The sequence below is a fragment of the Chiloscyllium punctatum genome, chromosome 14 (assembly GCF_047496795.1).
Source record: "Chiloscyllium punctatum isolate Juve2018m chromosome 14, sChiPun1.3, whole genome shotgun sequence".
Classification (NCBI taxonomy): domain Eukaryota; kingdom Metazoa; phylum Chordata; class Chondrichthyes; order Orectolobiformes; family Hemiscylliidae; genus Chiloscyllium; species Chiloscyllium punctatum.
The window spans coordinates 22,287,945-22,360,033 of NC_092752.1; positions in this window are offsets into that span (position 1 = coordinate 22,287,945).

The following is a 72,089-nucleotide window of genomic DNA, read 5'->3' on the forward strand; positions in this document are numbered from 1 at the left end:
CTAGTCCGCCCCAGTCCAACTCTGGCATCTTCACATCATTCGTGTCAACCATATCAGGTTGGATCTCACTGAGGTAGCTGAACAGGGGTTGTGTTCCCTTTCTGGCTCAGTTTCAGAACCATACTGACAACAGTCCAGCCTGACCAGTCAGAGATAAGGTTACCAACCCTTCAAGACTCTTCAAGAATTGAAGTCCAATCTCCAGGACACTACTGTATACAACTGTGTAGAAAAACTACAGAGACTTTTTTTTTGTCATTTTCTTTGAACATATGTTTTTATGTAATTGTTTTGTAATTATGTTGGAAGTGGGAAAACAAAAGAGTGTGAATGGCAGTCCAGCATAATCAACCTTGTTTAACGAGAGTTTTTGTTTTCCAATTTGTTTAGAAAGGCAGGGAATCACTACAATGGATGCGTTGGGCAATTGGTAGATGGAGGATGGGGGAAGGTCATGTAATGTTATGTTATGTCCAGGAATGGATAAAACTAAGTTTCGTGACCCTTGTTATAGAGGGGAAAGCGAGGACTGCAGATGCTGGAGATCAGAGTTGAAAAGTGTGGTGCTGGAAAAGCACAGCAGGTCAGGCAGCAGCTGAGGAGCAGGAGAGTTAACGTTTCGACCATAAGCTCTTCATCAGGAATCCTGAAGAGCTCAAGCTTGAAACGTTAACTCTCCTGCTCCTCAGATGCTGCCTGACCGCCAGTGCTTTTCCAGCACCTCACTTCTCGACACTACATATAGAGCTTGAAAGAAATCATAACTCTATATAAAATTTAAGAAAGATTTGCACAAAATGCATTTCTCCCTTCATTGTCTGAGGAATTCCTCATATTTAGTTCTTATTGTCACTGTTGATCCAGTTGATCGGATCTGATTATTCTTTTGTAAGAGTCACTGGCAAGGCCAATATATGTTGTCCATCCTAAATTAATCTTGAACTGAATGACATATTCAACTGTTCCAGAGGACAGCTGAGAGTCAATGGCACTGTTGTGAGTCTGGAATCATGTGTAAGACAGAACCAGGTCAGGATGGCAGATTTTTTTTCCCTCTAACATTTTTACAACTATCAACAGTAGCTACCACAATCATCAGATTTTATGAATTGAATTAGCTAATTCCATTAGCTGCTGTCGTGGTATTTGAACTGCATATCCATAGAGTATTAACCCAGGCCTCCAGATTTAGATAACCATTATACTGCCATCCCTCCTCCCAGGAGGTCACAGAACAGCTCAGATTCCTTTCCCTCTCCAAAGGAGTACAGCCGGGTTTCCACTTGACACCTCTGCCGGTGAAGTTGACAGAGCGGAGACAAATTCACGGTTTATGAATTGTGAGCACAGCTCCACAACTTTGTTGCTATGTCGAAAATGTTTGAAGCTGTTTGCTGACCTTTTCTGAAATCCTTTTTAACTTAACCCGCTATAAGGAATTGAAACCGTACCGTTTGCCTCCCATTCCAAAGAACCATTTTGCATAGCCTCCGTATTGCTTCATTGTAATTCCTGTTATTGTGTATGACGTGTCTGTAAATTTAGATTTTCATTACTCCCCATAAAAAATTCAGGCGGAGAGGATTGATACCAAACATGGTATGCGTGCATTGCATATTTTATTCACTGCTTGTCAAATATGAAAAAAGAATTACAAGGTTGCACTTGCATGTACAGACTTATGAAAAGTCAATTGTGGAAAGTAATTCTGCTGGGGTCTGTGATCCATTAGTTAACGTAGCACCAGCCAGCTAGTGAACCGATAGTAAGCCTGACTATGAGAATTAGGAATGAATATAAACTCTGTGTCGATACAGAAATGAAAGCCATGTTGAGCTTTATTCTCTGCAGAAGACAATTCTGCTGATGAAAGCTTTCGTAGGTGTCAGTGGAGCACATCCACTACGACAAACCGTTGGTTATTTGAAGCTGCAGGGCAGCCTTTCACAAAATGATTAATCGTCACAGGTTGGAGACAGAGTTAATTATCAAACCTCAGCTGTGTAAAGCACAAGGGGGAAGCACTTGATGTTGAAAGCACTTCCCAATTGGAATTAAACGGCAGGAGAAATAAGCAAAGGGCTAGTCACCTGGGGCACTCCTGCGCATCATTGTGAGAGAATGGAATTAGGAAAATGCCTGGGAACCGTTTATCTTTTTGTCCTTTTGGACAGTATTGACATATTAAAGTTGGAGACTGAGGAGGAACTATAATTTCGAAATGAAGGGAGAATGTTGGAGCAACAATGCACGATGTCAAGTGATGGGATCAAGGGGAAAAGTTATTTTTGTTTGTTGGTGAGCACCCAAAGCAGGGTCAGCATTTATGCCCATCGTTAAATGTTCTTGTGAATGTGATGGGGAGTGTTTGAACTGTGACAGTCGATGTGGTACACCGCAGGGCCGTTCAGCTTCAATATCTGAAGCTATTGGGTTTCTGATCTCAGTCATGCTGCTGTGGGATAAACTGGGGAGGGAATGGGACAATAAAGTGGCGGTTGAAGGAAAATTAGGAGACAAGCCTACCTTTCAGTACTCTTTCATCCTCTGAGCAGCATCAGTAGAAATTTCAAAGCAGTTTGATAGTCTGCCCTATTAGTTATAAGATGTATGTAACTATGGAAACTAGGAGAATCAGTGAGAAAAGGTAAAATAAACAGATTTCTTTGATGAAAGAACTGTTAATTCTGCTTTTCAATGTTGAAATAAAAACCTCCTTTTATCATTGCTTACAAATTGCAAAGAAAACGACTTTCCTTCATAGTGATCTTTTCATCCAATTAAAAAGCATTGTGGGAATCATTCAGTAATAAAAGTAGTTTGAGAAACAAGCTATTTTTATGGCATGTCTTCAATTTTGTAAAGATTTCGAGCACAATCCTCTCATATAGATGATGCAAACGCTTAATGTTTCCTGGATTAAGATGAAAGGCAGCTGAACATTAATGCTGTGTGTTATTATGTGCACAAATATTACAGGAAAACAATGAAATACACTCAGTCAGAAAAGCTTGTCTGTGCCAAGGCTATCCACTTCCTCATAAGAGTTTGAACAACCTCAATATGAAATAAGGTTCGCAAGAACACCAATCCTGTTAGTCTCTAAGATGGCGGCAGAGTTGGAGACCAGATCCAGAGCCAGAGCCAGAGCCAGAGCCCATCTGTTCCATTCATTTCACTCTGTCTTTGACACTTTCCTTCTTTTCAACTCCCATCCTTGGATGGCATCTTTGATGTAAGGCAATGCAGACTCCAGGCCCCTGTGGGGACCCAGGTTCCTGGCCCCAATTCGGACCCAGACTCCCAGCCTCAGTGCGGACCCGGACACCCAGCCCCAGTGCGGACCCAGACACCCAGCCTCAGTGCGGACCCGGACCCCCAGCCTCAGTGCGGACCCAGACTCCCAGCCTCAGTGCGGACCCGGACTCCCAGCCTCAGTGCGGACCCGGACCCCCAGCCTCAGTGCGGACCCAGACTCCCAGCCTCAGTGTGGACCCAGACCCCCAGCCTCAGTGTGGACCCAGACCCCCAGCCTCAGTGTGGACCCGGACTCCCAGCCTCAGTGTGGACCTGGACTCCCAGCCTCAGTGCGGACCCAGACACCCAGCCTCAGTGTGTGGACCCGGACTCCCAGCCTCAGTGTGGACCCAGACACCCAACCTCAGTGTGGACCCAGACACCCAGCCTCAGTGCGGACCTGGACACCCAGCCTCAGTGCGGACCCGGAGTCCCAGCCTCAGTGCGGACCCGGACCCCCAGCCTCAGTGTGGACCTGGACTCCCGGACTCAGTGCGGACCCAAACTCTCAGCCCCACAGTGGATCCAGATTCCCAGCCTCAATGCAGGTCCAGACTTACACCCTCAGCGCTGATCGGAATCCTGGCCCACCCTGGACCCTGACTCACGGCCTTAATGCAGACCTAGTTTCCCGACCCCAGAGCGGACCTGGAATCCTGGCCCCAGCGCAGACCCGGAATCCCCCCAGTGAGGACCTGAAATCCCGGCCTCAGCGCGGACCTGGAATCCCAGCCCCACTGCAGATATGAACTCCTGTCCCCAGCGTGGACATGGAATCCCAACCCCGGAGTCAACATGGAATCCCGGCCTCAGCACGGACCCAGACTTCTGGCTTCAGTGTGGACCTGGACTCCTAGCCCCAGTGTGGACCCAAACTCCCTGCCCTAGGGCAGACTCGGATACGCTGCATCAGCGCGGACCCAGACTCCTGGCCTTAGCGCAGACCCAGACACTTGTCCTTAATGCCGACCCAGACTCGTGGCCTTCAAACCGACTCGGACATGCAACCTTAGTGCCGACCCAGACACTCGGCCTTAGCGCTGACCCAGACACTCAGCCTCAGTGGCAACCCAGACTCCTGGCCTTAGTGCCAACCCAGACACTCGACCTTAGCGCTGACCCAGACACCCAGCCTTAGCGCTGACCAAGACACACGGCCTCAGCGCCAACCCAGAAACTCAGCTTTAGTGCTGACCCAGACAGTCGGCCTTAGCCCTGACCAAGACACACAGCCTTAGTGCTGACCCAGACACTTGACCTTAGCGCTGACCCAGACACTCGGCCTTAGCGCTCGCCCAGACACACAGCCTTAGTGCCGACCCAGACACTCGGCCTTAGTGCTGACCCAGACACTCAGCCTTAGTGCAGACCCGGACTCCTGGCCTTAGTGCTGACCCAGACACTCGGCCTTAGTGCTGACCCAGACACACAGCCTTAGCACTGACCCAGACACGCAGCCTTAGCACTGACCCAGACACTCAGCCTTAGTGCTGACCAAGACTCCTGGCCTTAGTGCCGACCCAGACACTCGGCCTTAGCGCTGACCCAGGCACTCGGCCTTAGTGCCGACCCAGACACTCGGCCTTAGCGCTGACCCAGACACTCGGCCTTAGCGCAGACCCAGACACTTGGCCTTAGTGCCGACCATGACACTCGGCCTAAGTGCCGACCCAGACACTCGGCCTTAGCGCTGACCCAGGCACTCGGCCTTAGTGCCGACCCAGACACTCGGCCTTAGCGCTGACCCAGACACTCGGCCTTAGCGCAGACCCAGACACTTGGCCTTAGTGCCGACCATGACACTCGGCCTAAGTGCTGACCCAGACACTTGGCCTTAGTGCTGACCCAGACACTTGACCTTACTGCCGACCATGACACTCGGCCTTAGCGCTGACCCAGACACTCGGCCTTAGTGCTGAGCCAGACACTCGGCCTTAGTGCCGACCCAGACACTTGGCCTTAATGCTGACCCAGACACTTGGCCTTAGTGCCGACCATGACACTCGGCCTTAGCGCTGACCCAGGCACTCGGCCTTAGTGCCGACCCAGACACCGGCCTCAGTGCTGACCCAGACTCCGGGCCTTCAAACTGACTCGGACACGCGACCTTAGTGCCAACCCAGACACGGCCTTAGCACCGACCCAGACACTCAGCCTCAGTGCCTACCCAGACTCCTGGCCTTAATGCCAACCCAGACACTCAGCCTTAATGCCAACCCAGACACTCGGCCTTAGTGCTGACCCAGACACTTGGCCTCAGCGCCAACTCAGACACTCAGCTTTAGTGCTGACCCAGACACTCACCCTTAGTGCCGACCCAGACAATCGGCATAAGTGCCGACCCAGACTCCTGGCCTTAGTGCTGACCCAGACATTCGGCCTCAGTGCCGACCCAGACTCCTGGCCTTAGCGCCGACCCAGACATTCGGCCTCAGTGCCGACCCAGACTCCTGGCCTTCAAACCGACTTGGACACCCGACCTTAGTGCCGACCCAGACACTCGGCCTCAGCGCTGACCCAGACACACAGCCTTAGTGCTGACCCAGACACTTGACCTTAGCGCCGACCCAGACACTCAGCCTTAGTGCTGACCCAGACACTCAGCCTTAGTGCCGACCCAGACAGTCGACTTTCGTGCCGACCCAGACACTCGGCCTTAGTGCCGACCCAGACACTCGACCTTAGTGCTGACCCAGACACTTGGCCTTAGTACCGACCCAGAACACTCGACCTTAGTTTCGACCCAGACACTCAGCTATTTTGCTGACCCAGACACACAGCCTTAGCGCTGACCCAGACACTCGGCCTTAGCGCTGACCCAGACACTCGACCTTAGTGCTGACCCAGACACACAGCCTTAGCGCTGACACAGACACTCGACCTTAGTGCTGACCCAGACACTCAACCTTAGTGCTGACACAGACACTTGGCCTTAGCACTGAACCAGACTCTCGGCCTTAGTGCTGACCCAGACACTCAGCCTTAGTGCCAACCCAGACACTCGGCCTTAGCGCCGACCCAGACACTCGGCCATAGCACTGAACCAGACTCTCGGCCTTAGTGCTGACCCAGACACACAGCCTTAGCGCTGACCCAGACACTCGGCCTTAGTGCTGACCCAGACACACAGCCTTAGCGCTGACCCAGACACTCGGCCTTAGCGCCGACCCAGACACTTGGCCATAGCACTGAACCAGACTGTCGGCCTTAGTGCTGACCCAGACACTCAGCCTTATTGCCAACCCAGACACTCGGCCTTAGCGCCAACCCAGACACTTGGCCTTATTGCCAACCCAGACACTCGGCCTTAGCGCCGACCCAGACACTCGGCCTTAGTGCCGACCCAGACTCTCGGCCTTAGTGCTGATCCAGACACTCGACCTTAGCGCCGACCCAGACACTCGGCCTCAGCGCCGACCCAGACACTCAGCCTTAGCGCTGACCCAGACACATGGCCTTAGTGCCGACCAAGACAGTCGGCCTTAGCGCCAACCCAGACACTTGGCCTTATTGCCAACCCAGACACTCGGCCTTAGTGCCGACCCAGACACTCGGCCTTAGTGCTGACCCAGACACACGACCTTAGTGCTGACCCAGACACTCGACCTTAGTGCTGACCCAGACACTCGGCCTTAGCGCCGACCCAGACACTCGGCCTTAGCGCTGACCCAGACACTCAGCCTTAGTGCCGACCCAGACACTCGGCCTTAGTGCTGACCTAGACACTCGGCCTTAGTGCCGACCCAGACTCTCGGCCTTAGTGCTGACCCAGACACTCGACCTTAGTGCCGATCCAGACACTCAGCCTCAGCACCGACCCAGACATTCAGCCTTAGTCCGACCCAGACACTCGACCTTAATGCTGTCCCAGACACTCGGCCTTCGCGCTGACCCAGACACTCAGCCTTAGTGCTGACCCAGACACTCGGCCTTAGTGCCGACCCAGACACACAGCCTTAGTGCCGACCCAGACATTTGGCCTTAGCACTGACCCAGACACTCAGCCTTGGTGCCGACCCAGACACTCGGCCTTAGTGCTGACCCAGACACTCGACCTTAGTGCTGACCCAGACACTTGACCTTAGCGCTGACCCAGACACTTGGCCTTAGCGCTGACCCAGACACTTGGCCTTAGCGCTGACCCAGACACACAGCCTTAGCGCTGACCCAGATACTCAGCCTTAGTGCTGACCCAGACGCTCGGCCTTAGTGCCGACCTAGACTCCTGGCCTTAGCACTGACCCAGACATTCGACCTTAGGGCGCACCCAGACTCCCAGCCTCAGCGCTTACCCGAACTCCTGGCTTCAGCGCAGATCTAGAACCCTGGCCCCAGTGCTGAACAGGATTCCTGGCTCCAGCGCGGACCTGGACTCCCGGGCCCAGCATGGATCTGGACTCCCCAACCCCAGAGTTGACATAGATGCCCAGCCCCCTTGCGGTCATAGACACCCGGCCTCAGTGTGGACTTGAGACGTGGCACTCGTGGTCTCAAGGTGAAGCCTGCTGCAATCTTGGTTGAGAGGACTGCTATTCTGAACTCTTATTTCTCTAATTTATTCCTGGAACTTGTAGTTCTTTATTTTCTAATTTATTTTTCCTAAGCCTTTGTATTTAAGGTTCTGTATCTAGGTACCTTATTTCCTAAGGTGGCATTGTAAGTGACGAGTTGTAAACCTTTTACACTACTCATGTGAGTTTGTGGAACAATAAAGCTAATTCTAATGTTAATCATGAGAGCAAATAATTTAGCAATACTACGATTGATCGTTCCATACTTCATAGCATGGATTTAAGGATAACAGGCCGGAAATCATGGTCGGTGGTCGAGCAATGGCACTCATTATTGACATTGAAGGAAGCAGTCCATAAAGATTTAGTGATCGCTGTGGTATTTTCCTGATTTCTGTTTTCCTGAAGGTGAGGCCAACTCAACATGATCTTCATGTATTCAAGAACAGATGTGAATCCCCAGGTGGGAAACCCAATCATAGTGCTGCTTTCAAACAGACCTCATTTTCAGTGCACACAGACTTACAAATGGCTTTCAAAATTATGAAAGTTTTAGATAGAAGCAGTAATGAGAATGTGCTTTCAGAGATCAACAGGTCAGCAACCAGAGGAAATGGATTATAAGGTTCTTGACAAAACATGAGATGAATGAAAAGATATTTTTGTAAGCAGCGAATTGTTTTGATTTGGACCGCCGTGCTTGAAGGGCTGGTAGAAGTAGGTTTATTTGTTCACAGGATTTAGGTACTGCTGACTCAGGCAGCATTTATTACCTATCCCTAATTGCCCTTGAGAAGGTGTTGGTGATCTGCCTTCTTGAACTGTTGCAGTCCTTGGAGTGCATGCACACTCACAGTGCTATTAACAAGAGAGTTGCAAGCTTTTGACCCAGTCACAGTGAATGGTTTTGCAGGTGGTTTCCCATGTATCTGTTGCCCTTGTCCTTCTAAATGGTTGTGCATTTAGAAGGTGCTATTGAAATAGTATGGGCACGGTGCTGTTGTGCACTTTGTAGATGATACATTCTGCTGTTGTGGTGGTGGTGAAGGAAGTGGATGTTGAAAATGTTGGATGGGGGGGGGGGGAACGAATCAAGTGGACTGCATTGTCTGGATAGTGTTAAGCTTCTTGAGTGCTGTTGGAGTTACACTCATCCAGACAAAGGGATAATATTCCATTACCATCTTGCCCGAAACATCGATTTTCTTGCTTCTCAGATGCTGCCTGACCTGCTGTGCTTTTCCAGCACCACACTCTCGCCTCTAATCTCCAGCATCTGCAGTCCTCACTTTCACCTTGAAAACACAAGACAGCCTCTGAGGAGACAGGAAGTGAGTTACTCGCCTCAGAGATCAGATTGACCTGCTGGCGCACTCACAACATTCATATCGTTAGTCCTGTTCAATTTCTGGTCAGTAGTAACCCTCAGGATACTAGAGTGGGAGATTCAGTAGTGGTAATGCTATTGAATATCAAGGTGCAATGGTTAGATTCTCTCCTGTTTGAGATGATCATTGCCTGGCGTTTGTCTGTCATAAATTTTACTTGCCATTTATCAGCCCGAGCCTGAATGTTGTTAACGTCTTACTGCATGTGGATATGGATTGCTACAGTAGCTGCAGTGATGTGAATGGTCTTGAACATTGCACAATCATCAGCAAACAAACCCATCTCTGACCTTATGATGAAGGAAGGTCATTGATAAAGCAGCTGGAGATAGTTGGCCTAGGATACTATCTTCAGGAACTCCTGCAATGATACCCTGGAGCTGAGAGAACTGATCTCCAATAATCACAACCATCTTCTTTAAAGCCAGGTTCGAGTCCAGCCAATAGAACGTTTCTTTCTCATTCCCATTGACTCCCATTTTGCTGGGTCTCCTTGGTGTTTTACTTAGTCACATGTTGCCTTGATATCAAGGGCAGTTATCCTCACTTTATGTCAGGATTCAGCTCTTTTGTCTATTATTGAACCGTGGCTGTAGATCTGAGTAGAATCCACACTCAACATCAGTGAGCAGGTTATTGCTGAACAATTGCTCTTTGATAGCACTGTTAATGGCCCCTTACATCAATTTGCTGACTTTCAAGTATCATGCAGTGACTATCTCTAATAAGAAAGAAACTAGTCACCTCCCCTCAGTATTCAATAGTGTAACAATCCTAAATTCATGTGGATCAGTATTGAACATAAACTCAGCAGGACCTGCCACATAATTACCATGGTGACAAGAGCTGATTAACTTCTGCAGTGAGCAACTGACCTCCTGTATTGCTAATACTTTGCATTTTTTACAAGGTGCAAGCCCGGGGTGTAATGGGATATGTGGGGAGTTTTCCTCTTGTTTCAGATAGTACTTAGTCCTCATACTGCAGCACTGAAAACAGATTAATTGATTATTTGTCCTGTTTTCTGTACGTCAAACCTTGTTCTGCACAAATTGGCTGTTATGTTTGATGATATGACAATGGCTACGCAAAAAGTAATTCATTGGCATCGAGGTGCTGCTGAGGACTTTTGGTGTGTAAATGATAGTTTCACTGATTGGATGGACAAAATACATATTCTCTGTCTTTTGCTGAAACCTGCCAACACAATTTTATCCAGCTCCATGCGTCTCAGACATATTACAATCTAGAAATAGACTGTTCCACTCAATCATTCTTCAGCGCTGTTTATTCTCCCTGCAAGCAAAAGTTCTATTCACGAATGTGTACTCTTTACCAATTTCTTGTTTCCTTCAATAAGCCATCTAGCATTCTCCCCACCCCCCGACCTAGTGCATGCTGAATATTGATGTCTATTTTTTCAACTGTATAAGAATTACCGATAATTTATGGCACAAGAACAGGTTGTTCAACATGACTGGCAGATGTTTGCATTCCATGGGAGACTTCTCTGAACTGTCTCCATTGAATCTGATCTCTTGCCTTTGAGAACTCTGTTCCCATTTTCCCCAACACCAAATCTGCCAGATTATTTGCTTCCTTGATTTCTGAAGTTCTGCAAAATTTTGTTGCTTTGAGACCATTATTTTTCAATATTAGGATTGTTCTCAGCACAGTGGCTCAGTAGTTAACACTGTTGCCTCACAGTACCAGGGAAAGGGGTTTGATTCCAGCCTCGGGCGACTGTCTGTGTGGGGTTTGCACTTTCTCCTGTGTTTGCATGAGTTTCATCTAGGTGCTCTGGTTTCCTTCCACAGTCCAAAGATGTGCAGGTTAGATGGCTCGGCCATGCTAATTTACCCACAGTGTCTGGGGATGTGTAAGTTAGGTGGATCAACCATGCAAAATGCAAAGTTACAGGGACAGGGTTGGTGCTTTTCAGAGGATCAATGTAAACTTGATGGGCTGAACGGCTGCTTCCTCATTGTAGGGATTATATGATGCTCAAGTATTATTGTGAGACGGGAGAAATCAAAGTAAATATGGTCAGATGTCGTCCATTCATATATCCAGTCCGGGTGTAGAATAGTAATGCAGTAAAGCACGTTAACTATTTGTGATCTAAGAATATGATGCTTTTCAATTATCCAGTAATTTTGCTGTAGGTATCCACAATCAATGTCATCTAGAGATAGCAGATTTTAGAATAATACAATTTTTAGAAAATCCACCCAACTCAATTGAATTTTTGAATTATTAATTAGAATGTATGGCAGACAGAATTTTTCCTGTCAATAGGTTTGCTAAGATAAAATCAGTGTGAGTTCAAAGCTAGATTTTTGTTCACTTTGGGCACTGCAGCTCATGACTACAGCATAAGGATTGTAAATTTTGTAATGTTTGCGAACATACATATGTACTGTGAGCAGCATTAGACCATCCAGTCCCTCAAGCCTGTTCCAACATTCAGTGAGATCATGGCCAATCTAAATGTGACTCAATGCAGCATTCCAGCTGCCAATATCCCTGGTAATCTATAACTCCCTTGTTAGTCTACCTACATCTGTCTTAAAAATATTCAAGGGCCGTGTGGGGGAGAGAGTTTCAAAGATAAATAATTTTCTCAGATGAAAAATAATCAATGTCTTAAAAGGAAGACCACTTATGTTTAAACTGTATACCCTAGTTCCAGACCTTCCCACAAGCATCCATCCCATCAAGTCCTCTCAGGGTCTTGTGTGTCTCAGCAAGATCACCTGTTATTCTTCTAAATTCCAACAAACAAGAACTTTAGGGAAATCCAAGAATTCAATCATTTTTAAAAACATGCTTTTACAAGGACTTATCTAAATTTCAAATGAATTTCATTTCACATAAAAAGCAGTATTATCTTGGGTAATGATGCTTAACATCTTTAATAAATAAGAGTGAGTAATTAAAATATAGTTAATTGCATGTAGTGTGAAGTATAGAATGGGAACAGCTTGCAGTGATGCACGAGGTAATGTTGATATAAAGTAATGTAATTAATGACCTTGATTAGGAATTTAGTACACAATAAAATTCAACTACTTTTACAAATCTTATGTTCAAGCAAATGGCACCAGATGGTATGTACAGAACTGAAGAAGAATAGAGTTAGTAATGCTTTTGTTTTCTATAATACCTCTTATTTTTTTAAAAAGCGTTTTTACATTCTAAAGTGAAATAAACGACTGCTTTCCAACTTTACCTGCTAATGGAACAATTAATGGGCTGGATTTTGCCAATGAGGCAGCAAAGCAAGCTCAAGTCCGTATTGCAACTTCCTTCTAAATTTTAACATCTTGCCTCAGTGGCGGATTGACCTAGATTTGAGGTATCGGTATCTGAACTGAGTTTTGAATCTACAACCCTATGCTCCCAGAGGCCACAGAAAACTGGCACTCTCCTCCTCAGTTTGATGAACAGCAGTCACTGGCAGGGATGCCAGCTTATGCCTGAGAGGGTGTGCCCAAGCAGGAGATTCAATGGCGCCACTAGGAGCGATGACCGCTGCTGTTGTAGGCTGGAGATCTGCAGGTTTCTGCAGGCAAAGAAGAAGTAAACCATACTAAGAACTGCAGTGGCCATGTCATTGAGGGAGTGGGGGTTGGAGGGTGTGTGGTCTTCCCTCTCTGTGGCTGGGAAATGGGAAATATGGAAATTGACCTGTGACTGAGTATGTGGATAAATCTGAGCTGATTGAGAGGGACAGCATAGATTTGTGAGGGAGGTGATGTGTACTGATACTTAATTGATTTTTTTGAGGAGGTAATTAACATGGTAAGGGAGGTGTTTTGTCAGAGTAGCAGTATCCCTCTGGGCTTGGCTTTTGAGCAATAGGTTAACAATAGTGAGTGATCCTGGATTAGGTTTTCATAGTCAGGTAGCATTGCCCCCTCAGTAGAACCTCCGGAAAGAGGACAACCCTCCATTGTGCTGCCCCCCTTGAACAGGATCTTCAGCTCGCTATTGGAGATTTGTGGAGCCATCTTCCCCTTTTCCAATATTTTCAGAATCTGTCAGTGACCAAGTTGGGCAGCTTTGGAAAATCAATATTTATCTGGGTGCACAAGATGGTTTGGACGCAAGTGATGCTGCTCCTTCATTGGATATCTGCTGAATGTTCCAGGAATGAAGTGTGGTAGGAAGGGACTAGAATCGGACATGAGGATTGCTAATGGGTGTTATAGGTACTTTTGGTAAAACATGGTGAGAAAACTGGCATGGAAGAAATCCCTCCAAAAAACTCAGACATAGCTAAAAAAAAGCAATACTCAGGAACAGTAGGAGGAGATCTGCCAAGCTACCAGCATATGCAGACTGCCTGCAGAATAGCTCTCTTAAAGATACGTTTAACTATCAACAACCCGTGAAGTAGAAACCCTAAGAAAAAGAAACGAAGACAGAAGAAAATACAAAGAGAAGACTCGACAGCTAGCTGGTTTTGAAATTGAATTTTTTGGTAAATCTTAATTGGGGGTTTTATTGGACCAGTATTATAGAAGGGAAAGTAGAAGATAGGTCAGAGAAAGGAGTTGCAAATAGCTGTTAATTAATTATGCTCTGTTGACTTTAAAAAAAATAAAGTTGTTAATTTTTACTTTAAATAGTGAGCTTTAGGAGAGTTCTTGGCCTCTCAAATTTTAACAGACTACAGCATTGGTGAAATCATTTCTGTTTAAATTAGCCGGGGGTGGTGGGTGGGCGGGGAGGGGTGGTGGTGGTGTGATGGTGGTTGTGGTGGTGGGGGGGGTGGAATTTGCCCCATGTCATACAGTTTGGGGGCTTTCGTCTGACATTTGAATTGGTTTAGACAGATTTGAATAGATTTGGGGGTATGAAAAATCCCAGCAGATTTAAACATTACAGGTTAGTGTCCTAGGTCTTTGAATAAAATGTAGTTGAGACAATTTGTTTAATTTCGGTGACTTGAGGTTGATTAAATTAAAAGTAAGAGAAATGGCTCTTAAAATTGCTTAAAGAAGTTCTGGGATTTGAAGATGATTCTTCAATTTGCCAAGAAAATTTCAAAGGAAGGAAAAAGGCCATACATTTAGAATTAGCAAACAAATTAGATTTAGATTAAAAGTAAAGCTGAAATTGTAATGGAATTACTCAAACACTTAGGTGTATCAGAGAAACCAACAACTGCAGTAGAGGTAGAAAAACGTAAATTACAATTGAGGAAAATGGAGTTAGAAGATAAACAAAGGGAGAGAGAAAAAGAGAGAGAGGAGAGAGAGAGACAGAGAGGAAAAAGAGAGAGAGAAGGTTCTTAGCTGAGCAAAGATAGAGAGAAGAAAGGGAGAGACAAAGTGAGAGAATTTGAACTTGAGAAATTGTGACTTAGTCAACAAAGTCAAGTTAACATATTGGAGTTTAAAAGACAAGGTGGTGGTATATATAAATATGTCAAAACTCTGCCACATCTTGATGAGAAAGATGTTGAAGCCTTCTTTATATCATTTGAAAACTTGGCTAGGCAGGTGGAGTGGTCCAAGGATTTATGAGTAATACTAGTTCAGACTAAACTGGTAGGCAGAGCTAGTGAAGTATTTGCTGCGCTGTCACATGAGGGGTCAAGAGATTATGAAGAGGTTAAACAGGTTATTTTAAGTGCTTATGAATTGGTAACAGACACATACAGACAGTGGTTCAAAAATATAAAGAAGCAACCAGGTCATACTAATGTTGAGTTCGAAAGAATTAAACAGCCATTTTGAAAGGTGGGTGCATGCTTTAAAAATAGATAAGACCTTTGAGGCTCTACAAAAGAATATTGTGCTGGATGAGTATAAAAACTCACTTCCAGAGATGGTAAGAATTCACATGGAGGAACAGAAAGTTCAGGAAGTGAGAAAGGAAACAAAATTAGCAGATGACTACATGTTGGTGCATAAGACAAGCTTCTAGCCAGAATTTCATCCTGTGAGGGGTAGGAGTTGGGAGAACAGGAGATCCTATATTACAAACCCAATAGTAGAGAACACTGGTAAAAATTTACCTCAGGATAAAAAATAAGTCCAAGAGGGTAGAAAGCAGGTGAAAGACCTCACGTGTTTCCAGTGTGGTAAAGTGGGGCACGTAAAGTCACTGTGTTGGTCATTAAAGCAAGTCACTGTGGAAAAAGATGCGGTAAAAGAAGCTCCAGCCAGTGGCATTAGTGAAGGCAATAGAGGAGACCCCAAGAAGAACTGAGGAGCTGCAGGAGAGTGTACAGCCTGGGCAGAGGATGGGTATGGAGTTAGTACCTGGTTTCTGCAAAGAAGTTGCCTCTGTGGGTAAAATTTACTCAGAAAGAACAGGGGAGAAGGACAAGAGTTATAATTTTGAGAGATACAGGATCTAACCAGTTGCCGATTGTAAGAGATGAGAGAATAAGTACTCTTTCTGATCTGTTACTGGGAGTGTGGTAATTTGTGGGATAGATGGATAGAAATTTAGCGTTCCCCTTTGTAAGATCAGTTGGAGTGCCAATTCAAGACTGGGGAAGTAACAGTGGGAGTGATTGACAGAGGGTCAGTTCCAGGAATTTAGTTTGTTCTTGGGGATGATTCGGCAGGATCGAAGGTGCGAGTGATACCCCTTGTTGTAGAGAAGCCCAAGGAAGCGCAAGAAACTGAGAAGCTAAGACAGAAATATCCTGGTATTTTCCCAGACTGTGTAATAACCAGATCCGACTATCATAAGTCAGAGCATGAAGCAAAATGTAAAGAGAAAGATGAAAGAGTTGAGGTTCAGTTAGTGGACCTGCTTGACATAATGGTGCAGGAAAAACCTGAACATAAGAACATAAGAACTAGGAGCAGGAATAGACTGTCTGGCCCTTCGAGCCTGCTCCACCACTCAATAAGATAATTTTGTGGACTCAGCTCCACCTACTTACGTTTTCAGCACAACCCTTAATTCCTTTATTTTTCAAAGAAAGGATCTACCTTAGCTTTAAAAGTGATTACTGAAGTAGCGTCAACTACTTCCCTGGGCAAGGAATTCCATAGATTAACCACCCTCTGGGTGAAAAAGTTCCTTCTCAGTTCAGTTCCAAACCTGCTTCCTCTAATCTTGAAGCCATGCCCTCTTGTCCTTGTCTCACCTATCAGTGGAAACATCCTCACTATTTCTATGTTATCGATTCCCTTCATAATTTTATATGTTTCTATAAGATCCCCCCTCATTCTTCTGAATTCCAATGAATATAATCTCAATCTACTCAGCCTCTCCTCAAAAGCCAACCCTCTCTCAACTCTGGAATCAACCCAGTGAACCTCCTCTACACCCCCTCCAGTGCCAGTACATCCTTTCTTAAGTAAGGAGACCAAATCTGCATGCAGTACTCCAAGTATGGCCTCACCAGCACCTTATACAACTGCAGCATAACCTCTCTGCTTTTAAACGCAATCCCTTTAGCAATGAAGGACAAAATTCCATTTGTCTTCCTAATTACTTGTACCTGCAGACCAACCTTCTGTGATTTCTGCACAAGGACATCCAGGTCCCTCTGTAAATTAGCATGCTGCAACTTTTTACCATTCAAGTCATAACCTATTTTGCTGTTACTCCTACCAAAATGTATGACTTCACATTTATTTGCATTGTATTCCGTCTGCCAGACCTTTGCCCACTCACTTAATGTATTTATGTTCCTCTGCAAAGTTTCACAGTCCTCTGCACACTTTGCTCTGCCACTCATCTTAGTGTCAGCTGCAAATTTTGACAATGTTCATGTGGTCCCCAACTCCAAATCATCTATATAAATTGTAAATAATTATGGTCCCAACAATGATCCCTGAGGCACACCACTAGTTACTGATTGCCTGTCAGAATAGCACTCATTTATCCCCACTCTTTGCTTCCTGTCAGTCAACCAATCCTTTATCCACGCTAATATTTTACCCCTAACACCATACATCCTAATCTTATGAAGTAGCCTCATGTGCAGCACCTTGTCCGAGGCCTTTTGTAAATCTAGGTTCACCATATCCACTGGGTTCCCGTTGTCCACCTTGCTTGAAATATCTTCATAGAATTCCAAGATTTGTGAAGTATGACCTGCCCTTCATGAACCCATGCTACATCTGTACAATGGGACAATTTCTTTTGAGATGCCCTGCTATTTCATTCTTGATAATAGACTCAAGCATCTTCTCCACTACAGAGGTTAAGCTATAATTCCCCATCTTTTATCAGCATCCCTTTTTAAACAGTGACGTCATATTTGCTACTTTCCAATCTGCTGGGACTGCCCAAGAGTCCAGAGAATTTTGAAAAATTATCGCCAGTCCACCTACTATTTCTCCTGCCATCTCTTTTCGTACTTTGGGATGCGAGGTCAGGAGATTTGTCTATCCATAGCTCCATTAGCTTGCCCAACACTAAGTCTTCCAATAATAATGATTGTTTCCAGGTCCTCACCTACCTTTGTCTCTTTGTCACTCACTGGCATGTTATTAGTGTCCTCTACTGTGAAGATCGATGCAAAGTACCTGTTCAATGCCTCAGCCATTTCATCATATCCCAAAACTAACTGCCCTTCTCATCCTCTAAAGGACTAACATTTACTTTAGTTACTCTTCTTCATTTTATACATTTATAGAAACATTTGCTATCTGTCTGTATATTCTGTGCTGGATTTTTCTCAAACTCAATCTTACTATTCTTTATAGTTCTTTTTGTGACTTTCTGTTAACGTTTAAAATTTTCCAAATCTTCTAGATTCCTGCTGTTTTTGGCCATTTTGTATGCTTACTCTTTCACTTTGATAGCCTGCCTTATTTCCTTAGATATATATGGCAGATTACCCTCCTTTTACAGTTCTCCCTTCTCATTAGAACATACTTTTACTGAGCACTTTGAAAATCTCCTCGTTTTCACACCAGCCAACTGAACTAACCCATGAGGAACCACTGCCGTCCCTAGTTTCCAAAATAGAATACAATTAGCAAGCATGATAGAGTCGGGGGACTCCTGCAGTTTCTGCCTGTGGTTTATTTTTGGATTATCTGGCAGTCGTCCATATCCTCTCTGCGTTTGTGTTTGTAATCTGTTTTTTCATGAGAAAGATACCAGAAATCTCCCAGACTTAAAGATCCAATTGGCTAGGAAGAATGAGAAGTTAACAGAAATTAGAAGCAGTAAGAGATTTCTACTGGAGAAATGAATGGGGCTGTAAGGTGTTAGATCTTCAAGATTTGATGATCTACCTCAAACAGTGTTGATAGAAGTGGCTATAGAGATAGTCAATGCATTGGTGATTATCTTCCATAGATTGAAATCTCTAGATTCTGGTATACTCCCTGTGGATTGGAAGTTAGCAAATGCCTTAAGAAGGGAGCTATAGGGAAAACAAAGAACTATAGACCTATTAAATCAGTAGTTGGGAAATGCTAAAATCTATTATAAACGATAAGATAAATAGACATCTGGTCGATAATGATCGGATTGGGTATTATCTGCTCAGATTTGCAAACAGGAAATTATGTTTGATGATCTTGTTGAAGTTGTTTTGGAAATGAGACTAATAAAACTGATAAAGGAGACCTATTGACATAGAATCCTTAGATTTTCAGAAAGCTTTTGATAACATCCCCCACAGGAGGCTGGTGACAGAATTTGAAGCAGTTGTACTAGGAGATAACATAATGATATGGAACAATGATTGGCTAGTAAGAGAGAAAACAGAGTAGGAATGTGACTAGAGGGATACCATAAGGATCAGTACTTGGGTCCCAGCTGTTCACAGTATATCGCAAATATTTGGATGTGACTAAATTTCCTTGAAGGTCCTCTGCTACTTGTCAACTGTCACACCATAAAGTCTCTGTTTCCAGTCTACTTTAGCCAGATCCTCCCTCATTCCATCATAGTCCCCTTATTCAGGCACAGGACCCTGGTATTGGATTTTACCTTCACACTATCTAGCTGTATTTTAAATTCAACCATACTTGATCACTCTTTCCAAGAGGATTCTTGACGGTGAGGTCATTAATTATTCCTGTCTCATTACACAGGACCAGATCTATCATAGCTTGCTCCCTTGTCAGTTCCATTACATGCACTTCAAGACAACTATCATGGATACACTCAATGAACTGTCCTCAAGGCTACCCTGACCGAGCTGGTTCGACCAATCTATATGCAGATTAAAATCGCCCATGATAATAGCTGTACCATTTTTACAGGCATGAATTATTTCCTTGTTTATTGCCCGCCTCAATGTGATGTTATTATTTGGTGGCCTATAGACTACGCCGATCAGTGACGTTTTCTTCTTGGAATTCCTAATTTCCACCTGAACGGATTCGACCTCATGCTCCATAGAACCTATATCAACTCTCAGCACTGCCCTGATGTCCTCGTTAAATATCAGAGCTACACCAGCTCCTTTGTATTCCTGGCTGTCCTTCTGAATAGTCTGGTACCCCTGGATATTTAATTCCCAATCATGACCATTCTGCAACCATGTCTCCATGACAGTGATCAAGTCATATTCGTTCACGATGATTTGTGCCATTAACTCATCAACCTTGTTACAAATGCTAGAAGCATTCAGGTAAAGTGCCTTTATGCTCGCCTTCTGACTGTCATGATTCACAACATCTCTAATATCTCCTGAGTTATCCTTCATTTTTGCTTCTTTCACAGTTTGTCTTGAACTTAAACCCTCCTGCATACATGCTAACCTGCTGCTTACCTTTTCATTTATTGCCATACTTCCTGTTGCTTTCCCTTTCCCTTCCCCTCCGACTCACAAGGTTAAATCTGAGTGACCACCCTATTTATCCTTTTCACTAGAACACTGGTTCCAGCTCAGTTCAGGTGGAGACTGTCCCATTGGTACAGATTCCCCGGTTCCAAAGCTGATGCCAATACCCCATGAAATGGAACCCCTCTTTCCCACACCATTCTCTTAGCCACATGTTTACTTCCCTAATTTTCTTGTCCCTAAGCCAATTTGCACGTGGTCCGGGCAGTAATCTGGAGATTATAACCCTTCAGGATATGTTCTTTAATTTCATTCCTTGTGCTCGACAGTCCTATGTTACAGACTTTTACTTTAAAAATCATACATCTAGCGGTTCATAAGAATGTAATTGCAGATGTGTTATCGTGGATTTAACTGATAAAGTTTAGATAAGATTTGTATTTATTCAATGTTTTGTGTATATGTATATATATATAGGAAGATGTTAAGGTGAATTAGATTAGCATTATTTGTATGTTATGGTAATGTGTTTAAAGAATAGGAAAAAATGAAGCCATCTTTTCATTATGATGGTCCATTTTTTCTTAAGGGGGAGAGGTGTTATGGAAGTGTAGAGGTGTACTGTACCTTTAAGCTGAAGGATTTAGCAAGCACACAGAGTGCCGGAGAATTTACAATGTACCACTTGGTCCAGCAGCTAGCAGTACCTGGGTTGCTTTTAGACAAAAATACAAATTCAACCTGGGCCAATCAGTTTAAATTATGTTCCAAGATACTAAACACCAATCAAGTTTGAATTTAGTATTTTGACAATATTAGCACCAATGAAATGATCTGATGTTTTGGGGTATAAAACTGAAAATAAAATTGAACAGTTGGAGGAGAACTGCCAAGCCACCAGCATATGCAGACTATCTGCAGAATAGCTTTCTTCAATGTACCTTTATCTATTAATGACCTGTGAATCAAAAACTCTAAGAAAAAGAAAAGAAGGCAGAAGTAAATACAAAGAGAACATTCGATAGCTGGCTGGTTTTGAAATTTGGATTTTTGGTAAACTTTAATCAGGGGGTTTATCGGACCAATATTATAGAAGGAAAAGTAAAAGATAGGTGAGAGAAATGAGTTGTAAATAGTTGTTAGTTAATTATTCTCTGTTGGACTTTAAAAAAATAAAGTTATTAATTTTTACTTTAAATAGTGACCTTTAGGAGAGCTCTTAGCATCTCGAATTTTAACACATTACAGCAGGAGTTAAACCTTTTCTGTGTTGCTGATTTAAATTAGCAGGGGTGGGGTGGGGGAGGGGGTTTACCTCATGTTGTAACAAACCCTTTTGCAATAAAGGCTAACATTCTATTAGTCTGCCTAGTAACTTGCAGCACTTGCGTGTTGACCTCCAGTGACATTGGATGGGGACATCCAAATCTCTTTGTACATTTACACTTTCCAACCTCTTACCATTTAAGAAATACTCTGCACATCTATTTTTTAAATAGCAAATAGCATAATCTCATGTTTTTCCACTTGTTCATTTTGCCAAATTCTTGCCCATACACTAAGCCTGTCCAAATCCTCCTGAAACTATTTTACATCTTTGTGACAGCTTACATTCCCACTTAGCCTTGTATAATCTGCAAATTTGAAAATACTGATCATTTTAGTGTGCCACTAATCACAGCCCTCCAACATGACAATGAACCTTTTATTCCCATTCTGTTTCCTGCCTGCTAGCCAATCCTTAAACCAGGTCAGTACATTATCTCCAGCACGATGTGCTTCAATTTTGCCAACCCGTGGGGAACCTTACCAAAGTCTTCTGAATGTCAAAATACTGCATCCATCGACACCTCTTTATCAATTTTATTACAAGCAACCTCAAAGCTCCGGCGAGTTTGGCAAACATGATTTTCAATTTACAAATCAATGCTCACTCTGCCCAATCAGATCATTTCATCCAAGTGCCCCATTTATCACATCATGATAAATTTGAGCATGTGTCCTAATGCTGATGTGAGACTGATGGGTCTTTAGCTCTTTTAATCCATTTTCTCTTTATCCCTTTCTTAAATGGTCAAGTGACTTCGAAAGCTTCCAATCTGCATTAGTGGAATTTTGAAAGATGATTACCATTGTATTGACTATCTCTGTAGCTAGGAGAAAATGAGGACTGCAGATGCTGGAGATCAGAGTCGAGAGTGTGGTGCTGGAAAAGCACAGCAGGTCAGGCAGCATCCAAGGAGCAGGATAATCTCCGTTTCTGGCAAAAGCCCTTCATCTGGGATGTAGATAATTAGCTCCTGGGAACTTATTAACTTTCAGCCCTGTTTATGTTCTCCAGTAGAAACTTTGTACCAATACTACTCTTTTTCAACTCCTCACCTTGGCCACTGGTAGTTTTTTTTAATGCATCTTCCTCAGAAAAAACAGATACAGAAAACCATTTAGCTTCTCTGCCATTTCTGGTCCCCTTTATATATTCTCCTTACTCTGCTTTTCATGGTCCACACCTTAGCCAAATATTCCTTTTTAGATACTTAAATAATTATTTACTGTCAGTTTTTTGATAGATTGCTTCATATTTTGTCCCTTTTCTTATTAGTTTATTGATTCTCTTTTGCTATATTCCAGATCTTCCCATGCCTCAGATTTATTCCTATTTCTGCCCACTCTATAAGTCTTTCATTTAATCTTATACCAATCCTTGGTATTTTTGTCAGTTACAGTTGACTGAACATTTTGATGTTTTGCAACTTGAAGGAATGTGCAGTTGCCGTCAGCCACATTATATTTATTTGAAGATAATCTATTGCCTACATACACACACGTCTTATTACATATTGTCCCAATCCAGCTGATCCAACTTGTGCCTTTCATAATTTCCCTTATGCAAGTGTAACACCCATACCTTAGATTGAACTACCTCACTTTCAAACATAATGTAAACATCTATCATCTTGTGGTCATTCATCCCCAAATGTTCTTTTACAAAAAGATTTTTAATTGCCCTTTTTTCATTCCAGAATACATGATCCCAAATAGCCTGTCCTTTGGATGTGGGTTTGCTCACTGAGCTGAAAGGTTCATTTCAGACCTCACTGAAGACGTTACCTAGTATGGTGATGAAATGTCTGAAAATGAACCTTCCAGCTCAGCGAGCAAACCTACATCCAGAACCTCAACCTGAGCTACAAATCTCAAAACTGACTAGCCTGTCCTCTAGTCAGTTCTTCTATGTGCTGCTCTAGAAAACCATCCCTAACACACTTCAGAAAATTGTCCTCCACAACTTTTGTGCTCAGTTGATTTACTCAGTCTATATGCAGATTGAAGTCATCCATGATCATGATTGCTGTATTGCCCATTCTACAAGCTTCTCTCTCTCATCTTCTGCTTATGCAATGCCATGCACCACCACTATTACTTAGAGTCATAGAGTCGTACAGCAGGAAACAGACCTCTGGTCCAACCAGTTCATGCTGATCATGAACCCAAATTAAATTAGTCCCATCTGCCTGCCCTTGGCTCATATCCTTCTAAATACTCCTTATTCATGTACTTATCCAAATGTCTTTTAAACATTATAACTGAACCTACATCCACTTCTTGCTCTGGCAGTTCATTCCACATACGAAACACTCTCTGCATAACAAGTTGCTCCTTGGTGGCCTATAAATAAATACTGGAGTAGAGTGGCTGGAAAAGCACAGCAGTTTAGGCAGCATCTGAGGAGCAGGAAAATCCGACGTTTCGGTCAAAAGCCCTTCATCAGGAATACCTGTATTCCTGATGAAGGGTTTTTGCCCGAAATGTCGGATTTTCCTGCTCCTCGGATGCTGCCTGAACTGCTGTGCTTTTCTAGCACCACTCTACTCCAGAATCTGGTTTCCAGCAACTGCAGTCATTGTTTTTACCTATAAATAAATACTGCCAATGTCTGCTGATTCTTGTTTTTTACTTTGTTTCACTTGGTTTCCACAGATTGTTCTTCTGATCTGAGATCCTCCCTTAGTAACGTACTGATCCCATTTCAGATTATCAGCACAAATCCACCTCCTTTTGCTTCTCGTCTGTTCTTCTTAAACTTGAATATCCTTGAATGTTCACTGCCACCATGCAGCAATGTTTCTATAATGGCAATTATATCACATTAATGTATCAATTTTGCACTTTTAGACCATCTACTTTGTTGTGAATGCTATGTACATTTAGTTTGAGTGCCTTTAACTTGATCTTTTTTACATTATTTTGCGGTTAATACTTTGTTCCTTCTGTTTTCTAGTTTCTCTCTCTGTCATTCCACTTCCTGTGACCATCTTAACTCACTTCCAATTTGGGCTACCATCACCCTGACAATCTAATTTAAATCAACCTCAACAGCACCAGCAAATCTCCTGGCAAGGAGATCACTTCCAGTCCTATTAAAATATGACCCACCCAGCTTCTCCAGGACCCTCCTGTCCCAGACTAGTCCCACTGCATTAGAAATCTGATGCCTTCCCTCCTTCACTAGGTCTCCAGCCACATGTTCTTGTGCTCACCAGCACTTGGCATTGGGAATAATCCTGAGATTTCTGCTCCTGAGGTCCTGCTTTTTAATTTCCTTCCTAACTTCCTGAAATCTGCTTTCAGTACCTCATCCCTCTTCCTACCTATGTTGTTAGTATCAATGTAGACCACATCTTCTGATTGATTTCTGACCCATACAAGGATGCCCTTCAATCATACTTGAACCTGCATCAGGGATAATTGTCTGATCCCCTAGTTATGGAATTGTTATCATTGTTGCCCTTCCATTCTTCTTTCTCTTCCCCTATTCAGCTGAGATGCCCTTGATGCCAAGGACCTGTCACTGAGTCACTCTCCTGATGTATCATCACCTTCACTAGTTTCCAAAATGGAAGCTGATTGGCAAGCACGTGCACTACCTGCATGGTTTTCTTAGATGGCCTTCTAATCACCCATTTACTTCCTGCCCTTATGCTTACTATCTGCAGTGTGACCACTAATGTATACGTGTTATTTATGTTGTGCCTGAACTCACAGTTGCTAAATATTGACTCTAGATACTTCTCAATTTTGAAACCCGGAGCTAAATCTTGGGCAGCTGGTGACACTTCCTGCCAATGTATTGGTCCGAGACTAAGGTGTCCCGGACTTCATGTATGCTTCAGGATGTTCATTCCACTTCTCCCTGCCGACTTTACAACCTGCATCTCTAAAAACTATTCGTTAGACTTAGAATAAATATAAACAAACTATAAATACATACAAGTACTTGCTTACATTTACTTTACTTACATTAGCTATATTTGCCTTCAGTTTTATTTATTGTTTTATTTGATTTAATTTTATTTTCCATTTGCTAGTGATCCTTCCTGTGAGACAAATAACTGCTTTATGAAGATTCTTTTTCAATTTTAACCTGTTTAAATTCACCTCCCCCACCCCAATAATAGCAAGCGATAAACGCATGGATTTCTTGAGACGTCACTCTTGGGTTTTTCTCATACTTGGCCTCTCTTAGCGCTATGTTCAAAATGAATTCACACCCCACTCATTGTGCTCTTTTAACCTTGCTACTTCTTCTCCTGAGTAGACAAGCAGGAGGCTGGAAGAACAGACAGGATTCCTGAAGAAGGGTTATACCTGAAATGTTGACTTCTCCAGCTCCTGACGCCACCTGGCTTGCTGTGTCCTTCCCGCCTCCTGCTTGTCTACTTTGGATTCTAGCATCTGCAGCATTTTTTTGTCTCTAACCTCGCCTCTTAGGGTGACACAGTGATTAGCACTGCTGTCTCACAGAACCAGGGTCCCAGGTTCAATTCCAGCCTTGGGTGACTGTCTGTCTGTGTGGAGTTTGCACATTCCCTTCATGTCTGCGTGGGTTTCCTCCGGGTGCTCCGGTTTCCTCCCACAGTCCAAAGATGTGCAGGTCAGGTGAATCGACCATGCTAAATTGCCCATTGTGTTAGGGAAATGGGTCTGGGTGGGTTACTCTTCAACTCTTGGTTGGGCCGAAGGGCCTGTTTCCACATTGTAGGGAATCTAATCTAATCCTGAGGCAGTGTTCAAAGTGAAGCCATTCCTCCTCACCACACTTGTTTAAACATGTTGCTTCCTCTCTCAGTGCTGTGTTCAGGTTGAAGTCAGTCTCCATACTGTTTTTGAAATGTGCTGCCTCCTCTCTCAGAGGAGCTGTGTTCAAAATCAAGAAGATACACTCCTCAGTTGGTCAGCCTTCTCAAGTTTAAAGGTGATCATTAAGGCAGACAAAGTTGCTAAATGCAGCAAAATATTAATTCAAGAAGAATTCCCCAAACTACTTTCAGGCCTGGGTAAGCTTAACAATGGTACCACATAACACTGCAGCCAAATGCAACACCAATTTGTCTCTTTCACACCAAGAAATGCCCTGCATGCAATTATGGAAGAAGTGAAGGCAGAAAATGAAATATCCCAACACTGGACAATATCCCAATCATTGACCACACTAAACAGTACTCCGGAATGGTCAGTGTTCTGAAATCAAATGGGAATGTCTGTGTAAACTTGACACATCTTAACAGAGGGTTATTCATCCAATGTCATCAGGTGATGACAGCCGAACAAAATTAAAAAGAGAACAGTACTTTCTAAATTAGGCATAACCAATGGATTCTGGCAAGTACTCTTCGATCAGTAATGAAAATTATTAAATGCTTTTAGAATGCCTTTACATCAATACTGTTGCAATTGATTGTCATGTGGAATACCGCCCAGTGTTAAAGTATTCCATCGGACCATGATTAATGTACTCCAAGAGAAGGAAGGAATAACATACCACATGGATGATATCCTCATTTATGGCTCCACAAGGAAGAAACAGAATTAGGGATGTTCTGAAAACATTGCAGGAGGCAGGCCTAACACTAAACGAAATATGTGAATTTGGTAAATGTATGATCAAGTTCCTGGGTCATATAGTCCGAGCCATGGATATAAAGGTTGACCGTCAGCAAACAAAAGTGATCAGAGAATTTGTTCAATCCAGGGCTACAGTAGAGTTGTAAAGCCTTTTGGGCTTGGTCAATGAAGCTGGGAAATTCATTCCTAACCTTTCCGAAATTAGCAAACCCTTGAGGCATGATCAGTAATAGTGTTGGAATGTTAATCAAAACAATTCTTTTGAAAACGTTAAGCAATTATTAACTTTCTCAGAAGCTGTAACACATTACAACTGACAGTTAGCTACGTGATAGCATTATCCACACAAATGTTTTCTTGCCACTCGTCCAGGAATATGGTAAAAGGAGTGTGTTATGCTTCAAGGTCTTTACCAAAACCTGAGACAGGGCACACTATGATTTTAAAAGCAGCTGAGCAGATGTCTGTATGTAGTGGGAGTCAGAGTCAAAATGCACCTAGATCTCAGCAGAATCTTTTAGTTAAAGATGAAACAGACCGTTACTTCACACTGTAAACTTTTGCTATAAATTCTGTGTCTTACAATCCTATAATCCACAACCACCTGATGAAGGAGCAGTGCTCCAAAAGCTAGTGCTTCCAAATAAACCTGTTGGACAATAAGCTGGTGCTGTGTGATTTTTAACTTTGTACACCCCAGTCCAACACTGGCATCTCCAAATCATGAAACAGATTCAGGATTTGATGACCATCGAACATTTGTCATAACACAGTCTAACATGTTGGTTATCTACCTGTAATTCCTTCTGATATGGTATGGCAAGAGCTGGAGCGTTTCCAGGTATTCATCCAGAACTGCTTGGTATCTGCAGCTCAACAGCGTCCCTATGTTTAAAGGCTCCACATGCAGGTTCTTGTGGAGAACTTTGCTCAAGCCAAGTACATCCTCACACAGGCATACAATATGGTAATTTCAGAAGAGTTGATGAATATTAATTATATTGACTTTCAGAATTCATGCATCAAGGTTTCATGTGAGAAATTGTTAGCAATAACGAGACCACATTGGATCAGAGGCTCTGTACTGAGTGTCACTCCTCACAAAGAATATATCGGCTTTCAAGGGAGTGATTCATGACATAAAGGGCCAAAGAGGGCAAATTTATAAGAATAGTTATAGGAGGAATATAGAGTCAGGGCAAGTAGAAGGGGTTAATTTAATTTGGTGACATGTCCAGCACAATATCGTGGGCTGAAGGGCCTGTTCCTGTGCTGTACTGCTATATGTTCTATAGTTGCATTGCCTAAACTTATATTCCCTTGAATGTAGACCATTATGGGATAGTCTAAGTAAGGGAGCAAAGATGATTAAAGAGGTGTGATAGGATGATTGAGAGAAACAATTTATCCTAGTGATGGAGTCCAGAACAAAGGAATGTGGAATTCAGCATAGAACTGGGTTGTTCAGATGCAATGTCAGAAAGTGCTTTTTTCCACAAAGGATAGTGGAAATCTGGTTGTTCCCTAGTATGGTGAGAGAACATCTGAAAACAAATCTTCCAGTTCAGCCAGCTAACTTACATAGTTATGCTCAAACTACCTCAGTGTCCTGAATATTTTGTGAATTTGCGTTGGTGTTCATGTATGCAACTACTTGATGCTCATCTTTTATTTGGACCAGCACTTCTCCTCGTCATTTTCTTTTTCTAATAGCACAAATGACTTTCAAATTGACACTTTGCAGAGAAAGCACTAACACAGCAAAATGCATAATTCTCTGAACCATTTATAGTATGTTTCATAATCCCTTAAGGATATATAGTGAATGTAACAACAAGTAAGTACACATTCCCTTAAGATTAGTTCACCTGTGGTGTACACAATTCCACCTATTTTCATCCAGTGGGTCATTTCTTCATTAGCGTAATCAGGTTTCTTTATCGTCAAGTCTTTTCAAGCTCTCCTTGGGGACACCAATTAAGGACACTTTATGAATTTTTAAAATAGTCATTAACAACAGTGTGTGGACAGGTATACAAGCCTAACAGTGATGCATTATTTATCATGGGCTTGTGATCTGAATGGGAAATCACACAGTTTGCTTATGACTTGTTGTAGGTGTCAATGTTTTTTAATTGCTTGAAAATGAATAAAATGCTTAGCTCTTTAAGAAATGCCAACAAACTCTGTTCCACTTTTTGATCATTTCTGAAACTTTGCATTATTTATTACAAACAGCTGCTATAATGTTTTCAGCCCCTCTCACTTGATTAAGAACCTTTTAGTGGCTTCGTGTCAGAATTGGTTATTTATGTCACTTTGTTAGACACTTAACAATGCAGCACAATTTATTTATGAGTGCCATAGAAAAGGAAACAGTGAGAGCAGGAAATTTACACTAGTCAATCCAGCCATCAGTAAGCAATTTTCACGAATAAGAGGTCTGTGATCTGATTATTATTTTCTAATTTCTTAATTAGTAATGAACACTGTTAGAGGCATTCAAGAGCACCTAAACTCACTGCAGAACTGGCCTTCATTTTCTTAAGAAATGGTTTATGTTTTCCACAGTTAAACTTGATAGATTCAACAGCAAAACCATGAGTTCTCTGTAACTGTGGCAGAATCGACAGTAATACTCGCACTAATACACTACTGTATTTACAAACCATAGTTAAGCTATACTTTGGCAGGGGCAACAAAAAGGGCATTGATAGATTGTATTTCTCCCAGAGGATCCCAGCTCTTCTGACCAATTTTCTTGTTAGTACTGTGCTGTGAACAGCTTCTGATGGGCTTACTTGAAATCTGCATCTTGCAGGGTGTACTGTTTTACAAAGTTGAATAGATAGTGATTGTCCAGAGGTTCACAGCCTTTACTACCCAGCTGAGTTAAGAAAGTGCTATAACAGTAAAGTATAGACAAAAATGAAGGCAGGGTTTAAATTCAGTAAACATTTTAGTAAGGTAAGTAAGTTGGATTTATTGCAGTGTATAGTTAGGTCATAGGAGTTGAACATCAATGATTCTGATGTTGGCTCTGAATCTATGAATAAAAGCACCTCAGACTCACTGGGGATTCCCTTGTGTGATCTTTTCCTTTAAAGTAATAATCATAATTAATCTTAATAAAGTGATAATACATGCCAGCCGTTTATGTTTTGCTTAAATAATATAGCTGAGAGAAAAAAAAACTATACAAGACTAATGTGATTTACTTTCAAAATTGAAATTCATAGATTCTGTGTTGTGAAACTGTGGGGTGAATTCTATGGGCCCTAGCTGGGAGTATCTTTGACAGGGGCCATGTGAAACATAGCCCATTGTCTTTCTACCTCCCACAACCCAACCTCCACAATAGGAGGGGGCAACTGGGCAAGGTGGCCATTAGCCTGAGACCCTTAGACCTATTGAGACCCTTAGTACATCTCCACTGCCATAATATGCAAGGCTATGGTAGACAGGCCAGAGTGGGGAGGTTGTTTGATCACCAAAGTTGCAAAAATATGAGAATAAAGGGACTGGTGTACATCCTTTGGAATACACCCTTCTAAGATTGTAATTCTACTTTGTACCTCCCCACCTCATCTTCAGACTCAGCACTCCTCTTCCTTTCTAGGGTTCATGATCTGACCCACCCAAAAAAAACTGGAACTTATTGTCCAGATAGGAATGCAAAATTGTAAAAAGTCTTGTAGAACTTGAAAATGTATGTACTGGTCAAAAATGGACCTTTTATTTTGAACTATTCAAGATGAATTGGATCAGTATGCACCGTTCACCAATTTTACTAGGCCTTTCTTCTAGGCTGGATGCAGTTGCCAGAGATCTTCTTTACAAAGATGAGTGCAATCCCAGCGCTGTCCATTTTGTGAGTTCTGGAAATACAAGAGTAATCAGATTGGTTGACAGCTGTTCAACTGAGATGGCCGATGTCCTACTCTCTGTTTGTTAAAGCCAGCGGCAGCATCATATAACTGTGGGGCAGTTTTTTTCTTTTAAAGTCTGGTCGGTTTGTGACTGGCATTTCTAATCTGGGAGGGGAGATGTGGGGTATGGGTAAGTGCACTTTCCCCTTCTCCCAACCCTCTAAAACTCAGCCCTTGCATTTCTTTCAGGGTTAGGATGTTGAGTAGCAATATGGCTGCCTTACAAAACGTGCTTGGGTAAAGGTTCTGCACCAGTTGAAGTTTTGCATTTATCTTCCTAAATATTGTGTTGAGTTTCCAGAAAATTGCAACGTCTGTTCATTGATCTTCCCCTTAAATTTGTTTCCTGTTTAGTTTTCCTTCCCTCCTTTTTGGAAAGTATTGTCTTCAAGCTGATGTTTGATTCCATAGCCATTGGTGGTCCTTGAATGCCTCCTCCAAGTAGTTATTCTTCACTGTGATTGCAGATGGTGAAAGCTGCCAACTGTTGGACTACAGCAGTATGATAGCCATAACCCATCTTGTCCTCACTCAATTGCAATTCATTGTACTTCAGCAGTGGTTGGTGAGCACTGGTCAAACACAAAAACCCTGCCTAGTACCCTGTTCCACATCTTAGACTGTGGGACTAATTTTGAAACTCCACTTAATGCCCAAACTGAGGCAGAATTGAACTTGGATGTGTCCTAGTCAATGTGGCTCAGCAAGACACTGGATAGCTATTGTAAAGCAATGAATACCCCAGTTTTGCTTTGCTTATTTCTGCCTTTCTTTGTACTTTCAGTAATACGCTCCAAATCAATATGTTGCTATAGCAAGGACATTGTGAAACTTGAAAGTGTTCAGAAAAGATTTTTAAGGATGCTGCCATGCTTGGAGGGTTTGAGCTACACGGAAAGGCTGAATAAGCTAGGGCTATTTTCCCTGCACCATCAGAGGCTGAAGGATGACATTGTCAAGGTTTAAAAATTCATGAAGGACATGAATAGGATGAATAGTCAAGGTCCTTTTCCCGGGGTAGGGAAGTCCAAAACTAGAGGGCATTGGTTTAAGGTGAGAGAGGAAAGATTTAACAGGGGCAACATTTTCACATAGACGATGTTGGGTGTATGGAATAAGCTGCTAGAGGAAGTGGAGGAGACTTGTACAATTACAACATTTAAAAGGTACCTAGATGGGCATATGAAGAGGAAAGGTTGAGAGGATATAGGCTCAATGTTGGTAAATGGTAGATTAGTTTAGGATATCTGGTTGGCATGGACAAGTTGGACTGAAGGGTCTGTTTCCATGCTGTACATCTCTATGGCTCTATGACTCTATGTCTTCTGACATGACCACTTATAGTCAGGTTTCATACGTACACTGATGCTACTCCACTTCCCTCTCTACCACTTCTGCCATCCTCTACACAGCCTTTGCCTTCTCAAGCTACAGGCACCTGTATTGGATAAACCAATTACTTTCCAGATGAACATCACCTTTTACCTCTGCAACAAGCTCCATATTTTTGCCACGTATTCCACACCTTGGCTAAGTGCCCCAAATTGAATCAGACTGTTCGTAACCTCACAGTTCTATTTGATCTGGAGCTGAGCTTCCAATCTCATATTCTCTCCATTAGCAAGAGAATCTCATTTGAATTATACAACATCACCACTATGGTGCCTGCTGGCTTACATTGGCATCCAGATTTGGCCATCCACATATCCAAAATGACTGAAAACAGTTGCATAAGTGAATGAACAGGCAGGTGTAGTCTGGCTGCTTTCCTTGGAGGTTGCAACATAAAGTGAAGAAGTGATTCTTTAGTTGTACACATTGTCTCTGGAAAATTGCATTGAGTTTAGGGCAATGTGTCTCAAGAAAGATCTATTGGTCTTGAAGGAGGTTTACTCACCAGGTTGACTCTAAGTTTAGAGGGATCATTCGTGAGTAGAGGTTGGATAAATGTGTTTGTATTCCTTCAAGTTTAGAAGGTTTATGAGTGAACTACTTGAGACATTTGAAAGGATTTGCGAAGGTAGATAGAAATAATTTTCTCTGTCAAGGGAATCCAGAACAGAAGCATAACCTTAAATTATATTTAGATTGGCTGAACTAAAAGTAGGAATCATTTTATCATTGTACAGAACAACAGAAATTCGGAATTGTTTTCCTCAAAGACTGTGTGGATCCTGTTTGAATTGGAACTTTTAAGATTGAGATTGATAGGTTTTGGATGATGAACAATTGATAAATGGAACTGAGATCCAGGTCAGCCAAGACCCAAGACAGTAACAGTGTAGGTTTGAAGGATTGAATGATTTACAGCTGTTCCCTTGTTTCCAACTTATTTTGTTCATTAAAGATTGAAGATTAATTTTATGCTCATATTTTAATTGAAGTTGCGAATACAAAATGTCAATGAAAATCCATTGAGGGTTTACGAAAATGAGCTCGGAGTCCTGGTGCGACTGTAAGATCTGTGGAGATAGGAAAGCAAAGTTAATGTTTCAGACCTGTGACCTTTCACCAGAACTGTAAATTATTACAGATTTAAGTGTAGAGGCAAGAAAAGTTGGGTGATGAAGGAAGAAAAGATCGTCAGAAAAGGTGTATGATTGGGATGAAAGTAGAAGGGAAAGGTGATGTCAGGAGGCAAGAACAGTTCCATTTACAGAAGCAAAAAGCTATAGCACAATCACTACTAATGATGACTATCTAAAACTAGAGAAACTGTGTCTATGACCTGAAGCTGTTGAAATCAATGCTTGGACCAATATATTGTAATGTTCCTTATTGAAAGATGCTGTATCTTGAACTTCAATTTTATTTAATCAGGATGGTATTTTAGTGGCTGAGATTGGAGGAGTCAGGTGGGCAAGGAACAGGAGAAATGAACAGAATCTTGGGTGTTAGGCTTTTTGGCCTGGCTGCAAGTATTCAGCAAAGTGTTGAATCTCCCCAGTATTGAATGTTATAAATACTGCTCTCATTGTTTTGGTCTATTTTAAAACCTACAGGTACATATTGTCACCTACCAGTTTTACAAACTATTGGTATTGATACAAACTTTGAAGCAAAAGAATAACTTTCAACACCAATCTCATATATGTCACAAAGCTTGTCCCTTTTTTTCCTAAAAGCTGCTCCTTGGCTCAAAGAGACTCTGTCCTTGATTTTTTCAGAGGGGTAATAAACCAGGCTGGACTCCGATCAGTCTGGTTTGGTACCGAGATGAAAATGATTTTGAGAGGCCTTTTGTTTATATGTAGACAGATGAGGCTTCAGGCCAAAGTGGTCATGTTTTAGAAGTGACCTGTAGAAAGGAAGGGGAGTGGTCAGCTCTCTAGCTGAGCAGTTTAGTTCAGTCCAGAAATGCTTGGGAGTTCAACAGTCAGCTGTATGGAAACTCTCTCTTCTGCCCTTCTAACTTCAACCTGTAAGCATCTGATCCTTTTTTGTGCTGTGTTTTAAAAGGGGGTTTGCTTATTGGGACTGTTGTGTACATTGACAGAATACTTAAGTCTAGTTTGGATAGACTGAGTTCTGTTAGGGTTCTTTATTCTGTTCTTCGTGTTTCATTGTGTAATCGTGTGAATAAATTTTTTTGTCTGTTTTAAACCTGTTAGTCGACCTGGCTAACTTAATCCGGGTAATTTTCACTGTACACTTACTGAAACAAATTGCAAAGTTATGGTCTGGGCTGCCTGCTCAAGAATGTTTTGAGTGGTCTGGCCTAGTCCGTAACATTTATAATGATACAGCAATGTGCAAATGTTTTACTGGCCACAGTTAGTACTTGTACGGATGGATTTCCGACTTTAAGGAGTGTGAAAAGCCCACTTAGAATTCTGTGTAGTTTCACAGAATCAATGTTGGAGAAACCTATCCGGAAATATTTCAATGTTACAAAACTAACCTATAAACAAATCAACTACTTTAACCTATAAATCTCTGTTTTAACAGGACCTAATTGAAGACTAAGGCAGATTTTATCCATTGGAATTTGCATGCAGCCTTATTTTACAGCGAGCAATTGCTGTTTTCTCAGCCTTTTGGGCAAAGTGACTGCCACTAACATTGTTTGCCAGGTTACAAATGTCAATAAATGCTGACAGCTTGTAAGAAAGGGACAATCTTTGAAAAGAACAGTGATCATCTAAAAGCAAAGTCCCAAGAGCATGCTGAAGGAATTGATGTTACATGAAAAAGGAACATTTTTCTTAATGGATGTGAGTCACTGGAGAACAGGGCAGTAGTAAATTCCCAGCAACACATTTCATTAGCAGGTGAAATCATTGCCAAATATATCTGAAGGATTCTTGGTTCAAAATATGAATCAGAAACACTTTATGGTAAATTAGAATGGGATTGAGTGTCAAGGTAATAGGCTCACTGGGGTATTCCAAAATCCACACAAAAGAGAACATTTCCTTCTAGTTTATGTATTTTTTGTACATTTTACAGTTCAGTTCACAAGAAATCACATCAGACTTAATGTACACTCTGTTTCTCTGTCCAGTGATGCTGCTAAACCTGCTGTGTTTCTCCAGCAATTTCTGTTTTTATTTTAGCCAGCAATACCCCTATAGATACATCAGAAACCTTGGCAGCCTGTACTCCCTTTGCAAGGCTGTTGTTCCTTCAGATATTTGGCAATATCAGTTACTGGAAAAAAGATGAGGGCAGTTGTTTGGTTGCAATTTTTTCGAGGTTATATCAATGCTGAATATCACACCCCCCACCAACCCTCGCCACCACCACCCCCCTACCCCACCACCCCCAGTGGGAGTGAACCTTTCAGGAATGGTATTAGGTCTCTAAATATAACCCTGTGCGATTGATTACGCTTCTGCAGAACAAGATGCAGTACGTTCACTCAGGATCCATATGCATTGGCAGTATTCCTACCATATTGTTCACCGTTAAGCCCATGATGTCTGCAGAAATGCTGAGGATTAATATTTACTTAACAGATCAAGAAACAGAGGTTTCGTTTTTTTTTGCACTGCCTGAAACATCGTGGGACTTCTCGTTCTCCACGTAATGTGGTATTTCCCTAGAAGGGACCCAATTAGGGAGGGAACTTCCAAATGCTTGTTGAATGGTTTTCCATCAGTGGGAGGCAGTGAAAAGTGGTGTAACTCGAACAGCTTAAAAGAAAAGTTAAAAGGCATGCATTTATTCAATATATAGAGTGCAAAAGCAGAGCAAAGACTTCCTGTAGTTGGCCCCTTACAAGAGATGTCTACTAAGTTGCAAATCCCAAGATTCAGGGAAACTTCCTTGGAGGTGAGATTGGCTGAGATGAAGCCAAGATGCAAATATATTCCAAAAGTGATCCAGGCATCATGTCAGGAAGGTGAGGCAACAAGTTGACCTCACAAGTTTCAGAATCTTGATTCACTTCATACTATCCATATTTACACAGAATTATGCAAAGAAGGCTATTCAGCCCATCCTGTCTGCACCAGCTCTCTAACAAGATTATAACTTAATGCCATTTACCTAGCTTTTTCCTTGCACATTGTTTTATTCAAATAACCACCTAATGCCCTTTCAAATGCCTCAATTAACTCTGCCTCCACCATAATTCCTGGGAGTGATTGCGGACCCAAACTATTTATTGTGTAATTTTTTTTCCACATTTGTTCCATTTGCAAATCACTGTCTGACACTTTGTCAATAAACAGATTTATGAGAGTAAACACATACAAGATATCGAAGTATAAGCCACTCCCGCTGCCCACTTGCTACTCCATAGCAGCAAATAAAGTATGTTTTAAATTATATACCAGTCTTTCAAAATCTTTACTTTCTTTGCAGAGGAACATGTTTTTCATAATTAACCACAAAGAAGTGCCATGTCTGAAGGAATGTCAACCGCTAGGTTCTTTGGTCATTATGTGGTTGCAGTTCACCAGCACATGGATAAGTCCAAAGATATGCAAGTGATCTGGATTGACCATGATAAATTGCTCATAGTGTTCAAGGATGTGCAGACTAGGTGGATTAGCTATGGGAAATGGGGGGCTACAGGGATGCTCTTTGGAGGATCGGTGTGCACTTGATCGGTGAATGGCCTGCTACCACACTGTATGGATTCTATGATTCTAAGTACACATCTTATGGTTGGAGCAATGTTAGACTCAGCTTGATATTATGATGGATCACCTATTGTACTCGGAATAATGAAGGCCTTCAGCCTTAAAATTGCAAAGTCACTTATTCTGAATCACAGTAAAAACAACATGAATGAAGAGAGATGCATGTTGTCACAACTTACTAGGGTAGTGTACTGCAAATTACACCTTAGTATTCCTGGAGTCATTACATATGTAAACATTAGATTAAAAATTGTTCAATTTTTCCCAAAACTCTAATTCAGATTAAAGGAACATGCTCACCAGGTTTTCCATTGATAAGAAAATAATGATGTATTGTAATCAAAGAACTTTTAACCAATGGCAAATAAGAAACATGAATTGTTAAATTATAACTCTGTAACCAGGCACACTGAGAGATAAAACATGACATAGGTACCACTGGTGGGGAGGGGAAAATAAAACATCAGAGTATCACAGTCTGGCACCAGTCCAGATCCGATTCGTCGATGAGTTGTTACACCTAATAATAATGGCGTAAGGTTGTGGATATATCAGTTCTCAGTCTTTCATCCATTTGTTGGGGATAGATCCTTTTACGGCCTTTGAATGTGGTATCCCTCTCCCTTTCCTTTAAACAAAGGAATTTGCAGAGAGAGCTGTTTATAGGAACATGATTAGTGAAAACAGCAAGCAGGAGATTTTCTGTTACTTCTCCAAGGAGAGAGAGAAAGAGAGAGAGTGATCTTCTCTTGACAGGCTAACATCTTCTCTCCTGTCCACATATAGAGATATAGCCATTTACCCAGAAACTAGTCAAGAAGTTGTTACTATTCTGAGTTCTCATGAACCTAACTGGTCAATTGAAAAAAACAATCAAAGGACTGTTTCTGGGCAAAATGGCCCGAACATATACACATGGTGGTGATATGTTTAGCATCCTCCCTGGTTTCCAACTGCTTGTATAAAGCAGCATTGTAGACGCTGCTCACAATGTGATACAATAATTCATTTCTCATACTGCAATATCTTCTTCCACAGTTTTCTTGGTTGAAAGCAATACTGCAATGAATTCTTGGTTGAAAGCAGTATCTTCCCAATTTTAGTTCACAGTCCAAAATAAAGTGGACTTTGTGATGTCCATAGTAATCCTTCAAAAGTCTTGTGAGATTCTTGTCTTTCCTGTACTTGACAAACAACTTGACAGCCACAAAGGGAAAGGAAAAGAAACATTCTACCATATGCAGTGGGAGTGGAGAAAGATGTTGGAGCACATGAAGGGAGCAAAAGAAGGAAACGAAGGATGGAGATCTCAGTGACCCAGGGCTGGTTTTCAATTGTCATAAGGTCAGGAACAGATGTGAGTGTGATATAAAAAAGCATGGGCAGAATACTGATGAAGTGGTGGGGGTCTCTAGAGCTGGTTGGAGAGCTGGCTAGAGATCTGTGTTCCCTCTTCCAGGGAAAGCATGCTGAATATAATGCCAACCAAACACTGGTGAGCCCACTGGTGGCTCTAGGTCCACAATTAGATCCCTGGTAGGAGAAGTCCAATTCAAGCCTGGCAGCTCTGGCATTTGGCTGCACCATGGAAGAGGATGTATCTGTAACCAAAAGCTCACTCAGGATCACATAGAACCACATGGAAAGGTAAGTGATTTACAAAGTGTGGGCGGTGGGTAGTGTGATGGGTGAAATGGTTCTCAGGGGTTAGGGTGCTACGTGGTGTGGTGGGTGGGCAGTTCAGAAGAATGGACAAAATGGACAGTGGACAGCTCAGTGGACAGTCCTTTCCACCACTTTCCTTATTTCCCCTCCCCCCACTTTATCCCAGATCCAACCTTTCAACTTGGCACCACCCCCTTTACCTGTCCATCTTCCTTCCCCCCTCTCCACTATACCCTCCCCTCTGACCTCTCACCTTCACCCCCACTTTCATCTACCTATTGCATTCCCAGGTACCTTCCCCCCACACCCACCCCCTCCTGCTAATCTCTCAGCACAGGCCTCATTCCCGATGAAGAGCTTATGCTCGAAACTTCGATTCTCCTGCTCCTCAGATGCTGCCTGACCTGCTGTGCTTTTCCAGCATCACAGTCTTGACTCTGATCTCCAGCATCTGCAGTCCTCACTTTCTTCCAGTCCTTGCCCTCTGTCCAGTCCCTTGATCAGATACGGTTTTTGACTGAAAAGTGTCAAGCTGAAATGCCAACGCAGAGTAGCAGCTATCATGCTTGTGGCATGGTGACATGTAACTGGGTTAATTCCATTAATTACAAGCTAGCCAATACAGTAGTCCTTCATTGGTCACTTAACCCCAATGGTGAAGGGATGGGCAGGCAGACCATGGTTCCTGCTCCAGACTTAATTACAGTGGACTCAAGAATAAGCCAGCTATGCCACTGTCCTCTCTAACTGAGTACCCTTCTTGTCTCCAGGCCCATCACTCATGGGAAATTCTTTAGATTATCTTTAGATTTCAATGCTTCTGGGAGGTACTCTGCTGCTCAAAGGAGTGTAGATGCTTGCGATACCCACTGACCCCCAATTGACAACTCCTTGAGGAGCTTGCTTACCAGCTGAGAGGGCAAGATGATCATTTGTAAAAGAGGCTTCAGTGAACCTGAGCGGTTTGCTAGTGGTTAGCTGTCAGGTTCAACTCAAGGAGTAATGAATGCTTTTGCTCATGAATTGAAGATTATTAGACCATGTGAAATCTTGCACAGATTCATGTGCATTACCTCTGATTAGACTGCTTGGACACTTCTTTAAACTTTATGCTGCTGGTCTCCAAGATGATCTCTGGTCTCAGCTGCAAGGCGGCACCAGTGTCCATCATAGCTGCTGTCTGCCTTTGCTCTTTATACATAACCTGGAAATATGTAGTTGAATGAAGGGTCTATTTCAATGCTGTATGGCTCTATACAGTGCCACTGACTGGGTGCTGATCTCATCAACTGCAAATCGAGGTATTTAGATTCCAAATTGGCACTGTGTGAGTTACACTGTCTCAGTGCAGGATGGGGGATGTGGAAAATATCTTAACATCGAGTTCATTACCCCACTTTGAAAATCCTGCCCCATCTTGCAAAATATTATAGGCAAGTGTTTGGCAGGGGTCATGGTGGGTAGCTCGCTGAGTGCCTTTTTGACTACTGTTAATCCGGTCTCCATAATACTATAGGTAGCAACCCTGCCCACCACTTTTAAACAAATGATTAACGCACCACTAAGTCTGTAACCAAGCTAACTGATCCAAATATTGTGCTGCCTACACCACAGTATAGCTGATATTGGCAGGCAGGTGGTACGTGAAGGCTATTTCATTAAGCAAATTGCTTAAAAGGCAGGAAAGAATGGCAAATGTATTTGAAGGGAGGGAGATGCTCTGTGTATGTCAATTCCTGCCCCCTCACAAAGTTATTACTTCACCCATTGTTCCTCCTCACCACTGGCCCTGTGCCTTCCACTATTACAGTTTCCCTGGTGCCACCCTGACCTATATCCCTGAATTACCACACTCCAGATGTACATCCTCAACATCACGGGAATGGCTTTTGTTCCCAGCTACTGAGTCCACATCCCACAGAAGGGCAGAAGTCCCATACTCACCCCATCGAAGGTGCAAATAGCATGTTATTGTAGAACTTAGCAGCACTGACGCTGACTTTCCCCCTCGCCCATATATGCTCCCAGTTAAAAATAAACAATGCAATGCTTAAAATAGAATTCCTACAGTGTGGAAACAGGCCATTTGGCCCATCGAGTCCACACCGACCCTCCATAGACCATCCCACCCAAACACCCCCGCAACTACTCTATGCCTGTAACCCTGCATGTCCTATGGCTAACCCAGAGCCTGCATATTCCTGGATACTATGGGCAACTTAGCATGGCCATGCATATCTTTCGACTGGGTGGAAACTGGAGCACCCAGAGGAAACCCATGCAGACACACGGAGAATATGCAAACTCTACACCGACAGTTACCTGAGGCTGGAATTGAACCCTTGTCCCTGACACTATGAAGCAGCAGTGCTAACCATTGAACCACCATGCCACCCCATCTTGGGAGGATCTTAGGAGGATCAGCAGCCGAGCATTCATGACATATCTGATGGATAGGAACAAAGATTGAGGAAGAATCCTGTGCTCAGAAAAGCAAATCAAATGATCCATATTAGCCTGGCTACTTGAGGGGGTGGTGGTGAGGGTGGGATGTTAAATCAGATGTGCGGCAGACAACAATCTTAGAAGGAAGTGTTCGACAGATCAGATCAAGCTTTCAAGGTTAGCTGTTAAATGAATAATCAAACACTATAGTGTGTGACTGATTCCAAGAGCACATCTCACTTAGTCACTCTATTGATTTTCACTGGTGAGTCACAAACTGAAGGAGACAGCAGAATAGGTATTGAGACAGCCTACAGTTACCATAAATAAATAAATATACCCTTGTTGCTTTAGTCAATGTATCCCATCTATTGATTCGTGTCCCAATGAATAACCATCTATTCATCTCAGGTCAGCCTCTCTCAGTGCTGAACTGCAACCAAACTTTCTATCAAGCAGAATTTGATTTGTGTTACAAATTGCTCTAATCTGGTGATCTCCAGTCTAATTTAAAATGTTATGCATAAAACATTGAAAACACCTGGCAAAATTAAGTGGGTAACAAATGATGATTAGACTCCAGTGACCTTTCGTATTCATAATGTACTAATTACTTAGCTTTCTGCTCTTAACATGAACATTTCTGTACGTCATGGGTGAGTCATTTCTTGAGAACTTGATTTATCATGGGCTATACCTGATGTAAAGTGGCTGTTTAGAACTGAATCACGACCGTGTGGTTGTGCTGTTGGAGCTGATCACTGCTGCCATTTAACTGCCATTTAAATGCAATTTGCACAATATTACAGTCTCTCACTATGCAAGTACTGGGAATGCAGAAATTGCTAATTGAGAATGGCTACCCACAGCCAGCTTTGCAAATTGCCTTTAGTAGAAAGACAAGTGAGTAAATACCTTGACAATGTTGAGGCTATGCCAGAGAAATAAAATTCAACTTTGAAATCCCTCGCACAGAGCTTGGCATGTTGGACATATGCATTGTGAACTAATGAGCAGATAATTGTGCACGTGCCAGTATTGTCAATGAATGCCAACATCATTGGCCAATTCTGTGTCTGGAATGCCAATCTGTAATTAATGTCACTCTTTATAGGCGATTGGCGAAAGAGGTGGTAAAGGGACAGTAACGGGCAGAATCTGAAGTGGATGGGAAAGTTCATGCTCAGTCCTTTCCATTTGGAATATGCTGTCTGGCACAGACTACTCTGAACATTTTGGGGTCGCAGCACCTCAAGAAGCTGATACCAAACCAAGAAGCTTTGTTTGAATTATGCCATCTGCTGACTGAATAATGTTCTGTTGCATGTCCATGGAGCCAAGCGTTTCCAGCTAATGTTTGGAGTACACGTTGCAAATAAACCTCTTTACTGAACTTTTAAACATTGAATAGGACAGACAACCTCTGGCGAAAAATTGTAACCAAACCAAAATCAGAGTCTTATTAGAAACTAACAGAACTGCGCATGAAACCTACTCAAATTAAATAAAAATGTCTTTTGTGGGCTTGATGAAGCACCCCAACCTTTGCCGTGCCCACCATTCACAGAAGTTATGTGCCGTCTGGTCAGCCCCATGTGCTCCTTCACCAGAGACATCTGAGGGTGGACATGAACTTGGGAGTGGGATGGCGAGTTTCCATCCATGGCCCACCGCCAATTGATGGTCACCTTGTCTAGGTTCAGGAGATCCTCCAATCCTCTCGCCACTCTCTGCATGGGCTTCCCAAAGATCAGGAGCTTGGTGCTGAAAAGGTTGAGGCAGCCCGTTTAAATATCTGAATATGGGTTGCAAACAAAAGCAATCCAGATAAATATGGGAAAACCAACTCCTCCTCACCCCCAAGGAAACCTCCATTCAGCTTGGCACCAACTTAAGCTGTTGCATAGAACTGCCATATGCAACACTCTCTCCATCCTAACTCCCTCAGGATGTTCACCACTTGGGCTCTCTACCACTGGAGAGTAAGACAGAAAGCCAAGGTGTATCTGGATGGTGGAAACCTCCTTTCTATTCAACCTCCAGGGTTCTTTTTGCTTATTAGTGGTAGATGTTGAATCAATAGTTCGTTTAAATAAGAACAGGCAACAAGATGTTAAGAGCAGCCTCGATTAGCCGAATGATATCCGAATGAGTTAGTTTTGTTTGGATAATACAGTTTACCCAAGGGACCTTGAGATCTTATTCGGATAATTCAAAATTTGGATAATCGTTTCAGATAATCAAGGTTGTACTGTAATTTGTTGCATGACAGCAATGGACACAAATTATGTTGGATATTTAGATCTAATTCCTAAGACTATTTATGACCAGCCATTTGACATATGTGATTCCCTCTGGATCTTGAGCTGACCTCCTCAATACTTGACTCAGAATACTATGATGCTAGCTTATATGTCAAACATAAAATTAATGAGATGTCCATTGATTCAAAGACCTTCTGTCAAACCTGATTTAGTTGGGTCACCAATTTCCTCTAAGAATGCCTCAGGTGTCTTTACTAATAAATCGATAGCTTTAAATTTATAAACATTTGGATTTCTACAGTTTTGAAACTGCATCTTACTTCTGCACATCTTCTGGAAGTGATCTTTAGTTTTACAGGTGTACAATTCTTTTGTCATAGATGGGCACTTTTTGTGCCTGTAATTGATTTTCTCTTTATTTAACAGAATTGATACTGACCCTTAGTATCTGTTTTGTGCACAGCTTTTATGTTTGCTTGTCATGCGTGTCTTCAGAATGTTTATACCTGAAAAAGTTGATAGATTCTAGGATAAGATTATCCACCTACTTCAGGATTTATTTGTGTTGTTTCCAGTTCCACCTTCCAGCATAATTTGATTAGCTTTCTTCATGGATAAGTCTTCTTTAGACTGTAATAGACCTGACATAGATTCATCAATATTTTAGTTATTCTTGGGATGTGGGCATCATGGGATAGGTCAGCATTTATTTTCCATCCCTAATTGTCCAGAGAGCAATTTAGAATCAACCACATTGCTGTGTGGCTGGAGTCACATGTAGCCCAGATCAGATGAGGATGGCAGTTTCCTTCTGTTAAGGACATTAATGAACCAGGTGGGGTTTTCCCAACAGTCAACACACAGTTTCATTAGTCTTTAATTTCCAGATTTAAAAAAAAGTATCCAACTTCCACCATTTGCCGAGATGGGATTCAAATCCCCTGTTCACTACCAGAGTCTCTGAATTAATAGTCTAATGATAATGCCACTAGGCCATTGCTTTGGAAAGTAAATAAAAAATCAACAATTCATTTTCTTTTCAAAGTTCTGAAGTTTTACACTCATCTGTACGGGTTGTTAACTAAATTATCTACTTTGCTCATTCTTAGATTAAAGTTATTATTGAAATTATTAGCATGCCTTCAAAAATATCTGTGGCTTGATTTTATATTTTGGTGATTTATAACATGAACTGAGTACAATAATTTAAGACATTGAACATAGAACAGTACAGCACAATACAGGCCCTTCAGCCCTCGATGTTGTGCCAGCCTTTTATCCTACTCGAAGATCAGACTAACCTACATCCCTTCATTGTACTATTTTTCACGTGTCTATCCAAGAGTCACCTAAATGTGCTGAATGTATCTGACTCTAACTTACTAACCCTTCCATTTCCTCATCCAAGTTATTTATAAAAATCACAATGTGCAGCGATCCTAAAACTGATCCCTGCAAAACACCACTGGCCACCGAGCTCCAGATTGAATACTTTCCATCCACCACCACCCTCTGTCTTCTACAGGCCAGCCAATTCTGTATTCAGACAGCCAGATTTCCCTGTATCCCATGCCTCCTTACTTTCTGAATGAGCCTTCCATGGAGAACCTTATCAAATGTTTTGTAAAATCCATGAACACCACATCCACTGCTCTACCTTCATCAACATGTTGTGTCACATGCTCAAAGAATTCAATAAAATTTGTGAGGCATGACCTGCCCCTCACAAAGTCATGCAGATGATCTCTAATTAAACTATGGTTTTCCAAGTAATCATAAATCCTGTCTCTCAGAATCCTCTCCAATACTTTGCTCACCACTGATGTAAGACTCACTGGTCCACAACTCCCAGGATTATCCCTATTCCATTTCTTGAACAAGGAAATAACATTTGCCACCCTCCAAACATCTGCCGCTACTTCAGTAGAGAGTGAGGACGCAAAGATCATCGGCAAAGGTGCAGCAATCTCTTTCCTCGCTTCCTGTGGTAACATAAGGTACAGCCTATCTGGCCCAGGGGATGTATCTATCCTTCTGTTTTTTTCAAAATTTTCAACACATCCTCCTTCCTAATATCAATCTGTTCTAACATATCAGTCTGTTTCACGCTGTCCTCAGAAACATCAAGGTCCCTTTTAGTAGTGAATATTGATGCAAAGTATTCATTAAGGACCTCCCCTACTTCCTGACTTCAGGTAGCCTGGTTCGTTGCCAAGCACCAAATCCAATATGGCCTCCCCTCTAGTTGGCCTATCTACATATTGAATCAGGAACCCTTCCTGGACATACATGACAAAAACTGCTCCGAGTAAACTATTTGAACTAATTAGGTTGAAATCAATATTAGGGAAGTTAAAGTCACGAGAACAACTCTGTTACTTCGGCACCTTTCCAAAATCTGCCTTCCCAACCTGCCTTTTTGTGTCTCTGTTGCTACTGGGGGGGTCTGTACAAAACTCCCAATAGAGTGACTGTTCTTTTCTTGTTTCTGATTTCCCCCCATACTGACTCTGCAGACAAACCCTCCTCAACAACCTCCATTTCTAAGCTGTGATACTGTCCACTCCTTCACCTCTTTTACCTCTCCCGCTATTCCTTTTGAAACATCTAAACCCTGGAATATCCAACAACCATTCCTGCCCCTGTGATATCCAAGTCTCCATAATGGCCACAACATCATAGGTCCAAGTATTGATCCATGCTCTGAGTTCATCACCTTTATTCCTGACACTTCTTGCATTAAAATAGACACACCTCAACCCATCATACTGACTGCGCCATTGCCCTATCAAGTGCCGATCCCTTCTCACAGACTCTCTGCATGCTGTATCTCGCTGTTCACTGCATACTCCATCCTCATGTCCATAACTCCAGTTCCCACCCCCATGCCAAACAGTTTAAACTGTCCTGAAGAGCTCTAGCAAACCTCCCACCCAGGATATTGGTGCCCCTCCAGTTCAGATGCAACCCATCCTCCTAGTGCAGGTCTCACCTTCCCCAGAAGGCATCCCAATGATCCACATATCTGAAGCCCTCCCTCCTACACCAGCCCTGCAGCCACGTGTTCATCTGCTCTTGTTCTCTGTTCCTAGCCTTATTCGCCCCTGGCACCAGTAGCAATCCTGAGATTACTACTCTGCTCATCCTGCCGTCTAGCTTCCAACTTAACTCCTATATTCTCTTTTCAGGTCCTCCTCCCTTTCCCTATCTATGTCATTGGTACCGAAGTGTACCACGACTTCTGGCTACTTTCCACCCTCCTTAAAAATCCTGTAGATTTGATCCAAGACATCCCTGACCCTGACACCTGGGAGGAAACATACCACTTGGGAGTCTTGCCCACGACCACAGAATCACCTGTATGTTCCTCTCACGATTGAATCTCCTATCACGGTGGCGCTCGTATTCTCCCATCTTCCCTTCTAAGCCATTTAGTTTTTGTATTTAATTTTGACAGAGTTCTATCTGAACTGTTTCTCCAGAATGTCCAAACCTGTGTTCTTTTTGGCCCATTTCTGATGTTAAATCTTTGTGCCTTTACTATTTAGAGTCATAGAGTCATACAGCATGGAGATAGGCTCTTCAGCCCAACTCATACATGCTGACCAGGTTTCCGAATCTGAACTACCCCCATTTAGCTGCTTTTGGCCCATATCCCTCTCAACTTTTCAAGTCCACGTACCTGTACAAATGTCTTTTAAATTTGGTAATTGTATCTGCTTCTATCCACTCTATATCTGGCAGCTCATTCCATCTACATACCACCCTCTATGTGAAAACATTGCCCCTCATGTCCCTTTTAAATCTCTCCTCTCTCACCTCTGTCCTCTGGTTTTGGACTCTCCTACCCTGGGAAAAGGACTTAGCTATTCACCTTATTTATGCCACTCATGATTTTATGAACCTCTATAAGGTCACCCCTCGTGCTTCCCGTGCTCCAGTGAAACAAGTCCCAGCCGATCCAGCCTCTCCTTATAATTCAAGTCCTCCAGTCTCAATAGCCTCCTTGTAAATCGTTTTTGCACCCTTTCCAGTTTATTAACATTCTTACTGTAGTGGGGCAACCAGAAATACATGCAGTACTCCAAATTTGGCCTTACCTAATGTCTTGCACAGTCATAGCATATGCTCTGACCAATGAAGCCAAGCATGCCAAATGCCTTTTTCACCAATCTGTCTACCTGTGATGCAACTTTCAAGGAACTATGTACCTGTACTCCTTGGTCTGTCTAACAACACTCCCCAGGGCCTGACCATTAACTGTGTAAATGCTGCCCTGGATTGTCTTACCAAGATGGAACCTTGCGTTTATTGGAATTGAACTCCATCTGTCATTCCTCAACACATTATTGCTATTTTTTATTTCATGTGGTTATTTATTCCTATTACTTTAAAACCATTTTAAATCTACATCATCTCAATGCTGTTTATAATCTGCCAGCCTTTAAATGTTTAATCTTGCAGCATTTTAATGCTGTGCCAATTTCCTGATTTTAATCGCCCGCTTCAACTCTGTAATAGAGTAATGTGGCATTATTTTGTTTTCATAAAAGCTTGAAGTTGGTATTTTGGAAATATTGTGGTATTTCATTTCTTTACGTAATGTCTGTGTTAAGTAGCTATCACTATCTGTGTACTGTTCACTGGGGACCTTCGCCCATTGTTTGGAATCAAAATAATAGTTTTCCATCGTCTGCAGGCAAGATGGAACCTTCCCACTTTCTGTAGTCAGGTATAGACTTCCTGGTTCATCATGAGTAACATGGACACACTTTGATCTTTCAGATCTAATACACAATTCCCAACCCCATTCCTGATCTTTCAATTAAACTTCACTGGATGCAGACTTGATAAATATTCCCGCCAAGTCCTTAATTTAAATCATAGGATCCCTACAGTGTGGAAACAGGCTATTTGGCCCAACAAGTCCACACCGGCCCTCCGAAGAGTATCCCACCCAGACCCATTCCCCTACCCTATTACTTTACATTTCCCCTGACTGATGTACCTAACCTGCACATCCCTGAACACTATGGGCAATTTATCACTTAACCTGGACATCTTTGGAGTGTGGGAGGAAACTGGAACACCCAGAGGAAACCCACACAGACACAGGGAGAATGTGCAAACTCCACACAGACAGTACCTGAGGCTAGAGTCGAACTTGTTTCTCTGACGCTGTGAGGCAGCAGAGCTAATCACTGAGCCACCACCTCCTAATGTTATTGAAATCTTAAAATTCTTCTGTCTTCTTCTGTCTTATAAATTATTTTTAAATTTTCTCTTTCATCACCCTAAATCTGCTCTATGATATTCCTGATTCCTGTTCTTAGTATTAATTCATATAATAACCCGTGAGTTCGCTAATGAAGCCATGCCTCATAGTACGTGCTTGCTATGGGAGAGCTCCAAAACACTTGCTTCCTCAAATTGGGACTGATCCTACAGATCTATCTTCCCTAAAGCCTCTAACTGATGAGTGTGACAAGTTATTCCTTTTTTTTGCTCTTTTAGTGGCCCAAGACTTTCCTGTGCCTTTTATCAGCCCTGAGGTAAAGATTTTCCATGGAATACTGCTTTTGCTCTGCACTTCCTTCCAAGTGTTGTGTTGACTTTCTGTTGCTGACTGAGTGTTTGAATATTCTTAAAGTGGCAATATCCAAAAGGTCACTGACTGTATTTTCTTCTGAAAATTTATCATTCTGGACTGAACAGATTTTGGTCACTGTTTTTATCTGGATGTGTTTAAGTAATGTCCCATCATTGATCAATATGACATAAGAAAGCAGAACTATTCTCTGCCAGCTAACAGGGTACACAGCTCTGTCATGAGTTCTTGTGTCTATACTGGAACCATGGGCTTGTTTTGCTTAACCCTGATAGATATTGAACTAGTGATTATTAATAAGAAGAGGCACAAGCTGTAGCAGTAAGATCAGTTTAAAAATGTTCAAGGATAGAATTGGTATTGATCTTTATGCACTCACAGTTTTTAAACCAACCTGTTCAGACATGTTATGATACATCTCCTGGGCTGGTCGAACTTGATCTGAGACTTTATAGCCCAGAGGTAGGGACAACACCATTGGTCCACAAGACTCTTTTGTAAAATTTAGTTTTTTTGCATACTAGCAAAGGGTACGAGTTACTTTGGTTAGTTGGTCATAATTACTCAGACTATCAGGAGCCAGGGATGAGATCTCTGATACATTTGAGATCTTGACTTGGACTCCTTGATTCTTCTTACTGTCTCCGAATTTAACCATTTGAGAAGCTAGTACTGTCTACATCACTCAAATTTTATGTCTTGGGATATTCTACGCAAGCACAATGAGCTTGTGTATGCAGTGTTAGTCAATGTTCAGTACACATTTCCATCATTAAACTGGGAGTGACTTATGCTGTGATGCCAATAATATTATTCAGTGGAACAATAACAGTAAAATGCACATTTCCAATTGCACAGGTGATCTTCCAAACCTTGAGAAGGTGTTGGTGAGCTGCTGCTTTGAACTGGTCTATCTAGTATGGGTACCATTGGTGCATTATGGTGCTGATAAACAAGGAGTTCCTGGGTTTTGAACCAGCAACAGTGAAGGAACAGTGATATAGTTCCAAGTCAAGAGGGTTTGTGGCCGGGGTGGGGTGGGCACTTTCACCTGGTAATATTCTGGTGATCTGTGTACAGGTGGTGCAGAACTTATAGAAGAAATCCACGCAAACTTTTTCATCCATGCAGCTGAGCAGCAGTGGACAAGTGATTGCTCTGTTCAATGAATGCGCTGACGCTGAATCTATGTAGCTTGCTTATCAAAAACCGAATTCTCAGGGTTAAAAATCACACAACACCAGGTTATAGTCCAACAGGTTTATTTGAAAAGCTAGTGCTTCCAAATAAACCTGTTGGACTATAACTGGTGTTGTGTGATTTTTAACTTTGTTACCCCAGTCTAACACTGGCATCTCCAAATCTAATTCTCAGGGAGCTCTTAGGATATGTCACATAGTGAAACATATATTGTCCTGCGGAGAATTGATAGGTTTCATCTTGTGGGAGAGGCTGGAACTGAGGCATGCAGTATAAAAATAAGGAGGGCAGATAGACGCTTGCCTAACAAAGAGCTGAGCTTCAGGGAGTAGCCAGGAAACTAGATTAAGGCTGCAACCTGATTCATGGTAGAACAGGTTTGAGGGGCCACATGGGCAAACCGCTGCTCCTAATTCATGTGCATGTGATATCCCGCACTGCCCTCTCAACATCCCTGCTCTAACAGAGCAGCCCTGTGGCAATTTTACCTTCTTACATGAGAAACTTGTAACTGAGTAAAATATTGCTTCACAGGAACATTATCAATCAAAATGTGACAAGAGCTAGTTACAAAGGTATGACTAAAAGCTTGGTCAAAAATGTGGTTTGTGAAGAGCATCAAGTAGGGGACGTTGGAGATTTATGGGTAGGGAATTCCCGAGAGGAGGACCTCATGGTAGAATGAATAAAATCAGGGATGACCATGAGTTAAAACAGGAGAAAAACAGAGATTTTAGAGTCGTGAGAACGGAATAAGGTTCAGGAAGAACGGGAGAAAATGCACTTAAGAAATCCTGCAGGATCATTGCTTTTTGCGTTCTGCTCAAATTTTCTTTTTCAATAGGTTTAGGTGAGGAAGAAACTATGGCAGGAATTGCTGGAGAAACTCAGCAGGTCTGGCAGCATCTGTTCAACATTTCAACATTTCGGGTCCAGTGACCTTTCTTCAGAAGTATTGAATAAAACCTGAGCCAGATCTGCCAAATAACTATTTCTGTGGATTTCATGTAATCCTGAAATTACGTTGGGGGGAGGGTTGTGCAGTGGTTGTACTGACAGACCCTGACATGTACAGTCCATGTGACAGTCAATCTCAAATTTAACTTGCCAGATTTTCTCAGGTCAATAGCCAACCTATGAATCGAAAAATTCACATTTGGTGTCTGGTTTACTCAAAACTATTTCAATAGGAGTTGGTTGTACAGAATATAACCAATACGCACAAAGCCAATAAAAGGGCAGCTATATTTCTAATGAGTGAGGATTCAAGGCTGAGCCTAGATCCCTCTTTGTCTATGTGTTAACTCAGTGGCTGGAATTTGAGATGTCTATAGTAAGGTGAGCTCTACACTCTTGTGAGTGAACAGCAACAGGCTTTATTGAACATAACCTCTGCATTAAAGAAGTTGGCAAGGCAAGAGATCTGAATCCCCAATAGTTCCAAGTTCCAGTTCCAGTAGGGATCCAAGATGGTTATGAAATAGCACCTTTCACCATGCTCAATAGCTATGCTCAGAGCAAATGTATAATCCCCTCGACTCCACAGTGTCCTCTTCCCAGGAGGCTGGGATCTGGTATGGACTATTTATAGTCTCTGACACTTCTGCATCTATCTAGCTGGTGTGCACTCCATACTATCAGTAACACGGAGGGGCACATTAGAGGATGTGCCACCATCTTGAAAGCTGTTAATATGGTCATAAGTTGTTATTGCTTAGTTTTAACACACTATGGCCACTTATAAGCACGTCAGTGGAACTGATGCTATTAATAGGATGAATAAACTTCCACCGCATAGTCTTGTCATTGGATCCCCAAAGCATTTGCAGCAGGACGCTGAGCACGCACTTCAGATGCATCAACTGGTGATGGTAGCCCTGCCCTAGTGAGGGGGGAGCTCTGGAGGTGTTCCTGGAATTGCCACACAGCGGGCTGCAAGTGGTAAAATTGTCTGCAAGGCTGTACGTAGGTAGTTAATGAATGTAGCCACGATCACCAGTGTTTCTACAGCACTATTCCACAGTCTGCAGTGTGACATTAATGTAGATTTAGAAAACACTCTCTGTTTAAAAACAGTGATGAGCTCTCCAGACTCATCGCCTGCATTTTCCTGTTTTTTCCCTGCAGCCAGCATCTTCTCACCGGGACTGTATGACTTACTCCCCTCCAGGTCACTTTCTAAATCCCTCAGGAAGCAATCCACCGGGATCACGTTTGAGAGAAATTAAATAGGTAAAGTGGCACAGTGTATTGCTTCAAATTCTCCTGACAAACGCAGAGCAAAGAAAAATAAAACTGGAGACTGACCTGGTTAAGTGCTTCAGTGGATGTTTTATTGAAGTGAGTGAGTGAGAGAATGAAAAGAAAAGCAGTTGTTTGACAGGTTTCCTGAGCTGAGGGCAATCTTCCCACTTTCTGATTTTCAGCATCTGTGTATATATGCAGTTCTAGATTATAGATGCTTTGGTTGCAGGACAATCTCATGTATGGTATGCTTCAGAAACCCTTTCTGTTGTATGACTCCTCTCCTATTTCTATAAAAAAATTGATGAGCGCAAATGTGAAATAGTTGCCTCAACAAAATATCCACTGTGATATCAATCAGATTAATTAGTTACTAATCTGGAGAATGACAGGACATAAGCATTACTGTACTTGGAACATGATCTCCACTGGCTTCACCTCTCTCTATGATTTTCCAGTTGTTTATTTCCAGTCTGCTATACAAATTGCAGCTGGATTTATATATCTACTCAGATTCACTGCTGTGGTTATTCACTTGAGGAATTTGGTTTTTTTTTCAGCATCTGGATGTTGGAAACTATTATCTTCTGCTTCAGCTCTGGACCAGATTTCTGTGGCTTCTGCACATGCTCCAGTCTCTACAACTTGACGTGAGACATGGTGGCTTTCTGTTTGGTTTGCAAGTTGCTTTCTTGTATATTGGGCAAAATCTACAGGGCACCAAGTCTGATGAGAGTCAGTCTAACTTCTGTTTGCATTCTCTCATGAACACAAACAATTTCTCAGTATTCAGCTGTTTCAAAAGTTGGTGCTTTTGAGTCACACTCAAGAGACTTGAGCACATCGTGTAAGCTGACAAATCAGTGTACTGCTTCAGGAACTGTCATTCTGAGGAGTTGTTGAACCAAAGCCCTGAATGTGTCTTCAGTGAATGTAAAAGGTCCCAGCGTCATATACAGTAAAACAAGAGAGATACCTCGGTTGACATTTATCCCTCCATCAAAATCACTAAAACAGATTATCTAATATTTTCGGGACCTTGCTACTCACATTATGGTCAAAGCATCTGCAGTCCTGACTTTCTCCAACTCACATTATGGCTACACTACGTTACAACAGATGTTATTCATTGGTTGTGAAGTGTTTGCTAAATATACTATATAATTGCATTCATTTATATAAATTTATTTATTTTCAATGTATTTGTATATTCTCCCTATTCAAATTATTTTATTCATAAATCAGCCCACCACCACCGAGGTCAGGCTCACTGGTCTATAGTTCCCTGGCTTGTCTTTACCGCCCTTCTTAAACAGTGGCACTATGTTAGCCATCCTCCAGTCTTCCGGCACCTCACCTGTGACTATCGATGATACAAATATCTCAGCAAGAGACCCAGCAATCTCTTCTCTAGCTTCCCACGGAGTTCTCGGGTATACCTGATCAGGTCCTGGGGATTTATCCACTTTTAACCATTTCAAGACATCCAGCACTTCCTCCTCTGTAATCTGAACATTTTGCAAGATGTCACCATCTGTTTCCCTACAGTCTATATCTTCCATATCCTTTTTCACAGTAAATACTGATGCAAAATACTCATTTAGTACCTCCCCCATTTTCTGCAGCTTCACACAAAGGCCTCTTGCCGATCTTTGAGGGGCCCCTTTCTCTCCCTATTTACCCTTTTGTCCTTAATGTATTTGTAAAAATTATTTGGATTCTCCTTAATTATATTTGCTAAAGCTATCTCATGTCCCCTTTTTGCCCTCCTGATTTCCCTCTTAAGTATACTCCTACTTCCTTTAGAGTCTTCTTAGGATTCACTTGATCTATCCTGTCTATACCTGACATATGCTTCCTTCTTTTTTTTAACCAAACCTTCAATTTCTTTAGTCATCCAGCATTCCCTATACCTGCCAGCCTTTCTTTTCACCCTGACAGGAATATACTTTCTTTGGATTCTTGTTCTCTTATTTCTGAAGGCTTCCTATTTTCCAGCCGTCCCTTTACCTGCGAACATCTGTCCCCAATCAGCTTTTGAAAGTTCTTGCCTAATACCTTGAAAATTGGCCAAAATTCAAATTTAGAACTTTAACTTTTAGATCTGGTCTATCCTTTTCCATCACTATTTTAAAGTTAGCAAGTTTGCAGATGAAACCAAAATTGGAGATGTAGTGGACAGTGAAAAGGGTTACCTCAGATTACAACAGGATCTTAACCAAATGGGCCAATGGGCTGAGAAGTGGCAGGTGGAGTTTAATTCAGATAAATGCGAGGTGCTGCATTTTGGGAAAGCAAATCTTAGCAGGACTTATACACTTAATGGTAAGGTCCTAAGGAGTGTTGCTGAACAAAGAGACCTTGGGGTGCAAGTTCATCGTTCCTTGAAAGTAGAGTCGCAGGTAGATAGGATAGTGAAGAAGGCATTTGGTATGCTTTCCTTTATTGGTCAGAGTACTGAGTATGGGAGTTGGGAGGTCATGTAGCGGCTGTACAGGACATTGGTTAGGCCACTGTTGGAATATTGCGTGCAATTCTGGTCTCCTTCCTATCGGAAAGATGTTGTGAAATTTGAAAGGGTTCAGAAAAGATTTAGAAGGATGTTGCCAGGGTTGGAGGATTTGAGCTACGGGGAGAGGCTGAACAGGCTGGGGCTGTTTTCCCTGGAGCGTCGGAGGCTGAGGGGTGACCTTATAGAGGTTTACAAAATTATGAGGGGCATGGATAGGATAAATAGGCAAAGTCTTTTCCCTGGGGTTGGGGAGTTCAGAACTAGAGGGCATAAGAGGGAAAGATATAAAAGAAATCTTCGGGACAACTTTTTCTCACAGAGAGTGGTATGTGTATGGAATGAGCTGCCAGAGGAAATGGTGGAGGCTAGTACAATTGCAACTTTTAAGAGGCATTTGGATGGGTATGTGAATAGGAAGGGTTTGGAGGGATATGGGCCGGGTATTGGCAGGTGGGACTAGATTGGGTTGGGTTATCTGGTCGACATGGACAGGTTGGACCGAAGGGTCTGTTTCCATGCTGTACATCTCTATGACTCTAAATCAGCCTTTTTGTTTTAAATGGAGCACTGGAAGGTGACAAGATTGATTTCCTTTATGCAGTTTAAAATTGATACTGATGTTTTCCTTAGATCTAACATCTCTGTGTAGATATGCTCCAAAGCTACTTTTTGTATGAAATGGTCTCTGATAGTATCTGATGAATCAAAAACTTCATTATTATCTGTGGCTGGATTTTCATCCAGCAACCAGATAGCTGAACCATTTCTGGATCTCAGTCTCAAATCTTCAGTGATGCTGTGTGGTCTAACAGGGAATGACCATACTTGACTCAGCAGTGCAATCAGTGTCCAGAATCGTAGAATCCCGACAGTGTGGAAGTAGGTTATTCAGCCCATACTGACCTTCTGAAAAGCACTCCACCTAGAATCACACTCCCTACACTGTCTCTGTAACCCCACATGTCCCATGACTAATCCACCTAGTGGATACAATGGGCAATTTAGCATGACCAATCCACCCAACCTTCAGGGTCTTTGGAAGGAAACTAGGGTACCCAGAGGAAAGCCATGCAGATAGAGGGAGAATGTGTAAACTCCATACAAACAGTTGGCCAAGGCTGGAATCAAACCCAGGTCCCTGGTGCTGTAAGGCAGCTGTACTAACCACTATGCCACCCAGTTAAGGGCTGGGGATATGTGCACATAGACTTCCAGTTTCTTGGAGAAATGGAGCAGGCAGTAAAGCAAAGGGCAACAGCCTCAAAGTTTACATAAGTTACTGGAGGGTCATTCCTCAGATACTCGAGCCACTCTATTCAGGTTATGCAACAACACGAGCATCTAAGTTTGACTATTCCTATTTATTGCAAGATTTTACATCAGCAACACAATTATTAATGGCTAGGTAAAAACAATGACTGCAGATGCTGGAAACCAGATTCTGGATTAGTGGTGCTGGAAAAGCACAGCAGTTCAGGCAGCATCCGAGGAGCACTGCCTGACTTACTAATGGCTCCCTGTTGTGATCCCGACAGCTGTGCAGTAATGTGTCTGCTCATCCTGTTGCTAACTTTGAAATTTTCATTCTGTTCTTCTTTAGTCTGTTAATAAGCTCATCAACAAACATAAAGCAGTCTTATTCTTTCATATCGGGGGCATGGCCAACATTTGTTACCCATCTCTTGAACTGAGTGGCCTGTGAGGCCATTTCAGAGGGTAAAAACAATGACTGCAGATGCTGGAAACTGGATTCTGGATTAGTGGTGCTGGAAGAGCACAGCAGTTCAGGCAGCATCTGAGGAGCAGTAAAATCGACATTTTGGGCAAAAGCCCTTCATCAGGAATAAAGGCAGAGAGCCTGAAGCATGGAGAGATAAGCTAGAGGAGGGTGGGGGTGGGAAGAAAGTAGCAGAGAGTACAATAGGTGAGTGGGGGAGGAGATGAAGGTGATAGGTCAGGGGCGAGGGGAGGGTGGAGTGGATAGGTGGAAAGGAAGATAGGCAGGTAGGACAAGTCATGGGGACAGTGCTGAGCTGGAAGTATGGAACTAGGGTGAGGTGGGGGGAGGGGAAATGAGGAAACTTTTGAAGTTCACACTGATGCCCTGGGGTTGAAGTGGTCCAAGGCAGAAGATGAGGCGTTCTTCCTCCAGGTGTCTGGTGGTGAGGGAGTGGCGGTGAAGGAGGCTCAGGACCTCCATGTCCTCGGCAGAGTGGGAGGGGGAGTTGAAATGTTGGGCCACAGGGCGGTGTGGTTGATTGGTGCGGGTGTCCTGGAGATGTTCCCTAAAGCGCTCTGCTAGGAGGCGCCCAGTCTCCCCAATGTAGAGGAGACCACATTTGGAGCAACGGATACAATAAATGATATTAGTGGATGTGCAGGTAAACCTTTGATGGATGTGGAAGGCTCCTTTAGGGCCCTGGATGGAGGTGAGGGAGGAGGTGTGGGCGCAGATTTTACAGTTCCTGCTGTGGCAGGGGAAGGTGCCAGGATGGGAGGGTGGGTTGTAGGGGGGTGTGGACCTGACCAGATAGTCATAGAGGGAACGGTCTTTGTGGAAGACGAAAAGGGGTGGTGACTGTAATATATCCCTGGTGGTGGGGTCTTTTTGGAGGTGGCAGAAATGTCGGCAGATGATTTGGTTTATGTGAAGGTTGGTAGGGTGGAAGGTGAGCACCAGGGGCATTCTGTCCTTGTTACGATTGGAGGGGTGGGGTCTGAGGGCGGAGGTGCGAGATGTGGACGAGATGCGTTGGAGGGCATCTTTAACCACGTGGGAAGGGAAATTGCGGTCTCTAAAGAAGGAGGCCATCTGGTGTGTTCTGTGGTGGAACTGGTCCTCCTGGGAGCAGATAGGGCAGAGGCGGAGGAATTGGGAATAGGGCATTTTTGCAAAAGGTAGGGTGGGAAAAGGTGTAATCCAGGTAGCTGTGGGAGTCAGTGGGTTTGTAAAAAATGTCAGTGTCAAGTCGATCGTCATTAATGGAGATGGAGAGGTTTTGTAAAAAATGTCAGTGTCAATGGGTTTTTTACAAACCCACCGACTCCCACAGCTACCTGGATTACACATCTTCCCACCCTACCTCTTGCAAAAATGCCATCCCCTATTCCCCATTCCTCCGCCTCCGCTGTATCTGCTCCCCGGAGGACCAGTTCCACCACAGAACACATCAGATGGCCTCCTTCATTAGAGACCGCAATTTCCCTTCCCACGTGGTTAAAGATGCCCTCCAACGCATCTCGTCCACATCCCGCACCTCCGCCCTCAGACCCCACCCCTCCAACCGTAACCAGGACAGAACACCCCTGGTGCTCACCTTCCACCCTACCAACCTTCGCATCAACCAAATCATCCGCCGACATTTCCGCCACCTCCAAAAAGACCCCACCACCAGGGATATATTTCCCTCTCCACCCCTTTCCACCTTCCGCAAAGACCGTTCCCTCCGTGACTACCTGGTCAGGTCCATGCTCCCCCCCCACCCCACAACCCACCCTCCAATCCTGGCACCTTCCTCTGCCACAACATGAACTGCAAAACCTGCGCCCACACCTCCTCCCTCACCTCCATCCAAGGCCCTAAAGGAGCCTTCCACATCCATCAAAATTTTACCTGCACATCCACTAATATCATTTATTGTACATGTTGCTCCCGATGCGGTCTCCTCTACATTGGTGAGACTGGACGCCTCCTAGCAGAGCGCTTTAGGGAACATCTCCAGGACACCTGCACCAATCAACCACACCGCCCCGTGGCCCAACATTTCAACTCCCCCTCCCACTTTGCCGAGGAAATGGAGGTCCTGGGCCTCCTTCATCGCTGCTCCCTCACCACCAGATGCCTGGAGGAAGAACACCTCATCTTCCGCCTCGGAACACTTCAACCCCAGGGCATCAATGTGGACTTCAACAGTTTCCTCATTTCCCCTTCCCCCACCTCATCCCAGTTCCAAACTTCCAGCTCAGCACTGTCCCCATGACTTGTCCTACCTGCCTATCTTCCTTTCCACCTATCCACTCCACCCTCCCCTCGCCCCTGACCTATCACCTTCATCCCCTCCCCCACTCACCCATTGTACTCTATGTTACTTTCTCCCCACCCCCACCCTCCTCTAGCTTATCTCTCCACACTTCAGGCTCTCTGGCCATTTCAAAATCAAGCACATTGCTGTGGCTCTAGAATTCCTTCCCTCCAGGACATTAGTGGATAAAGTACATTAATCAATGATTGCTCTTCGATTAGATTAGATTCTCTACAGTGTGGAAAAGGCCCTTCAGCCCAACAAGTCCACAATCGCCCCTCCAAAGAGAAACCCACCCAAACCCATTCCCCTATATTTATCTCTGACTAATGCACCTAACTCTGTGGGCAATTGAGCATGGCCAATTCACCTGACCTGTGCATCTCTGGAGGAAACCAGAGTACACCCACGCAAACACAGGGAGAATGTGCAAACTCCACACAGACAGGCAGGAATCAAACCCAGGACCCTGGTGCTGTGAGGCAGCAGTGTTAGCCACTGAGCCACTGTGCCACCCAAGTTATCATAGTCACCTACTGAGACTGTGTATTCCAGATAACTTAATTGAATATAAACTGCAGTGGTTACCATTGTGGTGCATTAGCTCATGTATCCAGATTATTACCTGGGCATCTAGATCACTAGTTCAGTGACATTAGCACCAAGCCCTCATTTCTCCCTGCTAATTGGGGGCATGGAGCATGTTGGCTCAGCCTCTTTAAATATTCCAGCACGTAACAGAAGAGTCAGAAGAGAGACACGTGGTATGTTCAGAGCAGGCCTGCACCCAATCACATCCCATGAGAGATTTCTTGATCCTTGGTTTGCATTTTTACATTCGTTTTCAACAATTAAAGTTTGTCACATTCTATTTCAAAACCTAAAGTGGCTGTTTAGCACTTTAAGAAGCTGCTGGACAGGATTATTACAGATGATAGCATTTCTTTGGCTCCCCAGGTGTGCAGTAATTATAGCACATATGCTATCACATTGAAAATGCTGAAACAGGAGTAAGCAGCAATAGAGTTAACCATTTATAATTATGTGATGGTTAACTTCTCAGAAATTCAAGAGCACCTGAAACTGGATGGGTGGAGGAGGGCAGTTAAAATGGAGTCTTGCACAGTAGCTTTCTTCTTTGCCTTCCCATATTCATTCCTGATGAAGGGCTTCTGACCAAAACGTTGATCCTCCTGCTCCTCGGATGCTGTCTGACCTGCTGTGCTTCTCCAGCACCAGACTCTCGACTCTAATCTCCAGCATCTGCAGTCCTCACTTTCGCCTTCCCATCTTATTGACGGCCCTAGAACTTGTGATCATCTACTTAACTTGTGCTGCCTTGCAGCCTCTGTGCACCTCGCTTTTAATCTCTGGGGTGTTGGTTTCCACAGTCTTTGTGTGCATTGTTCAAGATGTCACCCAATAGTATATTAATGGTGGTTAAACTGTAGTCACGTCTGAATCTTTCTCTACCACTGTCAAGCAAGCCAGCACTTGGGAATTACAATTCACCCCTTTGTTTCTGCTTTTTCTTCTGGTGATGGTAACGTTTTTATAGAAGTACTTGAATATGAGTTACCACCTAGTAATTCTGTCTATCTGCAAGAGTCAGATTTATAGGAGACAATATTACTTTCATTTAACATTTAAGGTGCTGAAGTAAGCCAAAGTGACCTTGGATTGACATCGCCTGAGTCCTATGTCGTGTGACACTGAAAGAAAAACCCTTGAGAAGTTATACCCTTTCAGCTGTTAGTCTATTCTGATTTCCATGTTGCAGTAAACAATTACAACATTTATTTTCAAATCATACTTTGCAGAATCATTTCTCTGGGTATAACTTAGTCATTTTTCTTTACAGCTACGGTGTGAGGTATTTTCATGTGCAGCTTGAATCGTGTAGCAAGGACTTATAATGCCACTCTATGCAATTTCAGTACTCAAACATTGTTAAAAAGACTGTATTTTTCACTTATTTGAATGTCCTTGAATACTCACACATGCACACTGGTATCTGAAGGGAATGATCAGTGACCTTATAGTTCACACATTCATTTTGTACAATGTTCGACGCATGCTATTGTACTTCAATAGGCACCAAAGCAAATACAGCAGAATCGTATTGTTGCTGAAAATTCAATGTTACCAATATCACATATTTACTTAGTTTGCCATATTAATATATTGCCTGCCTTTTTAAAATACTTAAGTCATTCCATGGCACTGTCACTGTTGAAGTTGGAAGTGAGTAACTACGGCATATCATTAAAGATGTTCTTTTCCCTGATTAGTGGCAACAAAACAGAACTTCTGCCTCAAATGCACTAGTCAGTGCCTCTCAAGAGAACTCCAACTCGGAAATGCCCAGGAGGTGTCAGAGTGGATAGACATCTAGATTTCATTCTAGCTCTGTGGGGAAGCATTCCGAATGTGTCACAATCATAGAACAGAATTCAGAATGTAAGGGTAAAGGTATGAGCTCAAGCGAATGTCCTGTTCTTACTGTCAAATTAACTTGACATTACTAGCATTTTCCTTTGGGATAGTTGTGTCATGACAATGACACCACATCTTTTCCTGTGCTGTGAGCCCTTTGGATGTGAGAAATCATTTTCTCAGAATGAGGATTCATGATAACTTACATTCCCACTAAGTAGATGGACACCCTGTGGCAGGAAGATGCAGTGCTTGACCTGTCCTGTGTTCAATACTGCTTAAGCACAGTCAGGAAAAAAACAAATGCAAACATGCGTTAACATAACTGGCCTTGCACAATAACAAAGGGAATATTACTGGTAACATTCCTAGTGAATGATGGAATTCAAAATACAAAACAGAGTAGCAATGATTTTATTGAATGGTCAGCAGGCTTGGGGAACAGAATGGTTTATGTCTTCCTGCCCCTGTTTGTTTTAGGGATTGCATTTTGGTAAAATAAACAAGTGCAGGACTAATACAATCGATGATAGGTCGCTGGAAGTGTTTTCAAACAGAGAAACCTAGGGGTTCAGGTACACAGTTCTTTGAATGTTGCATCACAGGTAGACAGGGTGGTTAAGAAGGTGTTTAGCACACTTGCCTTCATTGCTCAGACCATTGAGTATCGGAGTTGGGATGTCATGTTGAGATTGTACAGGACGCTGCTGAGACCTCTTCTGGAGCACTGTGTGCAGTTCCGGTCTCCCTGCTGCAGGGTTCAGAAAGATTTACCAGAATGACAGGAGGGTTTGAGTTATAAGGATAGGCTGGGACTTTTTTCACTGTAAAGTAAAAGGTTGGGAGGTGAAGTTGAGAAGTTAAAATCATGAGGGGCATAGATAAAGTGAACAGCAAAGGTCTTTCCTCTCGGGTGGGGAGTTCAAAACTAGGGGGCATATTTATAAGGTGAGAGGAGAGGGATTTAAAAGGGACCCCAAGAGGCAACTTTTTCACAGAGGGTGGTTCATTTGTGGAATGAACTGCCAGAAGAAGTGGTATATGTGGCTACAGTTAAAACATTTAAAAGACATTTAGAGAGGTACATGAATAGGAAAGGCTTGGAGGGTAATGGGCCAAATGAGGCAAATGGAACTAGTTTTAGTTTGGGAAAATTCTTTGTGGCATGGATAAGTTGGACCAAAGGGTCTACTTCCGACATTATGACAGTATGCCTGTTCTGTATGTTTGTATACACACATTCTATTAAGACTCTGATGGAGTTTCTGCTTGCTTCCAATTTCAATTAATCATATGACACTGAAGACATCATCATTATAAGACATTCTACTGAATAAGTATACTGTTGGTTACTAAACATTACACTCCCAGTCCGCTCAATACCATACATTACCTATACTGCCTAATATTATACATTACCCACCCTGTCTATTACTGCAGCTGGGGGTTGGTTGGCTCAGTTGGCTGGATGGCTGTCTTGCAATGCAGAGTGATACCAACAGCATGGGTTCAATTCCTGCACTGGCTGAGGTTACCATGAAGGACTCATTTTCTCAATCTCTCCACTCACATGAGGTGTGGTGACCTCAAGGTTAAATCACCACAGTTGTCTGTCTCTCAAGAGAGAGTAGGACTGTGGTTGCTTAACCTTATCCACTCTGCCCATTATACTTTCATATTTACACTGCCCATTATTATACATTCTGCACTCTGCCTGATAGTATACATTACACATCCTGTCTGATACGATATAATACTCACTATCCTTATTACTATATATTACCCATCCTGCCTATTACTGTACGTTATCCAACCTACCCACTATTATACCTTACCCATTCTGCCAAGTTCTATATAGTTCTGAGCAGCTTCTTCCTCACTATTATCAGACTTCTGAATGGACCTCTCAAATGTTTAGGTTGATCTCTCTCTGCACCTTCTCTGTGGCTGTAACACTGTATTCTCCAACGCATCTCATCCACGTCCTGCACCTCCACCCTCGAACCCCACCCCTCCACTGGCAACAAGGACAGAACCCCCCTGGTCCTCACCTTCCACCCTACCAACCTCCACATAAATCACATCATCCGCCGATATTTCTGCCACCTCTAGATGGACCCCACCACCAGGGATATGTTTCCCTTCTTACTCCTAGCCATTTTCTGCAAAGACCATTCCCTCCATGACTACCTAGTCAAGTCTACACCTCCCCAACAACCCACCCTCCTCTCCCAGCACCTTCCCCTGCCACCGTAGGAATTGCAAAACCTGCGCCCACACCTCCCCCCTCACCTCTGTCCAAGGCCCCAGAGGTGCCTTCCACATCCATCAATGTTTCACCTGCACTTTCACACGTCATTTATTGTATCCGTTGCTCCTGATGCGGTCTCCTCTACATTGGGGAGACCAGACATCTTCTCGCAGAGCGCTTCAGAGATCATCTACGGGACAGCCACACTAATCAACCCCACCACCCTGTGGCTGAACACTTCAACAACCCCTCCCACTCTCCCGAAGACATGCAGGTCCTAGTCCTCCTCCATCGCCACTCCCTCACCACCTGACGCGTGGAAGAAGAACGCCTCATCTTTAGCCTCGGGACCCTTCAACCCCAGGGCATCAATGTGGACTTCACCAGTTTCCTCATTTCCCCTCCACCTACCCTACTCCAGTTCCAACCTTCCAGCTAAGCAACATCCTCCTGACCTGTCTCACCTGTCAATCTTCCTCCCCACCTATCTGCTCTACCCTCCTCTCTGACCTATCACCTTCACCCTCACCTCCACCCACCTATTGCACTCTCAGCCACCTTCTCCTCAGCCCACCCCACTCCCATTTATCTCTCCACCCCCGAGGCTCCCAGCCTCATTCCTGATGAAGGGCTTTTGCCCAAAACATCAATTTTTCCTGCTCCTCAGATGCTGTCTAACCTGTTGTGCTTCTCCAGCACGACTCTAATCTTGACTCTGATCTCCAGTATCTTCCGTCATGCTGTATTCTGCACCTGCCATCCTGATGCACTTTGTAAGGTACGTTCTGCCTGTATAGCACGCAAAACAACACTTTTCACTGTATCTCAGTACATGCGAAACTATAAATCAAATCAAATCAAGAACTTTCCATTCCTATACATTATCCACCCAACCCATTACTGTACATGACCGACTTTGCCCATTACTATACATTATCCAACCTTTCCATTACCATACATTACTCTTTCTGCCCATTTATATATGTCATGTAGCCTGTCTTCCTCTTTCTGATTCTTGATGGCTTCTGTTCTGTTTTCTTTAAAGGATCTGCCTGCTGTCTCTCCATTCCAGCCCCAATGTTAAAATGCACTTTATAGCTGTCTCATTATAATAATCTGTTTCGAAATTTTACATGTTTTAATTCACAAAAAGCATTTCAGTTACCTTAGGTTTGCTTGTCTCTGAATGAGGTGTCACTATAGATATACATCATTCCCAGATTACAACTATTTTATATGTACCATTGAGCTGGAAAAATATTAGAACCAATCTGGCAGAGGCTTAGCTTTATCGAACCCCTGCAAATTAGATTTCTTTTTCGTTTTTCCCTTTACAAAGGATGAGAAACACAACGGTGATGGATGGTATCTATACACTGACATCAGCAAATGTTCTAATTCTTTAACCTCCAACTGCATCTAAGACTCTGGCAAAGCACAAACTGTTCAGCAATTCCCAACAAATGAAACTTCATGCATACAAACATTGTTCTGTGAAATGGCTCTGAATGCTGAAATTTAATATTTTATTTATTTGTTTGCTTTCTCCTCCCACTCCAACTGTCCCAAACTGGTATGAGTTCAGATTGTGGACTGGGTTGTCAATGGTAGGAGGTTCATGTAATTCACTGACATGAGTGTTAAATTCTCTATTGCTGACCAGTACCTCATCTCTTAATGCTCATCTCTTATGTTCAGCTCACAGCAGTGGGCAGTTGTCCTGCACCTGGGTCACCACAGTGGTCAGAACTGCTACATACAGCTCTCAGTGGTAGAGAGAAAACTTCCATTTATATCACAGCAGAGGCCACAGACAGCACAGGTGCCTCTCAACAAGGGTGGACAAGCAGAGAGAGAGGGAGAGACAGAGTGAAAAAGACACGTAATTAAACTGAAAAGATTTTCAGGAATACTTTGAGGCACATTTTAGTTCAAACTCTGTTCTGAAATGTTTACATTTACTGGGCCCCAACAACAGAACAAGTAGAAGGGCTACTTTTGATTGGCATATGTCTGTGTGGTAATGTGTGTGTACGCACTGTAAAGGTGATGCATGCAGTGAGATTCTGTGAACATCTTAAACTTTAAGAATGCCATAAGAAAATGTTACATTAAAATCAGATCGTTTCTCTTGCTTTTGCACTATTTGGGCAATTGGATCAGCAAGTTGTTAGTGAATGGGACACAGCACCATGAGTATGGACATTTGGCAAAAATGGAGATAAATTGAACTTAATAAGTTGATCACATGATTATGTCATCTTCATAAACCCGCATACGTCTTATTTTCTGTGTATAAATGTCAGTGATGAATCTGTTAAGTTTCCAAATGAAAATGTATATGTTCTGCCATTTCTCTTCTTAATTATGATAATATTGTACACATTTTTATCTGTGTTTGTCAAAAAGAATTCCATAAACTCTGTAAATGAAAAAAAAACATAAGTTCTAAAGAAGGGTCACTGGACCCAAAACGTTAACTCTGATTTCTCTCCACAGATGCTGCCAGACCTGCTGAGGTTTTCCAACAATTTTTGTGTCTATAAACCCTATGCTGTTATATGCATTATATTTACACAATATACACTTGCATAGTTACCATAAACTGTCTGTCAATGTTTGACCAGACAATTCATGTTACAATTCATTAATTAACTATGGAAAACTACAGCAAACATTTTTATTAATCGGCACCTACGGGAGTGTAGTGGTTGATCAAATATTCTACTTGACCAAGGGGTCCACATAACCAATGTGAAAACACACACCAAGTAACAGAAATATACTGCAGGGGGTATACACATTACTCTTATACTTTACTTACAGCATAAACCACTTAAATAATAATACAACTTTGCCTTAAATAAAACTTACCAGCAGACAGCCTTCTCACTCGCACCCTCAACTGACTAGTTGGACATTGTAGAGATTGTGATAATACAGTAAACTTTCCATATTTCAGCTATATAACTTTTGCCAGTTTATAGAGAGTGCTGGTTCATACAGTGTTAGTTAAAACAACATTTGCTGTATTGGCCTACCTCAGCTACAAGGTTAATGCTCATACAGAATGACGACAAGTGAGTGATCTAAGTTCTCTGTCGACATTAACCACCTTGAAATTGTTGACATGGCATCTAATTTTGGGGCAGTAGGGAGTCGCTTTGCTGAGTGGGCACTCCTAGAATGGAGGCTCATCCCCTGTGAGCCTGTCTGAAGAAATGATAGGCCCATGATTTCCCAGGCATTTCCAATGCTCAGCATTCCATATTAAAAGCGCTCTATCAGAAAATGGGATCTCAGCATCAGAGTGTTCTAAATTGCTGATGTATGATGAAGAAATTAACTCTGATAACTAACAGTTAATTACTCTTGGAAAGGACAATATTGAGTATATTGAATATCTAATTTGGCACTTTTGTTAAAGACATACAATCAACTTTCCCATAGCTATTAATGAATTGTAACATGAAATATTGTGAGCAGACAATGATAGGTAGTTTATGGTAGATATGTAAATGCATATCATGCAAATATAGCACGTATAACTGTGCAGGATTTATAGACGCAAAAACAGAAATTGCTGGAAAATCATAGTTTTTGCACAGAGGGTGTAACCATATGGAAATGAGCTCGGCAAAACTGCAGATGCTGGAAACCAGAGTTTGGATCAGAGTGGTGCTGGAAAAGCACAGCAGGTCAGGCAGCATCCGAGGAACAGGAAAATTCGGATAAACTGGCAAAAGCCCTTCATCAGGAATGTCAATTTTCCTGCTCCTCGGATGCTGCCTGACCTGCTCTTTGTGTATACTGAGCTGCCAATGGAAGTTGTTGAGGGGGGTACATTAACAAAATTTAAAAGGCATTTGGACAAATACTTGATAGGAAAGGTTTAGAAGGATCTGGGCCAAGTGCAAGGAAATAAGGTTAAGGTGGACAGACATTTTGGTCGGTATAGACCAGTTTGGTTCAAGGGGCTTGATTCTGTGCTGTAGGACTCTATAACATTGGTAATAGTAATTATTTTCTGGGTGTGTATCCTTTATTCCAAGAGGTGATTTTTTTTGCTGTGTAAAGCTTTTAGGAGCATATAGATTTTAGTGAAGGACGAAATTCCTGGAAGCTGCAAACGCAACCACTAAAAGGATATCTGATTGCTCTATTAATAGAATAATGTCTGTGTTAAAGACAACCTATTGCACTTTGTTACTTAAATTAAATCAATTGGTGCATTCTATACACAAACAAGAACTGAAATTTTAGTCTGTTGATGTCTTACACAACACTTACAGAGACTGACTCAGTTTAGCAAAAAGCATGAGCTGATCAGTTCCTTGATAATTAAATCCAACCCATAATTAATCCGGATTGTGGGTTAATTTTTACCCTTTATTCCCTATAACTCTTTGCTTTCTTTGTTCATTCTGAGAAATATTTCTGCCTGCAGTATCCTGAATTCGGTTTCTTAGGGCTGGGGTTATGCTCTTCCTGAGGAGTGTTCTGGTGGAGCAGGATCTCTATCCAATCCTGGACACTTCCCTGCGATTTGACCCCATTGATGTACAAGAGCTTCTTCCTGTTGGCATGGCAAGCTGACACCAGGACTCTGACCAGCGAGAGGGACCGAGGCATTTGGCCTGAGAGTGTGTTGCAATAGAATGCTGGGAAACCTGGGGCAAGGAGGGATTTGATAGTGACAGGACCCAAAACCCACAATGCCTGCACATGGCAGGGGCATTCTTAACAGTGATGACGTCCAAATGTGGGCTGGAGTGTGCAGAGGGATCATTCCACCCTCTCTTCATGGCAACCCACACATGTCAATCAGATGCACCCGTCAAGATGAGGGACATTACTGGGAGAAATATTTCCAATTTCACACACCCAAAGGAACTGGTGACTCTCGCCATTGAGCAGAAATTGCAAAGGTATGGGAATAAAGATGGAGTGGGCAAATGATTTCCAACTGCCTTTCCATGCCCATCCTGCAGCTGGTGAGATGCCCAGTTGAAGTTGTTGGGTAGTTTTCAGGATGAGCAGATCAGCTCCTGTGATGTAGCTGGGCCCATTTGCAATTTTAACCTTTGGCCAGAGTTTACCAGGAACAGAAATGGTTTCCTTATCAGTTTGACCTGACTGAACGGAATGAGATGTTAGAAGAAATGCAGGTAAATTTAACCCATTTTTTAAAAAAATACATTTTTGTTCATGCTCTACACAGGGGTTACAATCTTTGCCGAAATGTACTCTAAAATCTGATAGCCTGTCCCCACCCTGACCCAGATCTATTGCCGGCTTTGAATATTCCTAGGCTTTCTGCCGCAGACACAGGTTGTGTGTGCATCACGTTTTAGGCTTGGTGTTCCGTGACTATGTAAGAGCAAAGCTTTCTGTTGAACCTATTTTTGTTTGATTCCTGAAATGAGTGTGTGTAACATTGTAGCCCTTTCAGAGCTGAAGAACTAGTAGATATTTCAGAATCTGTAGTGCCTCTCGGATTACAGGAAGGTTTGGCAAAAAGAAATCTTGCACCACAGAGAGCTGAAAAAATAAATCTTGAGAAGCTAATTACAGAACAGCACGATGTTACCACTGGGACACTCTCTGACTGTGCATACTAAGTGCCTCAATGATGAATTCTTTACATACAGTTTATCATCAGCTCGACTACTCTCATTGCTTGTTTAACACACTTTTATATGTTCCAGCTGACCGTGAACAATTTGGCTTGTTTCTGAGGGGCATCTCCTTTCCCTTAGGCCTTCCTTATCAACATTCTGACAGGTCGACCCATTGTTGAAGGGCACTGCAACCTTTATGAACAGGAAAACATTTAGTGAATGTTTTGTCCAGGTAGAACAATACTCCAGGGTGTCATTTACTTTCTAGCAACAGGGGTAAGAACAGGATTTAAACATGGGTCATATTACTGTGTCATGTTTTAGCAACGTGAAATGAGAAAGGCTTCATTATTTCAACTGCTTGCTGCACTGAGTGAGCAGTAAGTGGGGACTGATATGATGCGACCATGCTAATTACATGGTGGCCAGCCCAGACGCCTGGTCTTTTGTGTGGCACGGATGGGCACAGAGTTCCACAGCATCATCTCACAGTGAGTGCCATAATTATGCGGCATTCATTGTCACAACAGTCTCCCTGGAGCTGGGAACAATCAACCTCAAACACTTCTCTCATCACCTTCCCTCCATCATGCTTATCCCTCCCTCCATTACCCTAGCCCTTGCTTCTGTGACCCTTGAGCTCTCCACCATCACCCCTTGATCAAACATCTGGCAACCTGTTTTTGCAGCCTCCCCCCCCCCCCCCCCCCAACCACCATCACCACTGAGATGCCCGCCCCATGGCACCTAGGACCAACGTCCATCACCAGCATCCTGCCAACCTGCCTTTCCTTGAACTTTCCTTTATCACGCTGCTCTCAGTCATTCTTGAACTCTCCTGTATCATGCTGGCTCTGCCTTTGATAGAGATTGACCTCGCCTGTGTAACTCCAGCTCCCTCCGTTTCATCTATGACCAAAGTTCCAGCTAATCTTTCCTGCCACTCTGCAGACCTTCAAGACAGAAGCTTCCAGAAACCATGCTGTGGCGCTCCCAGCAGTGACCACACAGCTTAGTGAGAACACTACCCATGACCTGTCTTCGGGTCGAGTTGAACTGACTGCCTCTCCCTCAGGCCATAGCCTGACCTCCCTGGACAGTACCACCTGAGCTCAATACAACAGTTCAGCCTCCTCTCCCCTGCTCTACCAGAGCTCCTCATGCAAGCAAGCAGCTATTACTCACCCCAATCTACCAGGAAGATCACCTCACACACTGCACGCCACCATCATTCATCCAATGTGTATCTGAACGGCTGTGTTTCTCATTTGCTACTGAGTTACTCACAAATGTACAATCTATTCTAGCAACCATGTGCTTTAGTGAGTTAGGAACGACATGATAATACATGAAAAATAGGGCTTTGTTGCTTGCTGATAGGTTCATTGAAACAGAGAAGGTGAGGTGATGGCCTAGTGGTATTATCACTGGAGTATTGACCCAGATCATATTCTGGGGACCGGGGTTTGAATCCCGTCATGGCAGATGATGGAATTTGAATTCAATGAAAATCTGGAATTAAGAGTCTAATGATGACCATGAATCCATTATCAATTGTTGGAAAAACCCATCTGGAATGTTGTCCTTCAGGGAAGGAAATTGCCATCCTTACCTGGTCTGACCTACATGTGATTCCAGACCCACAGCCATGTGGTTGACTCTGAACAATTAGGGATGGGCAATAAATGATCGCCTAGCCAGTGATGCCCTCATCCTATGAATAAATTTTAAAAAAGAGAAGCAAAGAAAATAGGGGAGAGAGTTGCCCATTCAGCCCTTCCTGCCTGCTCCACCATTCAATATGATCACAGCTGTCCCCTGTTCCCACTTTCTCCACACACCCTTTGGCACGAAGAACTAAGCTAAGTCTTTCTTGAAGACATTAAATGTTTTGGCCTGAGCTGCTTCCTGTGACAAAGAATTCCACTGGCTCACTGGTTGCTGGCTGAAGAAATTTCTCCTCATCTCTATCCCCAGTGGCCTTCCACAAACTTTGATAGCCTTTAATCTGCTGCAAGAATACTTCTCCACATCAATCCCTCCTTGAGAATCCGGCCTTTGAGGGGCAGTGATAGCAGGAAATGAGTATGTTATGTCAGCCTCTAGGAAGTGAGCTTTCATAACTGATGGTTCTCAAGGAGTAGGGTGAAATATTTTACTTGGCGTGTACGACAATAGCACTTAACTCATATGTTTGGAGGGGTAGCTGTTCATGATAGCTGGGGGCTAGTTAGGAAAAGAGACATTTTGTTCAGGTTCACTATAGCCGGGGGCCAGTTAGGAAAAGAGACACTTTGTTCAGGTTCACTATAGCCGGGGACCAGTTAGGAAAAGAGACACTTTGTTCAGGTTCACTATAGCCGGGGGCCAGTTAGGAAAAGCGACATTTTGTTCAGGTTCACTATGGCCAGGGGCCAGTTAAGAAAAGAGGCATTTTGTTCAGGTTCACTATAGCTGGGGGCCAGTTAGGAAAAGAGATACTTGGTTCAGGTTCACTATAGCCGGGGGCTAGTTAGGAAAAGAGACACTTTGTTCAGGTTCACTATAGCTGGGGGCCAGTTAGGAAAAGAGATACTTGGTTCAGGTTCACTGTAGCCAGGGGCCAGTTAGGAAAAGAGACACTTTGTTCAGGTTCACTATAGCTGGGGGCCAGTTAGGAAAAGAGATACTTGGTTCAGGTTCACTATAGCCGGGGGCCAGTTAGGAAAAGCGACATTTTGTTCAGGTTCACTGTAGCTGGGGGCCAGTTAGGAAAAGCGACATTTTGTTCAGGTTCACTATGGCCAGGGGCCAGTTAAGAAAAGAGGCATTTTGTTCAGGTTCACTATAGCTGGGGGCCAGTTAGGAAAAGAGATACTTGGTTCAGGTTCACTATAGCCGGGGGCTAGTTAGGAAAAGAGACACTTTGTTCAGGTTCACTATAGCTGGGGGCCAGTTAGGAAAAGAGATACTTGGTTCAGGTTCACTGTAGCCAG